General features: G+C 44.9%; 1 protein-coding gene across 1 annotated transcript; it reads right to left on the bottom strand.

Annotated features, from left to right (window-relative positions):
* Positions 1-14624: 14624 nt before the first annotated feature.
* LOC144720447 (voltage-gated potassium channel KCNC1-like) lies at positions 14625-51756 on the bottom strand. Its single transcript, XM_078597249.1, has 2 exons — positions 51136-51756; positions 14625-16805 (listed from the first exon to the last, which is right to left on the bottom strand). Exons 1-2 carry the CDS (start codon positions 51754-51756, stop codon positions 15834-15836), a joined length of 1593 nt encoding a protein of 530 aa, XP_078453375.1. The 3' UTR covers positions 14625-15833.
* Between the last annotated feature and the right edge of the window lie 20333 nt (positions 51757-72089).

Raw genomic sequence — 72089 nt, 5'->3', positions numbered from 1 at the left:
GGTGCTTCCGGGACAGCCCAAAGTGTAAATGTGGACAGCGACAGACTGTGCGACAGACTGTGATGCACATCGTGGAGGAGGATTACCCTCGGAGCTGAATATTGCAGACGATGCCGCCGCCTGTTCCATCCAAATCCCCATACTTAGGAAGAAGTGTCCTTTGTATGGGGAGACGTGAACCTCACCAAGGGATTGTGTAATTTCCACTAGCACACGTGCAGAATTACCAGACGCTACGACACATTCACCAAAACCACACACATCGACTGCCTAATGAAATGCTTGAAAAACCACCAGGTCCCCCTCCTCCCTTCCTTGTCGTTTGAGCAACACGCCTCCACCCCCCGTGTCGCTCTCTGAAGACGCCGAGGATGCCGCTCGCTCCCAAAATAGCGCTCGGATGAACACCGCCGTGGGCGGAGGCGCGGCCGATAGCCGCTGTGTGGCCGCTGTGTAGCACGTGGCACAACGGGCGAAATGCAAACCGAGGGGCTAATGGTGCACTGGGGGGGCATATGTGATGGTGGTGGGGGGCAAGTGGTTTGCAGCGTGTATTCATTTCACGGCAACGCGCCGCCTCGCCCTCGTCAAAGCAGAGGTCGCAAACGGGTTTTGATTCCTTACCCGTAGCCGTACCCGGCCGCACCAGGGTCGCAAATGGGTACCCGTATCCGGCCGGGTACGGGTACCCGTTCCCTACCCGTACTCGTACCCTACCCGAAATGAGTGACAAACGGTTACTCACCAGTGACTCACGGCCTACCCGTACCCGGCCGCACCAGGGTCGCAAATGGCTACCCGTAACCGGCCGGGTACGGGTAGCCGGGTATCAGGTAGGGTACGGGTACCCGGTTGCGACCTCTGCGTCAAAGGCTCGCCTCCTCGCCGCGGAGCCGATTTGCGTGCGCGCGCACAGTCGTGCGTTCGCGTCCGTTCTTTCGTCCGTGCGCGCGAGCGAGTGGGCGGTGCGGCCACGCTCCTTTCCTGGAAGCGGAGGCGGCGATGGTCGTCGTGGATTAGTTGAAGGTTAACCGATGGCGAGGCGTTGCCGGGGCTTCTCTCCCGCAGTGACTCCGGCGGGTCTCGTGTGCATTGACTTGACTCCCCCCTTCCCCAACGCCCCCGCCGTGCCTGATGCTGCTGAGACCCTCTGCCGCCGCCTTTACACACAGTACGTCATCCGATCTTCAAGGGGACGCGCAGATTTAGTCGAGTGACGTCTGAGTCTAAACATCTGTGGTCACAGTACACGGGGTCCCCGTTGAATATCGCGGGTTTATCATTCGCGGTTTTGCGACCGATCGCGGGCAGCCTCTTTGTGTCCGCCTGTTGCTCAGCATTCTAGATTTGAAGCTTTCGTGACTGCAAGAATTCATACTCTTAGGTTTTTAGTAAAGTCACGGAGGTAAAAAATTATTAATAAAAAATAATAGAAAAAATAATAGAAATAAAATAAAAATAATAAAATAAAATGATTATTTTATTGATAGAACTTTTTCTATAATTTATTATTTATTTTTATTATAAATTTTTCCCTACGTGACATTACCGAAAAAAAGTAAGAGTATTTTGCTCAGCAGTTTCCCTGCTGTGATTGTTCCACCTGATGACGGTCGCTTGTGTTGCGATCGAAACGTCGTGATCTATTATTTTCTACCTACGTGACTTGGCCGAAAGAACCAAAGAGCATCTTTGTGTACCGATTTAGCCATCGCGGCTGTCAGTTTTGGCCGTTCGCGGGTAGACTGTACCCGAAAGTGCTGTACCTTTGGCTGGTTCGGGGCGGGCGAGGGACCCGTGGCAGCCTGTGGCACCTCAACCTTTGCCGTGCAAGCTTATTAACAAGACTGTCGGGGCAAGTGCTGTTAGCGAGCACCTATGAAGGCCGGCACGGCACGCGAGGGAGTGGGTGGCCAATAGCACGCGGGCGCCTTTGATTTTGTATGCCATGCACGATGATCTAAAAGGTCTCATCCATTATTCATCATCATCACCATCCGTGGTCAATCAGCTGCTTGTTAAAGGCCTCCTCAAACCACCAGGACCCATCATCCATTATAATTGTTAAAGACGTATGATTATACGTCTCTAATAATAATTATTAATAATTATTATAATAATTATTAATAATTATAATAATAATTCGAATAATTATTAAAGACGTATAATCATACAGAAGGCTGAACTGCATCGTTGATATGTTGGCAACATATTCTTTGCATAGATTTTAGGCTTAGCCAAAATACTTGAGTGATTTTCAACAGAACATAACAGAAGCTTTTGACACAATGACAACGCTATATGTCGGTGAACACCTGGGACCCTCTAAAATCTTGATAAAGCGCATGTCACCAGGGCTATGGGGATTACACATGGAGGTTTATATCAATTAGACCTCCACGATAACATGTGCATATCCCCAAGTATATGTGTGTGCTTAGTTTTATTGGCAAAGCTCAAGCTGATGTCTAATTATAATTATTGAATAATGGACACCACCTTTGTGGACAACGTGTATGTATGGAGAACTTCTTTTGCACCGTACGTAGCCAACGGTGCTAATAGGAGGTACGGGGGAAGGACAACAAACTAAACACTAAAAGCAGTTGTAAAGAAATGGGTTTTCAATGCAGATTTGAAAGTGCATAGCTCCAGTGGCTTCCTAATATCGGAAGAAACAACATTCTGGACAGCCACAGAAGCACATCTAAAAGCGCACAATCCAGTGTCCGTCTTTGTTCGATGGCCAGCCAAAGGCCGCTGTGAGGATGGCCGAAGTTTGCGTGATGTTTGATGCTCCTTGTTTATATTCAGGTTTCATTGAGATTGATTATGTTTTTAGGATGGAGCCATATGTTTCCATGGCCACGTAGTGGTCAATTGCCGTGTGGCTTTCTTTTGTTGACTAGCCTTCAGGATGATTTTAATGGGCGTTCCGGCTAAAACAACACGGGCACAAAATGGCAGCCTATTGTTGACACGTGGGTTGGTTGAGGCAGCAGTAATGTCGGTGCTATTGCAATAGGTCAGAGAAGATGGACTTTAATAAAGCAAATAAAGAATAAGCTCCCCGGCTGCTTCCCATATAGGTGCGTGCAGGGGGTAATAGGGGTTCATCAGGAGGATGGCAGTAAGCAAGGGGGCAGTTTGATTTATAAGCCGGAAATATCGTTATGCAGACATAATGAGGAAGGCGACGTTGCTGTGGGCGGGACACGTGGGGGGTGGAGGAGAGGTCTCTGGCTTTAGGTCTTCCACGTGGTCATTGACCTCTGGGTGCAACTACATTTCCTGTCTCCACATAATGAAACGTGCCTAATTGAACAGATAGACTGTTATATTGTATTCTTGGTTCTATCGGTAAAGTCACGTAGAAGGGAAATCATAAAATAAAAAATATATAAAACAATAAAACACAATAATGTGTTATATTTGTATTATTTTATTATTTCCCTTCTATGTGACTTTACCGAAAAAAACAAAAATATGAATCCCTGCAGTCACGAAAGCTTTAAATCAAAATATTATATTGTAGTTATGGTAATCCATATCTTGCTTGTGAAAGCGGTGGTATTCAATGTATTCTCTGCTGATTACTTGAAGTACAAATCACCGAATGCCTTAAGAAATACAACTCTTTGTAGCATTGTTTAAATATTTCAAAATAAAAAGAAATTCTATGTGCAGACAGCCCTTTAAATAGATTATCTTCCAGGGCAAATACCAATATTTCCATGGACATTTTTCGGCACAAATATCGTTCATATAAGTGGGTCGACTCAGCCAATCATCCCATCAGGGTAGATACATTTTGCACCCATTTGTGACAAATCAACACCGACTATCACGTAGACTAACTTGTCCTACGGTGGGAACGTGGACTTCCCGTCTCTGTCTCGGACCCGCCGAGAGAGATGGACATTACCCCGAGGCTTGGTGAAGCACGGAGACGCTTAGACTTTTGACTTCGTCATTAGGAGCTGCTCATTGTTTCTCGTCTGAGCCGGATGGCTCCGTGACATTGAGGTGCTTCTGCGTTTCGCCTTCAAAACGCCCACAGCCAAAGCACGAGAGAGCCCGGACATGGTAACATGTATAAATATTTATTTCCCGCCGTGAAACAAGTATGCTGTATGACAGTTGTGTAGCGCACAATCTTGACGTTTAACACACGGAGGCTCGGTATCGACACTGGCAATGATCGGAGAGAGATGTACATAGATCAAAAAACATCCAATGCCGAAGCGTTTGCATATTCTAACATGCTTGAATTGATAACGTACTGTACATTGCACAGGTAGTGTATATGTCAACTCGAGATAGATACATGTCGTATTGAGTGTCTCAAACGCTGGGTTATTTGTGCCGTAGCCACAGTGCGACGGACAATTCCACGTTTGCGCTCATAAAGCGATGAAACATTTTTTTAGCGTTGTTATTTTTTACATTTTTTTTTGTAAAAATACCATCATAGCCACTAAGTGTTATGTTTACACGTGCTATACATGCGTTCTATATATGTGCGCATTGCTTCTACAAGTTCGTACAGCGGTTAAGTCTGTGCACACATATACAATACGCACGTATATACAATTGGTATGCACTGTTTTACTCTAAACCACTGTAATTTTCAGTGTTTTTTTATACGTATTTTTTTTGTACCTTTTCCTATGTGTGCATATAATGTCAGTAAATATGATACAATACACGGAGAAAATTGTTTTGTGCATGCTCGACATTTTGACATGATGGACAAGACAAGCATCCTAACGAAGACCACATCATGGAAAGAATGTTAACGACATTTTACTCGGCAGTTTACGCTTAAAGAATGAAACCATAGGCAAAGAAAACAAACACACCACCAAAGGGTCCTTGCGCCTTAAAATTAATGCAACATTCTAACATTTAAAAGTGAAATTAAAACGCAATTTTTTTTCTCTCATATTAAAAAAAAACTTTCATTCTAATTTGAAGGCTAAAAATAAAACGCACACGGAACTAAATTCAGAGGAGGAAGCAGCAGGGAAATTCCAACGGGATATTTGGACAGGTCTTGTCATGCACACCATGCAATAAAAGTAAATACAATACTTATACACGGCAATATTATTACAACAAGGATGTCATTGCACTCCTCTACCTCAATTTAAAAATTTAAACCTCACCTCTTTCGGTTGTCTATTACGGTTGGGTTTCTTTTACAAGTCGACTGACAATGAGTCTAAATCGTATGCATTTGAGGATTTGGAAGATAAAGTGACTGGTACCAAAGCAAATTAAATGAACGACAATCGTCACCATGTATCCTTTCCAACAACGTAAACTCTGCAACTATTAACTGATTTCCAGTCGTTTTTTTTCTATTTCCCAGCAGTAACTTCTACACTAATTACCTCTCTCATCATCATCATTATTATGATCATACATTAATTTAACTTGAGCAATGTGTTAATGCAACGGTAAAGAAAATCCTGTGACACCTACTGCCACTGGGACATCATAAAAAGTAATACAAATCACTCATATTTTCATCACTTTGTTGGCCACATTTATAAAATGAGGCATCTGTGTAAATACAGCGAAACTGTTCTTAATTATGTGAAGGAATGCAAGTTAGTTTAACACGTAGGCTTTCGCGACCAATATTATTGAACTATTTGTCTTTTGTCAACGTGACACTTTTTTGCTGATTAGCAGTGTCGGGTGGTGGAGGATTACGACACATTTATAAATAACGCGATCGAACCCAAAAAACCTTTATTATGAAATACGAGTTAACATAATCGTCAATAAGACTGCCTTAAAAAGAGAAAAAAATGATATTTTCGGCAACGTTTTGGGCGATTGCGATGTAAGAATGCCTCTCGCTGTGTGCTGTAAAGAAGGGCCCTCCGATTAGCACGGCTGGCTACCTGCGGTGCGAAATAAGTTCAACACATATACAAGAGCCATTGCTCAAAACGTTGCGTATCCTTTTTATTTTTTAAGGCAGTGTTATTGATGACTGAGTTTATTGTTGTTGTTGTTGTTGTTGTTGTTTGTGCTCGTACACTGCTGCCAACGCATGATCCACCAAATAATTTGTTTGGCTGTTTAATGGTCATCGATTCATCAATTATCATTGCTGTGATTGTCGTCGTGATTATCAACATCGTTTTTCGTCACCTCTATGGGAAAACTAAGCTGCAATTTGTGTACACTGTATTAAGAAATGCACATCATGTGATTTAAATAAGTGTAAGTCAAACAATTGCTGTTGATATGTTTGCAGCAATACAAAATATGAGATGTAACGATACGTTTATGCAGGGAAATAACTTAAAGGAAAATTTTCAAGGAGCATATTTACGTGGATATAATTTACAGAGATGATCAAATAATAGTGTACATGATATTGTATATTAGTGTAAATGATACGGTACATCATCTTGTGATATCATCTTCCAAATCCTGTTGAACGATTGGGATAGCTATTTCGAAAATTTCCCCAAAACGTAACCGTCTTGTCAACAGCGTTGTTGCAAAAATAATTTGACGAACCCCTACCACATTAATGTGCTCACCCTAAAGGAATTCACACGATCATACTGGCCAAGGCCATAAACACGTGGGCTATTGATGTTGCTTCTGCAAGGACGGCAGTGGAAGGTTTCAATATTAACAGATGCAATAGTCAATCACAGCCCTGGCCACACGGTGATGTGTTCCTTTGTTCATGGGAAGCAGTCCGAGCTTTTGGCAAATGTGCTTTTAGCGATGCACGTGAATAGCACATTGATAGGCAACATTTACACTCGATGATCTGGAAAAGCTTTGCTTTGTACCCTTAAAAACTAAACATTTTTTTTTATTTTACCAGGTAAGGCTTATTGAGCTAAATCGTTCTTTTTTCCAGAAGCGACCTGGCTACAAATGATAGCTCAACAAACTGGCTAATCACGTGGAAATGTATCGGATCCAAATACTCTAAACACATGTTTATAAATGCGGAGGGAAAAACTGGAGGACCCGGAGAAAAATCCACGCGACCATGGGGAGAATACGCAAACTCCAAATATACAACAGGCGTCAGGATCAGGATCGAACCTATGACCTCCTGTATACCAGGCGAGGTAGTTAACATCTCGCCACCATGAGGCCCTTAATGTCAACATAAATTTTCGACCCTTCCTTGTGTCTACGCATTCCTCCAACCACCTGATTTAACATGGCAGGGCAGTTCTATTCAATTTCTTCTCTTGCAAACACACATATCCAAGCAGTTATTTAGTAGCTCCAATCCCGCGGACAGTCTCTTCAAATGTGTGGTCTCCATTCTTTGGTGATCACAGCAAGACTTGCTTAATACATTCATGGGAACACATGTCAAGGTTGACCTTTAAAAGCCTTGTGCTACAAACGTCTGCCTACTCCGCAGTATCGGCACGCAAGAGTACAAACATTTCATCCATTCCGTACCCTTGAAATAAAAACGCTTAATAAAATGAAACACAATTAGACATACCCTGGCTTATCTCGGACACCTGGAGTCTCCCTTTACACGTTTAAAATAGCGGATTTTCTGAAAAAATAAGTTAAATTCGTTATACACAGCTATTTCCGTTAATTCATCTTACTGTACATGTTGAGACGTTACGTCGCAGCTCTTACGTTGGCGATGATGGCGGTGATGATGGTGGTGGTGGTGGCAATCCCCCCCCCTTCACCATGCCTGTCCGCGACCGCGAGTTGGCGAACGTGGAGCGCGATCGTTCGTGGACGCGCGCCCGCTCGACGCCAGGTGGGCCCGGGGCTGGGTGGGCCCGGGGCTGGGTGGGCCCGGGGCTGGGTGGGCCCGGGGCTGGGTGGGCCCGGGGCTGGCCGTGACGATACCTTCAGATTATGGTCGGGATGGGGGAGCGTGACCGTCGCAGTGGGCACGGAGAGGTGTAGGGCGAGCTGAGGGGAGAGATGCCCAGGGGGTTCCCAGCCAGGCCAGTAATGTTGTTCAAGCTTCGTGACTTTTCGTAACCTTTGTTTCGAGAGAATGCATAGAGAAGATTCACGGCAATGTCCTTTTGAGTCAAGGGTCAAGGTCGATGCAAAAATCAGTCAAAAAAACGTTAAGCGGTACAAATCAACAGGCGCACATCGCGCGGGCGTGCAGTTACAATGCAGTGATGCAGGAAGGAAAAGGATGGAACAAGCCATCGAGGTTAATCAAAAGGTCAGCAATTTTTTAAAATATATTAAAATCATCGCCTTCCAGACTTGGAAAACAAAGCAAAGAGACCAACGGCGATATCCATGCCAGGAGAACACATTTTGATATGATTATCAACAGAATGGGAAATGAGGCCTTGGTCCTTTGATTCACGCAATTGCAAGCAGGCAGATATTTGTTTTGTCTACATTCATCCGACAGTTTATATCAATTCATGCACAAGGAAATTCAAGCACGATGCAGTGTTCACTTTGATCGCAAGCGCAAGGGAAACTTTAGAGCAGGTTTATATTTTACCCCCTGGGTATGTACTATTCATTGTAAAGTTAATTACTGTCCGCCAATGCTCTTGGACTCACTACACAAAACGCTTCCTTCTTGTTAATTGACGCACAGGAAAAATCTAAATAATCAAATCAATCGTGCATGCGAAATGCATAAACATGATTTTTTTATGCGACGAATTGGAATGTATTGTACAGCAACAAAGCCATCAAAGGCTTGAAAATAAACAGGCAACCTTTTAGTACATTAGCATACACAGTTCTTGGGACATTGCACTGAATTTCATAATTAAAAAACGTTTTATCACGCGGTCTTCATATAAATGCTGCCGATTTATTTATGTGACTCATTTTGGAGCCTTTATTCTGAAATCTGACTGTTATATATGTTCTGCAATCGATGCTCTACATATTGACCCTCAACAAACGTCGTAAATATATTGTGTGTGCAGCCAATGCACTACACTTATTGATGCACCAGGTGGCTGGGACCTTTCCATTTCCATGAAATAGAGGGTGGCTGAAGTAGCGCCAGAATCAATTGCCAGGTCTGCTGCACTACTAATTATAATAGGGCCCAAAATAACGACGACCACAAGCGGGCATCAGCTTCTCCGGATCAACAAAGCGAATGTCACAACGCGCACGCGATAATATACACATGCATTTCGATCACAGCCATGCGTCAGGCAATCGGTCACAATCCCGGGATTAAGCGCATCCGTTTGATGAGCAAAACGGGCCAGCTTGCGTCAGCTTGCTTGAAGCGTTGCAGAGCCAATGTCACAGTGTGGACAACCGTAACGATGTACATGTTTTTTCTACATTCAATATGAACTTCATGGAAAACTTTAAATAATTTGTACACCTGAATTGGCCACGCATTAACAAAGGTACTGAAACAAAAATTCGGATGTGGCCCATTGTGGAAATCAAAGTGGGGGTGGTTTTTATTCCAAAGCAGCCACATGGCTTGGAGTTGACATTTACAGCTTGACTGACTTACATATAACCTGGAGATTGTCTGTTTAATCCTTCCTGCCATGACTGTATGCTTCACTTTCTGAGCAGATGCATGCACTCCATGCGGCGTGCTGTATAAGTACGACATCAAATGCACCCTTTAAAGGTGATACCAGTTGTTAACCAAATGCGACCTGATGGGATTTATTGTCAAACATTGGCACACGTCTGCAAAACGTGCAGCATTCATGCACGTTAACGTTAACGTAACAGGAAAGTTTAATATCAATGTTTTAGCAGAGTGCCAATGCCAGGCAGGATTAAAACCTACTGTTCCAATAAAGCCAACTGAACAGGTGTGTTTCAAAATGCACACCGGTTAATGAGTATTCATTAACATCGTACTGCGTTTATAGATATTCAAGTCAGAGATTATAAATTAAAAAAACGTAATAGTTTATCTTGCGTAATTTCAGACAAAATTTACTTTCTGTATCTCAGACGTAGCTGAATATGACTAGCAAAAGCAGTTGTAAGTGTTGCTCTTTAGATATTTGTTTTTCAAATTTGCGAATGCAAATAAAGTGCACGGCATCGTGGAATCTGATTGAATAAGCACGCACTGAAATTGCACATTGCAATTATTTTCCGTTCATTGTGTACCTCCAAGGAAGTGTGATACTCTGGCCATATCTCGGTCATTTATAGATGCAAAAGATCATTTCGCCGCACGACAAAAAGGTCACGCAAATACAGTTTTGCAGCTCGCTAAATTTGGCACTGTTGGGACTCGTAAGAAATTGGCAACAGAGAATATAAATGCGCGAGGTCTTTGAGACCTAAGTAAGATGAGCTTAATCTTTATAATTAGTTTAGCATTTTAAAATTACTGCACTACTACAGTATTCAGAAGTGATTGCTTACATACAGTACTATGCTCTATATGTCAAATTAGATCTTGAAAATTGGTCACGTGTCACTGTATTTATGAAAGGTTCCCCGATTACATATTGTGGGGTTGATGACATGGTCTATGAAATGGTTTAAGTTTAGCCCACTTTACCACTGCCAGCGTTTTATACGGATGGAAAATGTAACCAGTTAAATATATATTCAAAGGAATACAACCTAGATTAATATAAAATTGGAAAACAACTATAGTATTTATCAAACCTGTACTTATTATACAGTATATTAGAAATGATAGCAGCCGTGAAGCAATTATCTACAAAATATGAAAGTTATTAGAATTATGTTGTGATTCATTTTAATGTGAAGTCATAATCATGCTCATATGGTCGCTTGATGCAAAATCATTATTTTAATTAGACCAGGAACATAAACCCTCATTGTGGAATGTTTATTCTTCTATTTAATGATACCCTCTTAATAACATTTTGAAATCTGAAAATGTTTTGCCTCAATAATATTGAGAAATATTATCAGAAAATAGCCATCAGCATTCAGGCATAGAATTACAACTCTGCCTGTGACCGTATAAGCTACATTTCACACGATGGGAAGGCCCAGGTGATATCACACATCTTCTGCTGATATCCTTCACGTAGCTAAGATACTGCAAAGTCACTACTTTTCTGCCTGCTGCCTACCTGCCAAATAATATGCGTCAAAAGGGCACTTTTAGCCTTGGGTTTAGCACCATTAACAGTGGCTATTGAAATGACGCGAACTTGAGAATGATGTCCAAGTGTGAAACGAGTTGGTGTCTGAGATTCAAACCTTGGATCTCAGCGGTGTTGACCCATTCCCCCCGAAGCAACACGGCCACCTTTATACCATTTCTTACATTCATAAATTAAGTTGGAAATTATATTGGCAGGTATATATATTCCAATTAAAAAAAAATATTATGATGAGCTTTTAAATTATTATTTTTCAAACGCAAGTCTCACAACCACATTAGCATATACACTTCACACCCCACGGCCGGGTGGATTTGTATCCAGGCCATCCGGTTTTCGCTCCACATTTAATAAAACATGCCTTTAGAATATTTGTCCGCTATTAATTCCCATATGATACGCAACTTCTTTGAGCTATCACTTGTGGCCAGGTTTGCTTCTGAAAAAGAGCAATATAGCTGAGTGGGCCTTACCTGGTAAAATACGAATAGTTTCTAGTTTTATATGGAAAAAAAATGTTCTCATAGTTTTAATAGTAAAGTTACAATGTGCACTTCATTTAACAGAGACATAATTGCGCCTCTTGGAAATCTTAATTATGCGTATACCATGACGACTACAGAATAGATATTTTACAACTTTTTTTGCATGAACGATATTATTACAATTAATTGTTGTTGTTTTCACAGCATTTGCATATAATTACGAGCAATATAGCGTCCTACGTTAAATACATGATCTAGTCTGCATTAACAGTGTTACCATACATTTATGTTATTATTGCGAAGTTCCAAAGCATTGTCGTGAGCTTGATGACTGCGCCTGGTGGGATCTGAATGGCTGCGTGTTAATGGCTTACTGTGCCATATGTGGCACTTGGGCAGCAAACCCACGAGTTCATGCAGACTACAGCAGGACCAGGACACGGAACGCTGCACTCTGTGTGACGTTCACTGGTCGAGTACGCTACGTGCCGAATCCGACCTCGCGTTTGTGGCCGGCAGGCCTGTTGGAACTAATTGTGTACAGGAGGAGCTATACAAGAGCCTGTGGCCTGGCATGCAGAGCAATTGGTAGTGTGACCTTGATGAAGCACTGCAACCTGGTCCATCATCTGCATCCTCATCGCTGATATCAAAACACTTTAATCCCTGCCAAGAAAAGCTCGAACCACTCGATCGGAGTGCACCTCGCTTCATCGTCACAAGAATAATGCTTTCCTTGCAAGTGCTTATTTACCTGTGGAGTTAAAGAATCACTTGCCAGGTCCTTATGGACTCTCTTCCGATTATCTGAACTTTATAGATGCCCACACTGTCATTTTTGGGTTAGATCGTATAAGGATAAATGTGTCGAAACCCTCCACCACCCGACACGGACAATCAGTTAGAGGTTTGTCACGTAAACAAAACGCCAAATAGTTACTACTTCAGCCCACCGGTGTGTTGAAGAGTGAATCTACAACATTTACAATCTAAGTATGACTTTCCGCTGGTAATTACATCCAGCATCATGGAGGGTTTCGACACATTTATACTTACACGATCTAACCCAAAAACCTTTATAATGAATTTGGTCAATCTATCCCCATAACTGCTTTATTGTAAGGAATCCTCGTGTAAACGATCGCAAACACCTATACAATTTACGGGGTGCATAACTTTATAACATAGCTTTTACATTTGCAAACCTTCAAATAAACTTGCTGTCACGTGAACCTTCATCCTTTTTTTGCCGCAGTGCCACTACTTCTACGTCAGGTCACACACTTTCCGATCACCTCTCGCGCACGGCCATTCCAAGACTTGGGGGGGAGTGACTTTGCCCCACGTGGGACGTTGCCACGCCTACAAGTTTAACGCGCTAGGCGAGGCCATTTTGCTACCTTTGTGTGGTGACGGTGAGGGCTCATACGGCCCCGTCATGACGTTGGTTCACTGAACTCCCCGTGATCAGGCTGGTCGGCCACCGTGGCAAAAACATGGAATTCCCACCGTTGGCCCAGGGACACCAGTAGAGACGGCATCAATTCAGTGCCCACTAGAGCCAGAGTGACGCTGGGACTTTTGTAATAATGTTCATCGCATTTGTTGTGCGCTTTTTTGCTGATCAATACGAAGTCACTGCCGTAGTCAACTGCATTGTTCCCCATGCTTGTTTGCATTTCAGATAATGCTGTCTTGGTGGGAAGTGCAGGTACAGTATTAGTGTGGTTGTTATGTATGAATGCTATATCTGTATTTTCTGCGTGAACAAACATCACTGGGGTAACAAATGTGACTGATCAGGTGTGCTGTTGACACACCACCACTTTGTGTGCCCATCTGGCCTTGATAGGTCCTGGCTACTAACAGCACTCACTCCGACAGGCGTCTCTAGGCTTTAGCGGAGTTACATCTTCCCCTTGGTTAATGATTACGCAATGGTGGCTACTTTCAGTCAGCAGAGCGGTGATCGCATGACGCAAAGATTGCCAGATAACATCTGAATCAAGGTTGACTTCACCCATCATCAACATCATTATCATCCTTCTGGGGAGGGTAAAATAGATACCGCATCACTTGGTGAGAAGTCAGATATTCTCATCTCATTAACTGACTGGTCCTAGCTGTAGAAAGGTGGAATTACAAGATTGACTGTGGACTCGCAATGGGAAAGGGCACTGCCAAATTCTAGCGATACATATGGTGACACCTTGATATTGAGTCTATATGTAATTGCATTTACAGTATGTATAGCATAACTGCTGTTAGTGAATACAATGTATGTATTTGTAGTATTTGTGTATATGTCATTCAGCCAAGTCGTGCTGTAGGGACTAACGATTGGATCGTTGTGAGTTTAAATCCTGGTTGTAGGTGGACTCAACCTATCATTCCTCTGGGGTTGATAAATTGGTACCACTATGTAGGAAGCCAGCAGTGGTCACCTAAATAGGTACTAAATAGCCCCTTGCCATGTGAATGTGGCATTTTACCACTGAATCAGAGCCACGAACAGAGAAGAATGCTGTCTCAATGTTCATTTGAACTTGGAGACACTTTGACTCTCAATGTACGTTCATATGTCTGTTCATATATCGTGTATGGTGCAAGTGTGTGTGTGTAATTGCACATGCACTGGTATCATATATTGTATTGCATGTTTGTTAGGCAGGGCAATGAAACCTCTCTTGAATGTATCCTGTTTTCTCGTCACATGTTCTTGGGAAACACTATGCCACGTGGTTTCAGAAACTAGAGTCCATCCCAGGTGACTTAGAGTAACGACTTATTAATAAACGATCACACGTTGGACACGATTTTCCTTTTAGGCTCTTGCATTTGGTAATGGACTGGCGACTGGCCTTGTGGAAGGGTAGAATGTGTCTCTGATGGATCAGTTGGCTAAGTATCAAGGCATTTGCTACCATTAGCTTGTCCTGACACATTTCCTCCAATTTAGTAGGGAAATGTCCCATTGGGGGGGGGGGGGGGGACTCAATACAATCGTCAATAACACCGTGGTCTTTAAAGGAAAAATATACAATAGGTGACGTTTCGGGCAATGGACCTTCTTCATGGCACGTACAATTCATCGCTCGTTACATGTGCGTTGAAGAACGGCTATTGCCACAAACATTGTCGACTATATACGTTTCCTTTAAAGACCACAGTGTTATTAACAAAACGTGTTGAGTTGTTTAATATATATGTGTGCGTGTGCGCTTGTGCACCACTTGCCCATGCAGTGTCATCGAATAATTAGTTTTTATTGGGGAAAAGGTCAGCTTGGCAGCTAAGCGTTACAGCTGTGCCCTGTGTTGATTTCATCGGCCGTGGGACGCGTGTCAACGATAGCTCCCAGAAGAACTGGAAGACCTGGGGCGTGACTGCATCGGGCCACTCACTGAAGCAGGAGGCGGCGTCGTTCTCAGCAACTTTTCACCAATTGCCCTTGACGACGCGCGCCTACCGAAGGTGGAGTTTGCGCAGCATTTGCTTGAGCGCTTACATCGAGTCACCGGCAGTCGAGAGACCCCCTGAACGAGTACAACTCGCCCGGTGTCAGATGAGAGTCATGGAACCGACTCGGGTCTGAAAATTATTCGACCAGGCATCGGAAAAACTGAGATTGTTTTAATTCAGTCCGAATTAAGCGGAGTCTAATTGTGACTCATCGTCACTTCCCACCTGTCAAGTTAAGTGTTTAACTGCTGCTCTGAAAAACAAACGAAAAAACGCTGCTCGTTTTCACTACAACGTGTGCGCGTGCGTGCGCGGTTTGTACAAGTCATGCACATTCATACCGGTATAATCCAATACTGTACAGTATTATAATTGAGTTGCACGTTGTATTCTCAATTAAAACCCCTTTTACTTTGTTAGCGTGGTATCCACTGCATCTCAATAGCGTGGACCGATTAAGTAATAATTTTTGTCCGTCATTCCATTAACACAAATTAAAAAAAACGATTCCACCAAAAGATTTCGCTTTGGGGGACGCACATATGCAGACACGGTTTGGCTCGAGACAGCAACATAAAGCCATAGGCACGTAGAGTTACGTCGTATAGGTGGACATACAGTAAAGGACAATACCGATATTTCTGATAACGGATTTGTTAGTGCATTCAGTTCGGGGGGGGAGGGGAGAGGGCGTTCAAAGAGCTCGGCAATTATTTGGCATGCACACCGCAAAAAGTAAGGAGCATAGGGAGCAGGCGGGAGATGGGCACACGCAGCCGAGGAAGCATGCTCAAACGAGCCGATTGGCACACTCAATCCATCCCCTACCTTTTCTATTAAGCTCTGAAATCTCCTCTTTAGCGAGGGGGCAGGTGTCACTCTGCGTGCTGTGGCTCGAGGAGTTCATGTCCGACTTGCAAAAGTGCGGCGACCCGACCTGGGGGGGCCGGGGAATGTGCTTCTTCTTTTTCTTTGGCAGCTTCTGCTTGGCCATGGCCAGCGAGTAGTACATGCTGAAGTTGTTGACGATGACGGGCACGGGCATGGCGATGGTGAGCACCCCCGCCAGCGCGCACAGGGCCCCCACCAGCATGCCCGACCACGTCTGGGGGTACATGTCTCCGTAGCCCAGCGTCGTCATCGTCACCACGGCCCACCAGAAGCCGATGGGGATGTTCTTGAAGCTCGTGTGGTCGCTCGCCGTCGGGTCGTTGGGGTTGGCGCCGAAGCGCTCGGCGTAGAAGATCATGGTGGCGAAGATGAGCACGCCCAGCGCCAGGAAGATGATGAGCAGCAGGAACTCGTTGATGCTGGCGCGCAGCGTGTGGCCCAGCACGCGCAGGCCCACGAAGTGGCGCGTCAGCTTGAAGATGCGCAGGATCCGCACGAAGCGGACGACGCGCAGGAAGCCGAGGACGTCGCGCGCCGGCTTCGAGGTCAGGCTGCTGAGCCCCACCTCCAGGTAGAATGGCAGGATGGCCACAAAGTCGATGACGTTCAAGTAGTTCTTGATGAACACCTTCTTGTCGGGGCAGCAAATTATTCGTACGAGGAACTCGAAGGAGAACCATGCGACGCACACGCCCTCCACGTACATGAGCACGGGGTCGGTCTCTACGTCGATGTATACCTTCTGGGTCGTCACGTTGTTGACGGTGTAATTTTCCGTCTTGTTCAGTACCGTGTTGAATGCTTCGTGCGTCTCAAGGCAGAACGTCGTGATGGAAATTAAAATGAACAGGAGTGAGGCCAGTGCGACGATCTGCAATGGACAGAGCAGAAGAGAGCAGACACCGGCAGTTTTGCACAATTAGCATTTGTTTCATGAAATTATGTCGCACTGTACATAGCCAACCATGCTAATCAGAGGTACGGGGGAAGGACAACAGACTAAACATAAAAAATAGCGCTAAAGAAATTTGTTTTCAATCTAGACGATTTAAAAGTGCATTAACTCCAGTACAGTGGCGGCTCCTGCAAAATCTCTCAGGGGGGGCAAATGTCTGGATGATTGATAAGGATAAGGTCCACCCATGCAATGGATAAATTAACAGCTTAAGCATGTAAAGGCAACTTCACTTCTTTAATATTAATGAAAAATAAAGTGACTCTTACAATACATCTTGTTTGTTTCTATACTCACTATTATTACAATCCACTCAGTTTCTTTTATTAAAGATTCCACTAGGTGGCGACAAATAATTTTGTTGACTGAAACGTGCTTACGTATGATGACGTAAGCACGTTAGTGCGAGCCCTCCCGGAAGCCATAGAGAATGCATTGCAGCGCCCGCCCTTCGAAATCTTTGAATGTAAGTGTATGGGACCACACGGGGCGATTCTCAGCCAGAGTGAAATCGCCCAAAAAGAGGCAGTACTCCACAGAACGTGACATGATGCTGATTGGACTATATCCAGAGGCACAGTAACGGCTAGCATAGCTCTGTGGTTGAATGAGATTGTTAATGTGATTCAAAAAGTCCCTTTCACACATTGGTGGTGCGTCGCCCAATCGCCCTAATGAAGAAACCGCCCCTGTTCCAGTGGCTTCCTAATATCGAAAAGAAGAGCGTTTCAGACGGCCGCAGAAAGTGGCGATGCGGCGCTTAGCGCACTGCCCTATGAACCAGTGATCCGAGTGTGAATCCTGTCCACAGCGAACATCAGTGGAAAGCGGTATCTGAAATGGTCTTGGGCTCCGCTTCACCATTCCACACTGACCAGCACGGTGAGGTTACGGTGAAGTAACCCGTTGATGAGTGTCAACATCGGCAGCCGACCGCTGGCCGGTGCGAGGTGGGACCACGTGGCAGGCGGGACGCATGCAATGTGTGACGCAACGCTGCTATTTTAAGGAACGCACAATTATGTTAGCCCGTGCTTAATAATGCAAAGCTTATACCCTATCGTTAATGGCATGACACACTGTATGGCATAAGTTGCGTAGTTTTTTTTTATAATATATATAATGCACGCATTCACGCTGCCCCACCTCGGCAGTTTTTACACGAATTATGTACTGTTCCATTCTTAAAACGAAGCAAATCCTGTTTCATTGATTTTTCCAATAGCTTCAACTGGGCACTGTTATTTTTTCCAGCACACTAGTACGTGATTGGATGCAGCAACGGACGTTTGTTTTTGGGTTAGGGATCTTTGGGCTGTATTCGTTTTTCAAAGTTGCCCTTATTTTTCTTCATTGACGCTACACGGTACATCACAGCATCCCAGTAAACAAGGAACGTTGGATCAACGTTGGTCCAATGGTTCCATCTTTGCATGTTTACTGGGATCATGGGAGATGACAATGGCATGGGGAGACCTTCATCCAGCAGTGGATTAACCATGGCTGATGTTGCTGCTGCTGACAATGCCCTTGGATATCATTTTATTGACATAATTGGTCTGCGAATTAAATAATTTACTGCAAGCCTAAGCAATTTTACATGTCGATATACCTGATGAGTGAATAATTTAAAAATCCTGTGCGTTCGTTTCTGGATCGTTAGGGCTCCGCACCGCAGAATGCCCACTTTTTATTGACGCTATACAACTGAGCTCCAACTATGTGGAATGAAAGTTAGGATCTGAATTAATAATTTAACGGAAGACATGGTCTGTGAGTGCCAAAGGGGCAGGGGTGCGATGTAAATCAGCAGTCAGCAGCTTAAAGATGCCGAGCATCGAAGGCAACGCAACATGCCTTGAGTGTGTTGTACCTGCTACTCCTGTATTGGCATGTGGCAGTCCACATGTGGCAGTGGCACATGTGGCAGTCCGCTGACAGTGATATTTCCCCTCGATTCAAACGCAACTCATTCACACTGGACATACGGAGCCATGTCATCACGCATTGAACCTCTTTTTTAAGGGTAGTAAAAGGAGGATACAGAAAATGAAACATTGACAACTAGGAATATAACAGTGAATTTTTTAAAGGGAAAAATCCATAACAGCAGCACCTTCAAAAATTAGAAACAGCCATTCAGCCAGAACTTATGAGCGGATAAAATACACGATTGACAACATGCAAGTGACTATAAAATCTAATGCCTTTTAGCCACGTCCGTGCATATTAGGTTATTTCTTTTGTCTCCACTCTTTGCAATGTGTTCACATGAAGTGCAATTAATGTAACATTGTTGTTGTCTCCTGTTCACATTTAAACGTTTTCTCTCTCTCTCTCAAAATTTGGATGACGCCGTCTTGGACGGAGCGCTGCCTCGTCGTCTGGGCGGTGAGTCTCAGGTGCCTCTGCGGACCCGCCAGGCACCAAGAGGTGTTCCCTTCACCAAACCTGCACCGACCAGCGTGGTGAAGTATGGTCAACTCCGCGCCATGATCGACGCGCCTAAACCACGGCCCCTCGAGTTCCCCGGTGGCACTGGGTCCCCTGGTCGGGTGAAGGAGCAGGAGGGTGGGGGGGGCGCTAAGAATCGCTGGGCATGAGCAGGACGCCCTCGCTACGCACAACGCACGGGTGTGTATGTGTGTACGTTGAACTACTTTCACACCGTACGTAGCCAACCATACGGAGGTGCGAGGGAAGGAAAACAAACTAAATACAAGAAGCAGTTCTTAAAGAAACGAGTTTTCAATCGAGATTTAAAAGTGCATAGCTCCAGCGGCTTCCTAATATCAGTAGGAAAAGCGTTCCAGATGGCCGCATGAGTACATCTGAAGTGCGCGATACGGTCACGGTCTCTGTTCACTGGCTAGCCAAAAGCCGCTGTGAGAATGACTGGAGTTCAGGCGATGGTTTATGCTCAACAATTCTGTTGATGGTATCAGCGACGTGAAAAGGAAAGAAAATCCATACTTTTAAAGAATGGCAATCGTTTCTATTCAAGAGGGCGAGAGGATAGTAGTTATGGATGAGTGGGATTCTTAATCTCCGGAAATCAGTTTTAGGGTTGAAGTATTCATTGTATAGAGTTGCTCAGCTCACACTAAGGCTCTACGAATTCTACAAGTAAAAACAATATATTCATGTATACGCTCCAACAGCCAACCACAATGATGTAGCAAACAAAACGTCTGTGGAAACTACTACGTGAGATTAAGGCACAACACATAGCATCATAATGCGTGACCATAATGCGAAAGAAGGTCCAAGTTTTAGAGATAAGAAGACGAGAGGTAAATTCGGCATTGGAATGGGAAATGAGATGTGTGAACGTCACCTACAGTTCACAGTCAGCACACACGTGACATTAATGCATTTTTTTTTTATTAATCTAGACAATGGACGTGGAGAAAGCCCAAACCCATGGAATTAACAACGAGATTGACTTGATTCTAGCTGACAAACCCGCGATCGACAGAGACGTCTCTGTCCTCAAGAAATTCAATGCACGCAACGGACGCAGACGGGCGCCAAGAAAGCTGCGCGCTTCAACGCAGCCGACGGAGAGGGCAAAACTAAATGCTGCCAAAACCAAGGGAACATCAAAATCCAAGGCAGCAGCCGGCTGATTTTGGTTTATGCTAATCAACGAATCCAAATTCCTATGCAATAAAATTGATGGAATAGATGTCACCACTCTAAATGATGAATTAACTAAAATAGTAGTGGGGGGAAACTTAGCAAGCGACGCGGAAGTTGTCCGAGACTATTATAAAAAAGTTAGAGGCCAACAAATCACGCGAGCAAGCAGAGTTTTCGGAAAGGTTTCTCTACCATCGGCCGCATTCAGACTCGCTATTAATAAGATCCTGGAATAGACCAATATATGTCGATAATCGTTGTGCCTGGCATTTGTAGACGACGAACAAGCATTTGACTCAGCAGAAATAGATGTACTCATCCAAATTGAAATAAGTTTACAAAAAAAGGAACGTCCAAAGTTGGGCTCAGGATAAATATGAGACGAACAATTGCCATGGGCAACATTTTCAGGAAACAATTTGAGATATCTGTTGGAGGCAAGCAACTTGGAAAGACATCATGGGACATGTACTTAGGGCAGCGATTAAAGGTGGGAGCAGGATCTAAAATAATGAAATATCGAATCGGAAGCAGGTTGGAGTGCCTTTAGAATGCTCAATTTGATCATATACGTGCCTATAGTACAACGTTTTTTTAATCAGTGCGTACCACATGCTATGACAATAGGGCTCAGAAACCTGGTCATTAACTCAAGATGGAGAATAAAAACTGAAATGTGCGAAAATAAACACGGAGAGACAATTTTTGGGGAATTGCGTCAAAGAGCCGAACAAAGGAACACGTGGATTAGAGACCACACACAGGCTAACGACATCCTCCAAACGATGAATACAAGTAAGTGGGCTTGGGCAGGACACGTCACGAGAACACATGATGGACGATGGTCAGCAATAATCACGGAGTGGCAGCCAAGGAATTGGAGAGCATCCGAGAGAACATCCACCAAGGAGATGGATTGATGAGATCGGTTCATTTGAAAGTGCTGGATGGATTGTTGCATCACAGGATCATGTGAGGGTAACTTAGAGAGTGGGATCGATCATGGATGATGATTATTATAATTGGACACATTTTTACAGTTCCTTTTAAGTAGCATGGGTTTTTTTCTTTCTTAAACACTACGTATCATACTCTTTGGTTCTTTCAGTAAAGTCACGTAGGTATAAAATAAATTAAATCACGACGTTTCGGGTGCAACACAAGCGTCCGTCATCAGTTGGGACAACCACAGCAAGAAACAATTGCTGGAGCTCCACGATGGTGAGATGTTAACTACCTCGCCTGGTATACAGGAGGTCGTGAGTTCGATCCCAACTCTGATCCCGACCCTGACGCCTGTACATTTGGAGTTTGCATGTTCTCCCCGTGGTCGCGAGGATTTTTCTCCGGGTCCTCCGGTTTTTCCCTCCACATTTAAAAAAACACACGTTTAGAGTAATTGGCTGTTATAATTTCCACGTGATAAGCCATTTTGTTGAGCTGTCATTTGTGGCCAGGTCACTTCTGAAACAAAGCTGCATAGTTCCAATGGGTTTTACCTGGTAAAATAAAAATATATAGTTTATAGTAGTATGGTGGTTGAAGGCCTCACCAAGCCACCGCCACCTCTCCTGCGATGTGGTAATTCACCTCGCACCTGCGCACCAACTGACTTCGTCGCTCCATATCCCCAGTCAGCGTCCTCTCAGATGTGTTACCTTCCTTGGCTGCCATTCCATCATCCCTTCTATAGGTGTGCCCTTCTCCCACCCACTCACGTTTCTATGATTTTGATTCGCTGGAATTTTGATTAGCTGGAATGTATTTAACTCGCGTATATTCAGTTAACCACGTATTCCTATTCTTGGTTCTTTTGGTAATGTCACGTAGAAGGGAAATAATAAAATAAGAAAAATAAAACAATAAAATTCTCACGACGTTTCGATTGCAACACAAGCAATCATCATCAGGTGTGAAAACCACAACAATTATATTTCTCAATGTAATTCCGAATTACGCTTCTTTCCCTGATTCTCTATGCACTTTTTTCCATTTACCTCAGATCCTTAAAATAGCAAAAAAATACACCACTTTGTGGGAAGTCAACAACAGTGGTCATCTTCAGGAGAGGATGGCCCTTGCCAGGCCGGCGGGTAATTTCCACCACTGGCTCAGTGCCGCCAATGGAGTTTAGTGCTGCCCCATTGCTCGTTCCACTTGGCTTGGCTTGATGATTCATATGCCTCACCATAGTTTCCAGAAGCTTCTGCATTATCTGTATAGGCATTCATGGACCATAGTGTCACGACCTTGTGATAATAAGAATGTCATATTACCAAAGCCCTTTCACTTTTCGTGATTTCCCCCCCCCCCCGCCACCCAGGGAATGAAATGTCTACCGTTGCATAAAATATAGTGAAGGCGCAGCCCTGCAATTGCTCGCTGGTGGACGCGTCTTCACTGGAGGGAGCTCCTGAAAGCACCTCGAGAGAAAATATTTGGCCTACTTTTCAACGTTGGCCATGTGGCTTTGAAGAGGCGGCACGATACATACTTTAGCCCACACACGAGCTGCCGATGGGACGAGTTGTGGTGGCTTACCCACCTTAACCACCGGGGGCACATTGGTGTGAGTGGAAACTTGAAGACACTTGCGACATTGTTCCAGCTGCTGTGCCTTCATGAAATACTTGGCCGGTTGGTGCTGCGGTTAGAGTGCTAGACTTCTACGAGCAGAAGGTCTCAAACGCAAGTCCCATTCGTGGGATAACTTAGACCATCCATCATCCCTGTAAAGGTAAATGAAATGAGTTACAATTTTATAGAAAGTCAACAATTCTTCTCAATTTGATAGAAGGGCCACGACCATAAAAATGGGAATGTCCACTTCTGCTTTAGGGACGATACACGTAAGTCACTGAATATGTCACGTTTAGTTTTTACAGCCCTTCATCAATACCCCCCCCCCATGTCAGTGATGGGGGTATTTTGAACATACTTCATCATATTGCTCAGTGCGAGTTGGTGAATGGGGGGGGGGGAGTCCAGGACCAGTTCAGATATCACTTGCCACTGATGCCAGCCGTGGCAGGGAATCAAATCCAGGTTGCCGGATTCACAGCACGATTCATTTAATCGCAGTGTTACTGCTCCACCCCAAATTATTTGTGATGAATGTAAAAGAGTGTGTTTTGTGGTCACGTGTCGTCTCGAGTTATCAATTGTTTCCCATTATAATGAATATACGTTGTTTATCATACTACATGACCTAAGGATAATTTTGGCACACGTGTACATTAGGTTTAATACTTACACGTGCGATATGAACAACACCGCACACAGTTGTGCATGCATCATGTTTCATTCTACTGCATTTGCATGTTGATTTAGAAACATGCGTTTAGAGTATTTGGCTGCTATAGATTTCCACATGATAAGCCACTTCGGTGAGCTATCATTTGGGAACCAGGTCGCTTCTGAAAACGAGCTATATTAGCGCATTGGGCCTTACCTGGCAAAATAAAAACAGTTTATAGTTGACACACATTATGTGGACAGCAGCTGTGCCGTGGCAGTCAAGCCACTGATTTAATAGTGTATGACGCCGTGGCTGCAAGTAGATAGAGTCGATGAATCGACTAATTAATACTCCGGCCCCTTGAAAAGTGAGATGCGACCCCGATGAGCAATTCCCAGCGTGGCCCAGCTGATGGGCCCGATTATATCACTCAGCACCCCCCGTCATCCCCCATCCAGCAGCTCACATTGCAGAATACGTGAGCATATCCCCCCACCCCACCCCAGGCTATTGTGTTATCTGAGTAGATGCAGTAATAGAACCGATAATCAGTAAGCGTAATCGATCACTAAACTGATGGGATCGCCCAGCTCTCCTGCTCTGGTGGCTCAAGTGCAATTCTGAGTCTTGTGCAGCCTTAATCTGGGTCTACATTCGGTAAACTCAGGCTACATTGACGATTTCATGGTACAGTGTAGTTTAAGATCAGTTTAAGATCAGCGCTGGCTACATGCTGGTGTGTGACCTTAATAGATGCTCATAAAAAAACATCACTTGTCACAAACTTGCTCTTAAACGAAGGATCTATGCGTATGTAACATAGTGTACGTGTGGATATATGGTAACAGTGCATGAACTGTATAGCAATCCAATACCTGGTGTTGGGCATTGTTTGCTTTGTCTTGGCTTTCGCGTCACACTATACGGGCAGCTGGTGACGGCACAGATAAAATATGTTTAGGTGTTTAGCTTGAAATGTATAATAAATTTGCAATTGTTGGATGATCTGCTCTGCGGGTAAAACAATGAACCTCTAGACAATACATATTGGTGGGAGCATAGGCTCAATAATATGTTTTGCCAAATGTAAGCTTTCTAACCCTTCTAGAGCATCGTTAGAATTCTCATTTGAGACCAGGTCCATCTCAATCACCGTTCGATGTGCAAGCGATTTCACTCTTCTTATGTGCAGTACACAGCGAGATATATTTTCTGTGTTATTATGAAAACGTAATGTGTGTGATGTGTTTATATGAACATACAATACAGTTTACATGAATTAATTATGCGGAAACAAAAAAACCCAGAGGTTAAATCGAATTACATAAATGTTTACCCTGTTAACAGGCAGGGGGTTGGGAGGGTCTTTTCAGGCCTAACAAGTAAAATCGTAAACGCATCAATTTGCATTGTCCTTGTGGTATTCCCTGTTGGCGTCCTCTGGTTAAGTGCTGGTGAGACCCGGCCATTAAGGCGGCTGTCTCTGCTGTAGCCCAATCCGTTTCAAGGACAATAAGTACATTTTCATCAAAGCATGTTTGATGTGAAGCTTTCGTGACTGCAGGAATCCATACTCTTTGGTTCTTTCGGTGAAGTCACGTGGGTAGAAAACACAATAGATCACGACGTTTCAACAAGCGACCTTCTTCAGGTGAAGACGGTCGCTTGTTGTTGCGATCGAAGCGTCGTGATCTATTATGTTTTCTACCTACGTGACTTTACCGAAAGAACCAAAGAGTATACAAAGCATGTTTGTTCGCATGTTTTACCACAAGCATTATATGTGGTTAAATATGCAGATTCGATGCCTTGTGATAATAATAGGTGTCTATTTGGAGTTCGGACATCTTGACACCACTTGTTCTCTTGGCGGAAAGGGTGAATGGAGCCGATTCATTTTGTCATTAAAATTGCGAATGCTCCAAATTTGATGTGGAGCGCAAAAAATAAACTAAAAGCAATAAACGCATCACGAAAATAACGATGGCCAACCAGTTCCAGTTGAGTTGGTCCCCCTCCTCAAGCCACCCGAGCATTTCAATGAAGACCCTGACAAATGCGAGCGATGCTCCCTTTGTAAAAAATAAGTAATTCACTGAGCATACATCGAGTGTAATCCGTCTGCTTACGGGCTTTTGCGAATCAATATTTTCCAGAAGCAATTGTTGAAGCAAGGCAACCTGGCTCCAAATTTGACTTCACTGAGTTTTATCAGCAAGGTGTACCTTGACAAGCTATTTTCACAGTTTTTTTTTTTAACCAGGAAAGGCCGACTGAGCTATGTAGCTCTTTTTCAGTAGCGACCTGGCCACACATGACAGCTCAACAGAGTGGCTTATCGTGTGGCAATTCATAGCAGCCAAATACTTTAAATACATGTTCAAAAATGGGCAGGGAAAAACCGGAGGACCCGGAGAAAAACCCGCGCAACCACGGGGAGAACACGCAAACTCCAAATATACAGCGTGAGGGTTGGGATCGAACCCATGCCCTCCCGTACACCAGGCGAGGTAGTTAACATCTCGCCACCGTGTTACCAATTGCCTCCACACTACAGGCGAGAGCCAACTGCAAAACCGCATTTCAAACGTCAAAAGCCATGCTGACGCATCCTAATGCCCGAATGATCTTTGGGGCAGTACTCATTTCCGCTGATGCAGGATGAGAAAGCGTTTCCTATGGAATTGCATTACTCAGACAGCCCTTTCAAAATGCAGGCTCTCTGACACAGGCAACTCCAAGTTCTCAAATTTTGTCTGGGAGTTGAATTCTGCCAAGGTACAGCCTTTCCATTTACAAAACTCCCCATGGAGGTGTAGGCAGTGGAATTAATGAACAGTGAGCGAACATTATTGCGCTCGCGTTTCCGTTACCGGCCGTGGCTAATGTGAGGCCCCTTTGAGAAAATTGCGCTGCCACGCGTCTGCCTTTTACTGAATCGTCTTCGTTTACAGCAAGGCATTTGGAAATTCGTCAGCATTGCCAATGAGTGACTCACATAGCTCATGCCACGCCTGCTTCAGAGCAATGAGCCAGCATGTCCGAGATTGTGCGTTTGAATGCTAGGCAGCCAGAGCCGGCCCAGCCACTAAGCGACCCTTGCAATTGCAAAGGGCCCCGTGGCCAGCAGAGGGCCCCCTAGAGTCACTGCTAGCTAGTGGGTGAAAAAAATCATACATCAAAGGGGCCTCCAACCAAATTTTTCTTAGGGCCCCCAAAGGTCTAGGGCCGGTTCTGTAGGCAGCCACCCAAGATAACTCCACACTCTTTCACATGTGCAGTGAATTGATGGTGTCAACTTGGTTACCAAAGCCTGCACCCACAAAAAAAACACATTAATAAAAACAACATGTTGTGCTCTGAAGGCTAAATCAGTAGTGAGGCACAAAGTGAACTGAACATGTTCTATAGACAATATTAAAGGATACCAGGCAAAGGGGCTTTAGTGTTACATTTTCCAGCACACTGAAATGTGTGACTCTGCTAATACAAGAGGCTTACGACGTAATAAATAATTGCTTGATAACTACTTGGGCGGCAATTTAGAAAACGATATTCACAACAATGGAGCCAACACCATCAACACTAAATCCAGATGTCAAATTTCAAATCAGAGTATTAGCATTGGAAAGTTGTTTATCTCTGTTTGGTGCTCTGAGCCAGTGATGTAAATTCCATATTCCTTGGGTAGGTATATAAGGCTGTTATTGATGAATGTGTTGAGGTTTTTTTGTTAACTGTGCATGTGCACCACCACCAACGCAAGAACATTACCAAAGAATGTCCTTGCGTAGGACACTTTCCCTTTGAATTCCCACAAAGTGATTGCAATATTGTTGATTCTTAATGATAATTGGGCTGAGTCATTACTTACTCTTGCAACAGTGCGATTGTGCGATGAACACTAACAGCAGCGCTCTATCACCTGGAAAATTTAAGCATTAGAAGTGTATCCAATATATGAGCATGTAAGGATTCAAATTTACATTGCAGTAATCCCATTACTTTTCTGTATATGTTAATATGTGAATTCATTGTCTGCATTCGTGAATGGGATCCGTTTCAGATTCTGGAAAGCACAATGAATCGAGTGACGGAAACAAAGGATCACGTGCTGCACCTCGTTAAAATAACTGTGCACAGCACTCGTTCCGGGTTCGCTGTCGAAAAATATCTTCTTAGCTCTACGAGCCTAACTCGAGATATTCTGGCAAATTGCCCAATGATGATGGATGTAATTGCCGGTGAAACGTCGTTCTAAAATTGTAAATGCCGTGGATTACTCTCCAACATACCGGTGGGCAGAAGTAGTAAACTAATTGTCGCGTTTTATTCACGTGACAAACCTTACTGGCTGTGTCGGGTGGTGGACAGTCACGACACATTTCTACTTACGCGATCTAACCCAACAACCTTGATTGTGAATAAACGAGATCAACATCGGACACGTCTGAGATACAAAAAAAAAACTCCAGGACCTATCGTGGGAAGAAGAATGTATTTCCATGACGAAGACAATAACTCTTGCAGTCGGAGAGCGTTCTCTATGAACCGGCGGTGCGCGCCATTGCGATGTTCACGCAGCCCTCTCTCTCTCGGCACTGCTCCTGACACCGTACAACTGTAGCTGGCGTCGTGTTCGTGTCGACTGCGTGCGTTGCAAATGTAAAGAAAAATGTGTTTGTAGACGCGGTGGTTACGTGGCCGCCAGGTTCGCGCCACCAGACAACGCCGGACACTTTTGCAACGAGGCTGTTCCATCTCAAGGGATGATCCGGAGTGAAAGATTTTAATTAATTACAATGCGTTGTCTCGAGCAGTGTATTACTACACAAAACCCATGACCTTTGACTCCTATAACACACGGCGGGGGGGGGGGGGTCTCTCCACCCACTGCCGCTGAACGGCGCTTGTCATCAGAAGGATTTGGCATGTTGCCCCGAGAGATGCCCCACCCTTTGTTAATGTTTAATGTGATCATGTCAAATGTTTGTTTTGTATTAAATGTTTTGAATATTTAATATCAGATTAGGGCGGAAGTTCACAAAGCCTTGGCCCACCATCAAGCAGATTGCACGGTGCCTGAATGATTTATTAATTGTGCAGGTGCAGCCTTTGAACAGGTGCATTTGCCGTGGTGAATATGGGACGCTCGGTAAAACAATCCCATCTGCAGCTCCGGTGCGAAGCGATGGCAATAGGCTGGGTGTCACATCTATCATTCTTCACTTCGATCTTCACTTCGAACACTTCTAGCAATGCAATGGACAGCATATGATTCCCAGCAGAACAATCTGTGAGTCAGTCGTAACAATGTTCTTAATATACCCCCCAAAGAGGCTCACTGAGTCTCAAGACTCTCGGTCAGGCAGGTCCTTTGTTTGATGGTTGGGCCAATTCCATAAATAAGTGTGAGGGAAGGAGAGCCAGCACCCAGAGAAACCCCACTTCACATCAATGGGCAACACTCAAAGCTCTACACAACTACATTCAAGCATCCATTGCTCTATTGCCATGTCCTATCCACTTCAGAGACCGCAGCATATGGTATTTCCAAACAGCCTCTCATACAAGGCCCAGTGATTGGTGCAATGTTTTAAAATCTATATACAGTAAAACCTTGGATTGCGAGTAACTTGATCTGCGAGTGTTTTGCAAGACGGGCAAACATTTTAAATAAATATAAATTTGATAAACGAGCGAGGTCTTGCAATACGAGCAGTACGTGGACACGCTTTGTCTGCCGAGCGTCACGTGATCACAACTGATATAAGAGTGCTTTGATGTACGAGTGCTTTGGATTACAAACACGTTTCCGGAACGAATTATGCTCGCAATCCAAGGTTTTACTGTATCTAGATCACCTCAAGCCTCCCATAAATCACGTGAGTGGTGTGTGGCCACACACACTATGAACACCTCCCCTCCCCCTATGAAAACACACGCTCCTCTGTAGATCTCACTTCTGCTTGCTCCTTCCTTCTCTCCCACTCACTGCCCTCCCCTCTCATTACCCTCTCATCCCCGACGTTTTGGCCCAGTCATTCCTTCTCCCCCTCGTACCCTTCCTGGACTCGTACCCCTCCTCTTCCTGTTAGCCTGCTGCTCATCTTGAGCCGTCTCTTCTTTGTCCATCTTGGGGACTTCCATCCTGGAATCCCTTCGCTTTGTCTGACTCCCCATTCAGTGGCATACCATCTTTTTTATTTTATTAGGAACCATTCATTGATACATATTGTCTGCAGTGATGAAATAAAAAAAACATATTTTCTTTAAAAAAGGAATGCAATGTCTGAATAATGGTTCAAGGGTTCAAATCCCGTGTGCAGTCGCTGGAATTTTTGTTTAAAATTATGAATTTCCCCGTGATATATTTCCCCACATGTTTATTTTTAACATAGCACACAAGTGATGCATTCTTTAGTCCTAGAACTGCTTACGAAATCAGAAACCACGATTTAAGCTGTGGTACTACCTAATATCACCGTGCCTCTCACCGGATGTATTTCAATGGTCTATCTTACCCATTCTCAACACAGGCCACTTTGAAGCTACACAGATGACCAGAATCATACAAAACTCAACTTCCATTCTGTTTGTCCACGTAAAATAATATATATAATAGTCGATCAGCCTATTGGCCTTCCAGAATCATGTTAGCCAGCAGCATTTATTTAAACTCACAAACGTTGGACTGGTTTTACTCTTCTAGGGCTCATCAGCAGAGTAAGACTTGATACGAAAAAAACCACTGCTGACTCACAGGATGCTATGGTAAGTGCTCTCTCTATCTCTACACCACTGAAACATGTTTTATTTTAGTGTAGATTTGTAAAACAGATATATGCATCAGTGTATTCTTTTGTTGTGAAAAAACGCTCCATTACAGTGCTCATTGGAATGTTATACTCTACACAAAATAACAAATCAATTGAATACATCCTTATCTTCAAAATCTTCAAAGATGGACTTTATGAAATTAAGTACAAAAACATGCGTGCTCTTTCTGTTATGCAGCCATTGATGGCTTGCTGAGATCATCAATTGACATACAAAAGCATGGCACTGTAATAAACACATTCCTGCGGAGGGAGCTGGTAGGAACGTTGGGTTGCTCGGTCAATGGCCAGGGTCAACGGCGGCGTGGTGTATTCCGCAAATATGCCCGACTGTGAGGGCGGGCACAAGCCGGCGTGAGAAGGTTAAACGTTGAGTTGTATAAAGGCACCAAGGGGTGACCAGCCCCTCCCCACCCAGCCCCACCCCTCCCACGACCTCCCCTCCCCACCCTCCCCTCACCACCCACCCACCCAGCCCCTCCCTCCCCACCCTCCCCACCCAGCCCCTCCCCACCCTCCCCTCTCCACCTAGCCCCACCTCTCCCATTTTTGGATGCACGATGGACGTACAGACGGACACAATAATCCCCTGTGGGCTGGTGTAACCAGGAGATTCCTACCAGTATTATTGGTATTGGATACAGCTCAATCAGTGTTCGTGGTTGTCCTAGGACAGGGGTCGGCAACCAAAATAACAAGAAGAGCCATTTCTTTCCAATTCGGTACAAAATTCAGTATTTCAAGAGCCGCAATGCATCTATGTACATATACTGTACATACGTATATATCGTCAAGAAGCAGCCCGTAAAGAGCCGCATGCGGCTCCGGAGCCGTAGGTTGCCGACCCCTGTCCTAGGGAAAAAATGACAATCGCCACTGTAATACGGAATTTCCGACACTGGCTCAGGGTTGGCAATTGCTCGTTGATCATGGAAGGTAGGCATGTGACATCTGACATCTGTTATATTTGCAAGTGATGTCGCAGGGTCTTCAGGATCTGCGAAGAATGTTAATTCTTTATATACATTTATGATCGATGGAGTCGAATAATCAACTCTACAGAAATCCAATGGATATTCATGATTTGGGGCCACGATCCAAGTCACCAATCGATACTTGTGTCTTGTTCTTACAATCTTCGTGTGTTGTTTATTGTGTGTTCTGTCCTATTTTTGCAGTCTCGTTTCATCCATTGGCTTCAATGTAACATTGCCTTGTTGCTCTGGAGACCTGGAGATCGATGATCGATGTTGGGTTGCCACGTTGATGGTGTTCGTCATATGAGTTGTCACTTAAGAGAGTGGGCCGCATGAAGGCTGCGACCTTCAAACTCCCTTTCGGACCGATGTGCTTCACCTTAAACAATGCGAATTCAACCCCAATGAAGCTTGGCGAGCCGAATGGAGTTCAAAATAACTCACAAACACCTCGTGAAAGGCCAAACGCAAAATATTCCTGGGTTTGATTTTCCACGAAGCTCATAGTCTACCCTATTTTGCTTCTGCATGAACCATGGCAGACACCCGATGCACAAATGAAAAATGTAAAACTCTGCGGTGTGCGACTGTGTGTCCATCCAGTACAGACCATATAACATATAACGACGCGATGCCCGATCCACAAATATGAAGGAGACATCGCAGCGATACACTCCGTAGCTCCTGACGTGGATATCTGGCTTGACCATCTGAATGTGAAATTGTAGTCCTTGCTCTGCATCTACATCAGCATCCATTCGAAAAAATAAGAATGTAACATTGGAATATTCATTTCATGGATCTCTATGAATCGATGATTGATGGATCAATGGCATCGTTATATTCCACATGCTATACAGGTATTTTGGTTCAGATTTATACTTGTTTTGCTTTTTTTATTCCGGTGACCCTGTTAAATTAGACTTATTCTGGTCTCTTGAGTTTGCCTCTAGCTACCAAAAATCAACTTAAAACTTGAACTTGCATGCTTAATGGAAACACAGACTTCTGTAAAACAAAAATTCCCGGTTGCATACAACACACTCAAAATGTATCAATAGTGCAGCAACATTGAAATCGACTGCCGCGTTGGCCTGTTTTAGCTGGAGGCTGTGCCATGAGTTGGAGTGCATTACCCGCAGGTCTACGAATGACAGGACTGTTAAGCATTTATCAAAATAAAATGTAGCAAATTTGTATGCTAAAAGTAATATGGAGGCGATGCTAATGTGCCATTAAGATCACCGTTACAGTGAAGGTCAATAATACATGTCAGAGAGTAGCAACACATCCTGCTGCTATGCATCGTAATTGCCTCGAGCCCACTGAAATGTAAGAGATAACGGTGGTGATAATAATGCTAACTTTTGAAATACAATATTGAAGTACTGTGTTTATATTATTGATTCTATCATAACAACAATATTCATCTGGACACCAGATGTTCACATTTTCCGATTGGCACAGTCGTCATCCAGCAGTGGATTAATCATAGCTATTGATCATGATGATAATGAAGAGTACAAGGATGGCTATAATAACAATACCTCTTAGATTGCCAACAAGTACAACGATGTTTTGGAACAATCAGGTGAGACATTAAATAAATAAAACTCAACTTGTGACGATGTGTGACGAAGAGAGGGGGGTTTGAGAAATGTGACGTCGTATCAAAATGCGCAACTTTAAATAAATTTAGACAACACGTTCTGCTTAATTAAATAGACTTTTTAATACATATCTTCTCCTACATCAGAGTGCAGTGCCACATTAAATACGCACTACAATGACAATAGTTTAAAGCCATTTAAAGCATGTTTATTTTTGGGGGGGGGGGGGGGCAGAGCTTTGTGACGTCATATTTGAGGGGGGGGGGTCTGACTTTTTGTGACGTTGTGTGACGAAGGGGGGGGGGGGATCAAAAATCGTCCAAAATCGCGTGACGTCATTTAAACTCAACAGATCAGTCAATAACATTGCAAGCCCCCCGCTTGCAAGCCCCCCGCTGTGTGGGGGGCAAGCGTGATGACAAGGCTCAAGCCATTGCAAAGAAAGGACAGGGCCAAGGTACTATTCGAGTGCGAGCATGCTTGAGGTCTTCATCGTGGACACCGCCTTACAAAATGAACACGCAGACATCGACTCGTGTTCTGGCCAGTAGAGCAATAGAGATTGTTTTAACCAGCAGAAATAGAAATGTCAGCCAGATCGATTAATAGTGGCGAGATGTTAACTACCTCCCCTGTTATACAGGAGGTCGTCGATTCGATCCCGACCCTGACACCTGTATATTTTGGAGATTGCATGCTCTAGATTTGAAGCTTGTGTGACTGCAAGGATTCATACTCTTAGTTTTGTCGGTAAAGTCACGTAGGTAAAAACGTCGTGATTTTTATTATTTTATTTTTATTAATTTTAATTTCATTTTTTTACCTACGTGACTTTACCGAAAAAACAAAGAGCATATTGCATGCTCTCTCCGTGGTCGTGTGGATTTTTTTCTGGGTCCTCCGGTTTTCCATCCATTATTTAGAAACATGAGTTTAGAGTAATTGGCTCCTATAAAAAAAAATATATAGTTTATTATACTACATGACCTCAGCCAAATTTTGGCACACACGTGTAAATGAGTTTTAATACGGACACTTGTAATACGTACAACAGCACACACAAATGTGCATGCATCATGTTTCATTGCACTGCATCTGCATGTTGATTTAGAAACATGAGTTTTAATACGGACACTTGTAATACGTACAACAGCACACACAAATGTGCATGCATCATGTTTCATTCTACTGCATCTGCATGTTGATTTAGAAACATGAGTTTAGAGTATTCGGCTGCTATAGATTTCCACGTGGTAAGCCAGGTCGCTTCTGAAAAAGAGCTACATAGCTCAGTGGACCTTACCTGGTAAAAAAAAAATGAAAATGTTCCAATAGTTAAGTTTATCAGTGTGGTGCCTCGAAAGCACTGCGAAATTGTCGAAACGGTGTTGATATGTGAACAGTGTAATATTATCAGTGGACCTTTAAACTTTTGCTTTCACACAATAGAGGATGTTAATATATAATGCAGTTACCTAAATTACTGTTGTATCAAATGTTGAACAATGTTTGTCGCTTTAAAACTACTCAGATGACAAGAACCCGTCCTCGTGTTTCCCATTGTCTTGGTGTTGTAACATCATGAAGTGCGATCTTTGGAAACAAAAGCCAGCCTATTTGCTCGCAACAAACAAAAACACAGTTTCCACTTGGGCATCATCTGCATCTGAAAGGGATACCTTGAAGACATCTACAACCAGTGACAGAATGAAAGCGGAGACTGTAATCCGTGTTTGCCAAAATGAAACCAGATTCATTGTTTTAGCTCTCTCTCGGTCTTGTTGCAAAAATAGCAAACACTGACTACAGTTAGGAGGTTTGCAACTGGTGGTGTAAGCATGATGATGATGATAATCAGGATTGTAGAAATACATGTAAAAGAAAATCACGAGGCACATCGTGAGTTGCTAAGTCATTCTTAAGATGGGAAGAGAAGAATCCACAGAACTCTCGCATATCGAGGGTTTACTGTACTCGGCATAGTCCATGAGCCAGAATGTGATACCAAATGTGATGGCAAGCATTTAGGAATGCACGTTTCTATATGTGGCTTATAAAACAGAGGATTACATGATAGGATACTCATGATTTAAGATTATTTCATAATTCATATACTGCTAATTTTTCCCATCTCACGTGATAGCAACAAGTGAAATAGTTTGACTGGGCCCTCCTATGGACTATATACTCTTTGGTTTTTTCGGTAACGTCATTTAGGTAAAAATAAAGAAATTAATTAAATCACGACACACTTACGCGGTTGTGCTTTCGCTAAGTTGTCCCCACCTGAAGAAGGACGCTTGTGTTGCGCCCGAAACGTCGTGTTTAATTTTATTTAAAAAAATACCTACGTGACTTTACCGAAAAAAACAAAGAGAATGAATCATTGCAGTCACGAAAACTTCAAATCTAGAACCCGTATGGACTATGAGAGCAGTAAGCCAGCAGCACTGAGATTCTGGGTCTAAATCCCGAGTTCTCACCCCTTTGATTCAACCAGATTCTCGTGTATAACGGGCCGATGCTTTCAAAACGTTCAACCGAGGAACACATTTTAGTAAATCATCATATAAATTAATCAGAGCCCAGGTCATTAATTAATCATTGTTTTAATGTACGTACATAGTTGAATCACTCATCAACCAATAAAAGTTGCTGTATATTTGGTGTGTAGGATAGACCCTCTAAGGATGCGTGGAGAAGGAGTTTTGATCTCCTTTACATATTTTTTTCCCCAGAGTTGTTGAGAAATGTCACCTTACGTTCACTTTTTAAGAATGCTAAATTATACGGCACAGTGATTAAGTCTTACAAGTATTATTTAAGGGGGCTGAAGGGTATGGAACAAAGGAAATAATATAAATACAAGATAATAACAATTGAATTGCATTAATGTCATACAAAATAAGACATAGGCATGTAAGTGCTGAACAAGATAGTTAACGCGTGAAAAAAATCTACATGGTACAAAGAGAATAAATGCATATTAATAAAATAATCAAATAAAGCCAACATTTACTCATCTTAAAATAGCTGACGAAAAGTAAAACGATGTAAGTAGCTATGCTCTTCGGTTCTTTCGGTAAAGTCACGTGGATAGAAAAAAATATAACCAATAGATCACGACGTTTCGATAGCAACACAAGCCATCGTCTTCAGGTGAAACAACACAGCAGGCGGACCGCTGGGGCAGGAGGAAATGTAGCGAGAGAGCTGCTGCAACCAAGGGTTAGGGGGCGTCCATAAATGACGTCACGCGATTTTGGACGATTTTTGACCCCCCCCCCCCCCTTCGTCACACGACGTCACAAAAAGTCAGACCCCCCCCCCCCTCAAACATGACGTCACAAAGCTCTGCCCCCCCCCCCCCAAAAAAAATAAACATGCTTCAAATCGCTTTAAACTATTGTCATCGTAGTGCGTATTTAATGTGGCGCTGCACTCTGATGTAGGAGAAGACATTTATTTAAACAGTCTATTTAATTAAGCAGAACGTGTTGTCTATATTTATTTAAAGTTGCGCATTTTGATGCGACATCACATTTCTCAAACCCCCCTCTCTTCGTCAAACATCGTCACAAATGTCTGACCCCCCCCCCCCCCTAGGTGCGTGACGTCATTTATGGACGGCTCCTTATATACGTTTGTGGTGGGTTCAACCCAAGGGTAAGTGGGCGGGACTAGAGATGGAATTTGCAAGTAAATGTAATCGCAGAGAGGGTAGGGGTGGGTGACCTCGGCTAAGCCGAAGACGATGTCTTGTGTTGCTATCGAAACGTCGTGATCTGTTAGTTATTTTTTCTATCTACGTGACTTTACCGAAAGAACCAAAGAGCATGAATCCCTGCAGTCACGAAAGCTTCGAATCAATAAGTAGCTGTGCTGCAGAGGTGTGGACTCGAGTCATGTGACTTGGACTCGAGTCAGACTCGAGTCATGAATTTGATGACTTGCGACTCGACTTGCATAACAATGACTTTGTCCCACCTATGAGATGTGGACTCGAGTCATGTGACTTGGACTCGAGTCAGACTCGAGTCATGAATTTGATGACTTGCGACTCGACTTGGACTTGCATAACAATGACTTTGTCCCACCTATGAGATGTGGACTCGAGTCATGTGACTTGGACTCGAGTCAGACTCGAGTCATGAATTTGATGACTTGCGACTCGACTTGGACTTGCATAACAATGACTTTGTCCCACCTCTGCTGTGCTCTACCATTGACGTTGCCCGATGTCCAGCTGGGTGAAATGTAAACATCTTCATAACACGGGGCAGTGAAACATGACATTTATTTAATAAGCGCAGTTTGCCGTACTCATTCTGGAGCACACTTCTCTTGGATTGCTGCGTTGCTGTGAGCTACACCAGTTTATTCGACTGCAGAACAAAAAGGAATCGTTAAACCATAGTGGAATTAAATATACAGTTTAACACGTAGGCTTTCGCGAACAATATTATTCATAATTAAGGTTTTTAAGTTCGATCGCGTTATTTATAAATGTGTCGCAACCCTCCACCACCTGACACGGCTAATCAGTAAAAAAGGTGTCACGTTGACAAAAGACAAATAGTTCACTACTTTAGCCCACCGGTGTGTTGAAGAGTGAATCCACAACATTTACAACCCTTACACTGATTACGCATGACAACATAAAAATGGCGTTGTTGTAAAAGTACAAAAACAAAGACCCACGTGTAGCTAACATCGGTTTTTGGGGCAAGTGCTGTTAGTGAAGACTTGCACAGCGCACGAGGGGGTGTTGTGGTAAGCTTCACACAGGCAGCCACGTTTGTCTCACCGGTGCTGATGTTCAAACACCACTCCAGGTATAATTTAACTCACCTGAGTTTACCTCGGTGAGGCCCAGGTATGCACGGTTCAGATTATTGCCACTGACGTTGCCCATGAGTGACAATCGAACTCAGGTCGTTAGTTTCATGTTGCAGCACGCCAACCTCTAAGCCCATCGCTCCCTTGCATGCGCACGCGTGCGCGTGAAAGTGCACACAGACACACCTATGCCCACTAACTCCAAGGACATCTGAAATGGCAGAGAGCTCTGGGACCTAAGCAGCCTTGCTGCAGCTACAATTGCACGCTTACACAAAAAAATCAATCAAAATGAATCTGCCTGGGATCAATAGGCAGATTACAGTGGCTGGGCTTCATATACAAGTAGCGTGTGGATCGCTTTCTGTTTGCTTTCCAGCGCTGATTATTGTTGAACGAAACAACTATATGAAAGCAAAGACAATTACTCGAAACATGGCTACGAACGTGAAGCGTTGAGCGTCGTTAATGCTCTTGTGTTTTCGCAGGCAGCCGATCTGTGCGGATGTTTGAGTGCTCAGCCCTCCTATCCGTGGGGGTTCGCCAGGAATGTTCGTTTCCCTCTCAAACGGAAGAATGTCCCCAAAAAACGTAAATCGGTTAAACGTCACAATGCAGGACCCTCCAGGAAGAAAACAACAGTAACAAAAAAACACATTCTTGAGACTCGGTAAGGCTTCGATGATAAAAGACTGTCCTTGATTAACAGCTGGTAAACAGATAAAGGTACGGCCTTGCAAGTAGCTGACTCGCGCCACTCCCGGCTGAAGGGCCTCCACTGGAGTGAGCATGACAGAGCCCCCTCGGGAAGACGTTTTGGCCAACTCTTCCACGCTGACCGCACACCATTGAAGAGGTGGCAGTAGCAACGCTTTAACCCACCACACGTGAGTTGCCAATCGACTCTGGAGTGAGAGAGAGGTGGATGGATTTGAGACATTGGCCAATTGTTTTAACCGGCGTGCTGGAGGACCTGAACCACCGACCTCTCCATTGCAAACGCACTGCGCTCCTTGATTAATTTACGATTGAAAATACTGGCTGCCCCTAATGTATTGCGAATCTATATATTTTTTATTCCATTATTTTGCAGGTAATTACTCTGTTTTGCTTAAATACGATAATGTTATGAGAGGGCTAAGCATCTCTGAGGTTAATGTGAGGAATGGCGTACGCAAACATATGCATACGTTTACATTTGTGTACGTGTTCATGTAAATGCGGCTGTTGTGTTCAGGAAATTCTCAGTTCTAGCCTCGGAGCAACGCCGTTTGTGAACGCTCTATTCAGTGAACGAATGCATGCGGCCGCATGTTATTAGCACCTAAACGCAGCCCGAAGCTAGCCTTTCTGAAACGAACACGAACCTGTTGTGTTTAAAAGAACTGAGTCATCTGCATTAATGAACAAAGCGTGAAGCAGGAAACGCGCACATAATACAAACTGTCCGGGGCACCGCTACGAAAAGAAATAAATAAACGAGCGATATTTTCCAGAACGCTAAGCTGGCGTGGAGTAGAAGATTATCAACGTAAGCCTTTACCGCGAGAGTACAAGGTACACCTATCCATAATCATAATATCCATGCGTAATTGTTCCCTATATTCCCATGATCCAATTTTTTTTATAAACATGAGAGGGAATCAATAAGATGAGTTGGATGTGATGTGCCAAATTAGTTCCCAGAACAGCATTCTTTACTATTCTAGCTGAAATAAAGCATAAACTACAACTGGATTTTGAGACCAAATACAAGATGCAGACATTAAATATAAGGGGTTCAACAATTGTTTCCCCTTGCAATTCAGTTTATTGGCTTAACTGAGCATCACAATGTAATTCACGAAAAGGTTCCTTTTTAACATTGTGGTAAATGTAGTGGCCTCTAGTGGCTGTTTGGGTCACGTGAACCCTCTCCATCAGTCACAATGTTGTGGTTTGGCTCTCCGACACACCGGTGTGCTGTACTAGTGACGAATTGGCCACGTTCTGTTCACGTGACAACCCTTACTAGTTGGCTGTGTCGGGTGGTGGCGGGTTTCCACGACACATTTATATATTTACGCAATTTAACCCCAAAAAAACCTCTATTATGGATGATATTGGTCGCGAGAGTCAACGTGTTAAACCCTCTACATCAGTGTTCTTCACTCAGTTTAAGAGAGGGCCACTTCCATCGAAAAGCACCAGGGCTGCCAGACATTTGAAACCATTTCGTTTTCCAGCATGACGCGGTGTTTTCCCACGTTGTGTATTGACGGGGGCCGCACATCAGGGGCCGCACTAAAGGTCACCAGGGGCTGCCAGTGGCATGCGGGCCTTGCAATGAAGAACACTGGTTTGTATAGAGTAGATAGAATATATACAAATAAAAAAACATCAGTAAACCAAAGAATGGACATCGGCTGACTGATCGATGCTTCGGTCCACTCGCGAGTTAATGAGACCGGTAGTTGCGATAGGAGATCAATAACAACAGCAAGAAGCCAAGTCAGAATGTAGCCATGCTCAAACGATGCAGCAGAACCCATCCCCTTTGGTGGTTCAGAACGAATAGTGAGAATTCCACATTGATATGGTTGGGGCCAAGTTTCTCCATGGGACAATCATTGTTGACTTCTCACTGTTGACGGTCCGAATGAAAAGCACAGGCAGGGATTAGAAACGAGAACCTTGGGATTATGAATTGAGCACCCTATTACCCCTTCGATTACCATTCTCTTGGGTGTGATGCCACACCAAGCCATGTGAACCATTAGTGGATGGAAATGACTTGGGGGAAACACGATTTTTCACTACTCCATTGTAAGAATTGGCTGTCAGCGAGACAAATGACATTGAACATTTGATCTTTTTTTCGTGATACACAAAGAGGCTCTAATTTTATTTCGTAAAATAATCCAGAGAAAAAAAGAATGACGACCCTTAAAAGTTATCATTTATATCTGTTAATGAGACAAATTTACGATGTTTTATTACAATTGCACACGCTGTCATAGATCCACTTCTCAGATCGGACAACTACGATGTGATATCATCATACAGCTCCGATGTGATGTCATCGTCATTGAACAGCTACGATGTGATATCATCATACAGCTCCGATGTGATGTCATCGTCATTGAACAGCTACATTGTGATATCATAAAACAGCTACGATGTGATGTCATCGTCATTGAACAGCTACAATGTGATATCATCATACAGCTACGATGTGATATCATCATACAGCTACGATGTGATTTCAACTCCATCGTACAGGTGTGATGTGATGTCATCCTCATTTCATATTCATGACGCACTTCCCTGCGTATCGCGATGCTGCGGAAAAACTGTGGCTTTGTCTTTTGGGATGGCTTTAAAAGGGCTCGTCATGGACACAACGTCAGATTCGTTTCCGTTATGGAACATGACAAATGTTGCCAAATGTGTGTGCGTGCTTAGTTACGTAGAGATTTAGCTACAGAGCCACGGCATATGGATTGCTGGGGATAGGGCCATTAGCGAGCACCTATTAGGTCCAACAAAGCGCTTGAGGTGGATATGGGGAGAGTCTGGGAGTGGCAGTGGAAAAAAGCTGATTGTCTGAAACATTCGTTTTATATATAAATTATTAGTTAAATGAATGTCAGTTTTAAAGAAGGTAGGTTTTGTTAGCTTGTTGTTATACGTTACCAATGCAGATCCTAAAATATATGTTTTACATGCATAAGCTAGACAAATTAATGATGTATGTATGTATGAATTGTAAGTCTACGGTCATTATGTGTGTATTCGTACTTGAGAGGCATAGCAAGGATTCATTAGAGCGACGAAGACACGCAGTGCCCTGCATATTATTTCAAGATCCGTACTGCGCGCACAGTCAGGGAGGCCTTCATCCAGCAGTGGAGTGTTAAATGGCTGAACGTTGATAATGGTATAATGATATAATGATAATGATATATATATGTGTATGTAGATCTTCTTTCGCACCGTATGTAGCTAACCGAATTCATCGGAGGTGCGGGCGAAGGACACAAACTAAACACAAAATGACCATCATAGTCTTCATTGCACGTGTGATTTCCACGCGTTAACAATAGCAGCAGCAGCAGCAGCAGTTGTCAAGCAGCCACAGGTCCGTAAGCTGCTTCGGTAGGGCTTTTTTCTCAGCCAATTGTTGGAGGCTGACGGGGGGGGGGGGAGTGCTGTGGTTGAGCGCTAAGTGCTCGGGCACTTGATTGAGTTCCAGTCCGGTTTGCAGTGAGCAGCTCACGCCGAGACGCGCAAGGCGACTGCGCGTGGAAGGAAACACAGTGCGTGTAGAGCGCACTCACGCACGCACGCACACACCATTGTTATTCTTGGTTCTTTCGGTAAAGTCATGTAGATATAAAAAGAAAGTAATGAAAAAAAATGTCGTTAAAAATATATATATAAATAATACGTTTAATTTTTTTTTTTATTATAATATTTTAATTATTATTTTCAAATTTTTTTTTGTATTTGAAAATTGTAATTTCATTTTATTATTTTATTATTTTTGTTTTCTACCTACGTGATTTTACCGAAAGAACCAAGAATATTAATTCCTGCAGTCACGAAAGGTTTAAGTCAAAATGTACGCACATTGTTGTGTGCGTCTGAGGCATTGCTCACGAGGTCGATGTGGGGAGAGTTGGCACAGTGATTAGCGCACTGCTCCACGAAGTCGGCCAAGCCGAGTTCGTATTCCCACTCATGGCCAACATCGGTGGTTAATTATCTAAACTGGTCTTGGGCCCTCCCCTATGTCCATTTAACCTCAAATGAGTACCTTGTGTGGTGTGTAAACATTAGTATTAGGGAGACAAAGGTGGCTCAGGCGTGGTGCTGTCCACCCAACCTCTGCTGGGCTGTTTAGGATTTAATAGGACTTGCCCGAACAACATGTTAAAGACTATTCTGGTGATCTTCATCTTTGTTTATAAGGTTTATAAGATGAGTCAGTGGGTGAATTTTTTTAAATATATAAAGTGTCATACAGCATCGTGATAGTTTACATATTTAGAAACAATGAGACACCACAGGAGGTGTTCCTCAATTTCGCAGCGATGTTACAGGTGACATATAATGAGAAAGATTCAAGAAGTTAATCAGCAGATACTATACAATATCATGATATCCAACATCAAGGATTACGCGGAATAGCATGCCGCCAACCGTCGCCACGCAGCGCTGAGCGGCGTGGTGAGTCATGGGGGAAAACACCGTGACCCATCCCGCAGTCGATTGACAGAGATCCGCAATGTATTGCTGATCTATTTTTATTCACGAATTTGGATACCCCAGCGAAGAGAGATTTTCCGTACTTTAGAGGGGGGGGGGGGGATAACTCTTCAGAAAACACAGCAGGCGTCACAGCGCACGTTTACGCTGACACAGCTGTCAAGTCCAGTTTATTTCCTGTGGTGTGTGCAAGGCGCATCAACAATGACACTTCATACGTTGTTATTATAATAAAAGTTATTTTTTCCCCCCGTGGCACACCGTGGGATGCAGGTGGGGTGCCTACGCACGTGGCCTATACTCCAGCACCGCGAAGGCAACTCGGGCTGGTGAATCACCGCGCAAATGTCGCGAAACTCCCCATGGCCGTTGAGGAGACGCCACATACCCTGCCTCACCAGCGTAGAGGCTCCGCCTGTTCCTCCGGTATGGGATAGAGTGTTTCCCCATCGCATGTGGTTTTTTTTTTAGGGGTGCTCCGTTTTCCTCCCACATGCAATCACTCATTAATTGGCCAATAACAACTTTGTACGTAGAAGACAGCGTAGCTTTGGTAATTGTTGGCACCGGCTCATCGTGTGGCTGCCTTCCCGCTTGTCTGTGGTTCCCCGCGCCTCTGAGTTGCTCTCTCCCTACGAGAGTGAGTGAACACTGTGCACACTACGAGTTGAGATTCTAATTCGAATGGTAAAAAAAAATCACGAAGGGGTCGAGGATTCCAGGATGACAGGCACGGCTCAAGACGAGCAGCTGGAAGATAGAAGGAGCAACAGGCAGGAAGGGGATGAGGGGAGAAGGAATGACTGGGTCAAGAAGTCGGGGATGAGAGGGTGATTAGAGGGGAGGGAAGAGCAGTTATGAGCTACCCGTCAGAGGCCGTTGGACTGCGAGAAGGGCTGCGTGCAGAACGAGAGTGAGCGAGAGAGTGAGCGAGAGAGTGAGCGAGAGAGTGAGCGAGAGAGTGAGCGAGAGAGTGAGCGAGAGAGTGAGCGAGAGGTGGGGGTTTACATAAAGTTATAAAAAAAAAATACGAAATGATGAACGAAGCAAAGTGCCGACTACACCGAGCATCTTCTTGTTTCCACTGATCGTAAAAAAAATGAGAGGGACAGAGAAGGAAGGAACAAGCAGAACTGAGCTGCAGGGAGCAGCGTCTGTTTTCACAGGGGGCGGGGAGAGGGGAAGGGTTTAGAGTGGGAGTGGCCACACACTCGTCACGTGATACACACTCGTCACGTGACTTGCGGGAGGCTTGAGCTGATGTATATATAATGGTCGGGCAGCTCTGCAGTTTGATTGCTTTACTCGCGAAGGAAAGCTTGCGAGTTAAAATCCTAGTCAGGGGTAAACTCTGAAGGGAGAAATAGAAATGCATCTGGGTGCGCATAGGGAAGGCAAAAAATTGCCGTCCTTTGAAGAGACTGATTGCCAACATGGAAACGTGGAATTTCTACCGCCGGCCACAAACAGGGACGAGCATTGTTGAACGTCCACTTGAGCACCGTGACACTCGGGGAGAGACTTCCACACTTGAATGTCAATGTACACATACTCACAGTATAGATGTTCTATAGCCAGTGATGTCCTACATATTTCCAGCACTATAGCTGTCCAGTGTGACCGCATAACATCAGCAGCAATCTATCTGACTCCTGCACACGAGCGGATACCATCATCCCATTTCCGTAGTGGAAGTCCTCTCGGGAGAAAAGAGGGGCACTGCATAATATCACGAGTGTATTTAAATATTTTACGAGCCTGTAAACCCACGTAAAAAAAACTGGAGGCAAAGACAAATAATAACTTCCTGTTTAAGTGCCAGCTGTGACCTGTGACCCATGCACCGCTGCATTGCATCAAGGTCATTGTTGTGCGTATCGGTCTTCGTTGAGGCAATGTACAAGAATAGAACGACCAACGCCAATAGGGCGATGGTGTAAAGTAAAGGTCCAGTCCTGCGGTAGCCTGCTCAGGCCACTGCTGGCAGAAGAGCCTCCACTAGAGGAGTCCCTCTCGAGGAGCATGTTGGCTTCTGCACTGGCCAAACGCCTTGCAGGAGGTTGAGAATACCCACACTTTACCCCACTACACGCCACCTGCCGATCGACTAATCGTGGTGTACCCATGTGGAGGCTGCTGGGTGGACAGAGGCAGGGGTTTGCGGCAACTTCCACCAACGTTTCAAGTGACAAGATAGGAGACAGAACCATAATCCGCTGGATTGCAAGTCCAGTGCGGTGATCGCCACGTCGCGGCAGCTTCTAAGCATTTTGATACAACTGCAAAACGAACATGCTTTTGATCCGCACAGATTTTTTTTTATTTGCCGTCCACGGGGCCGCGTTTAGAAAACGACTGATGTGACGATAGCGATCGCCCATCGGATACGTCCTATTTTTATTTGTATCATGCAGTCAGCAGCTGAACAGCATGTGGGTCATTACCACGTGACGTTTCTTTTTTATGCTCACTTAACGGGGGCCTGACGTATATTCGCGGGGACATGCGGATAGGAGACTCTCGTTAATTTCACCTACTGGAAACGGCTGCTGTGACACGTTCATAGGCACGCTCACTGCCAGCGGCTGGCGCCGGATCAATTTCGACGCACGGCAACTTGTAACGCACAGAACGGTTTGCTTTTTTCAGCCAGGTGTCGTCACGGTCAAAGCGCCTGACTCACAATCGGAAAGGTTGCCAATTCAAATGCTGGTTGTAGGTGAATCCAGTCTATCATCCCTCTGGAATACATTTTACGAGTGCTGTTTTGTGAGGAAGTCGACAGTGGTGCAGGCTCTCATCTCCTTGAGGCAGTGGTGGAAATTCCACGTTGCTATGACAGGAGATAGTCTCCCCCGTGTAACATTACAAGCACAATTTAAAAAAATGAATCTCAGTGGGCTCTCGCAGGTTAAGTAGAGGACAATTAATATTTAATTGCCACACTGTGCAACAGCCATTCTATTTTCAGAGCCAGAAAACCTGGAGACCCCGATGCCATGTGTCGGCACCATTCGTCCGGTCGCATGTGGCCACCCGTGCCCACTCTGAGTTGCTCTCCATCGTGATTGCACCCACGTGCAAGCGAGCTCGGCGACGCAATAAGAAAAGGTGACCCGCACGCACGCCACTTAAAAGGCAGCGGAGCCGGGGATGAGTAAGCTCCCCGCTGCATGCAGTCACAGCGCGCGTGGTCCATGCCCCCCCCCCTTCTCTCTTCAGCCTGCCCTGTTCGCGTAAAGCCCTTAATAAATCTGGCCATTAAAAGAACCATGCGCCCATCACAGTCGCCACTTATTTCTATTCACGGAGGTTCTTTTCACACCGCCCCAGCTGGGCGGTGGCGAGATTAGAGCTTCTCAATTCTAACATCCATGTGAGGGGTTGATTCAGACCATCATTCTTCCAGGATCAATAGCAATGATACGGTTTTGTGGGAAGTGAACAATTGCCCTTTGCAGAAACCCCCCACCATGGTAATGTGGAATTTCCACCACTGGTCCAGGGCTGCCAATGGCGATGAGCACCACCCAAACTCGTCTTTGATGCTGACTTGACTTTGACCTTCACATAACCTGTCTTGGTATTGCTATGCTGCCCACGCTGGGACACGTTCCCGACATCCTGAATCAATCGATTTGAAGAGATGGGTACGTTACACTTGCAGACTGGCATACGGATGTCGAATTTTCACCACCGCCTCATGAGTTGCGAGTGGGTACGAATACTGCCCAGTATCCTCTTTGACTTTTAACTGCATCTGACTTGCCCTGGTACTGCTTTACTCCCCACACCGTAACAACCGATTAAAGGAGTTGGGTAAGCTACACTGGCAGTTCTATCCCAGAAGAATACCAGCCCTAACTCGTTTGAGTATCGATACATTTTGAATTATTTTAACACGGGAGATATTTTGCTGATTGAAAGAGCTCGGAGTGGTGTGTTGAAGAGCCAAGGCAATATTGCATGGGTTTTTCAACATACCACTTTCCGTCCATTGAAAATGCAACATGGCACGGATTCTTCAATTAATCTGTGTGCCCTCATTGATAACTGCGCATCTCGGCAGCAATGAAATTGCGTAAAACAATCGGCGACTCTCTGCTCAAATAGTCGCTTCGTAGTATTCGTCTCCATGGACTGTTCTGCGACGGTAGTGGAAACTCCCCATTTCTATGCCCGTGGCCAGTTCTTCCACAGGACAACCAATTAAGTTACATAGGGGCAGTTGGTAGTCTACGTAGATAAGCTTCAACCGTTGACATTTGGTGATATGCCCTCAGCACTCAAAGGGTTCACTTTACAGCATAAATCGGCTTCTGTTAATGTAATTAATGACGCCCTGTAGACATTTACAAGTGGTTCAATGGTTACTCGAACGCGTCAATCCGAATACATCAATCCAAAGAAAAACATGTTTTTTTTTATAACAGTCACCTCTCCGGAAGGGTTTCCTATCCACTATAATTTTAATGACCTATTAAAGAGACCCTTAAGATTGGTGCATGCCATTTGTACATGCACATTGCAGCCCACGCATACCTACAGGACAGCATTGCAATTACTGTATATCAGTGACACAGTGTGTCTTCTTGTTACGAGTGTGTGAATTGGAAATGCTTCTGAATTTAAATGCATCCGCAAATGCAAAATTGTCTGTGCATTGCATGCTTGCCTTCAGCATTCGCGCCGTACTGAAAACTACAATATGAGCTTTTCAGTGCATGGAGAAATATTAATATATACCGTATCACACAATGCATTACACTTGTATCACATCATCGATTAGTGATCAGCTGATGGCATTGACTTGGAAGGATACACCGTGATGTATTTCTGTCTCCTGTGCAATTTCCCATCTATTTTCAACATACCGACGTCTATATTAAGATTCCATTTTGGCTAATTGGTAAAGCCATGCATTAATGCTGGTCATCATCAGCAGCCAAGATCAATCCACTGCTGGATGGAAGAGAATCACAAAGCCATCGGTATCTCTCACGATCGAACAATGTCATCATTTGCCTATCACCTGCACACGAGCTGAGATGGCTGCTTTTTAAAAATGTATACTGTAGTGAAAACATAATATAACCTAAAATACTGAGGGTATTTATAAGTGGCACAACAACGTGATGCTTTGTCTTCATTGTTGAAATCATGGTTGGTAACATACATAGAATCTATGCTCAAGCAAGCGAGAGCCATCCTACTGAAGCGTATAGTTACACACGTGTTGCGCACACGTTGGCTGGCAACAGGGCACGATGTTGTACTCTGGCATCACTGTTTAAGCGAGCTGCCGCTGGTAGTCGGCAGTGTTTGCGAGCACCCATTAAGGTGGCCCAAAGGCCGGCACGTAGCAAACGCCACGGTCATGTCCCTCGCTGCCTTGGGTCTACCCAAGGGCCTGAGAGAAGGCAATTGCGCCAGTGGTGGAGGCGGGCGAGTGCCTCAGTGGGATTCGGCCTCTCTGGAGGAGGGGGCCGGGCTTTGTATTGTGGTCGCGTGCGCTGCGAGCGCTCTGCCACTTCGTTAAAATTGCACACACGATGCATGTACCGCACATGCGTCGTGCAACAGCGAGGCAATTGTCCTTGTTCGTAGTACAAGAAGGACCGTTGGCCCCGAAACGTTGCCTATTGCACATGTTTGTTTTCCTCTTAAGGCCGCGGTGCTATTGAAGAATGTGTTTGGGGGTTTTCTGTCGTTGGTATTAATCGCGCGTGTGCACCACGGCCGATGCAGCGTGGCCAGTCAACGATGTGTTTAGTGTGTACATGTTACGGACATTCGTAAAGTGTGAGGACATGTTGGAGGCAATGGTACAGCGGCCATGTCGAGGCGTAGCAACGCAATGCTCTCCGTGCAGCCCAAATGGCAATGTACATGCGTGGTGTATGAAGTAAAAACAATAAATGGCATCATGTACACACGTTTATAATGAGCTACTAGACGGCAAATCAACAAACAAAGCATGACGTCCGTCAATAGCACTGTCTAAGCGTGGAAACATGTGTAACACATTGACTATATGAACGGATACACGGCATTCACTCAAATATGTGCACCCAGACATTCGATGTTAATATATGGAATGCTATTCTTAGGTTTTTTCGGTTAAGTCACGTAAGTAAAACATCAAAATAAAAATAAAATAAAAAATCACGACGTTTCGGAGGCAACACAAGTCTCCGTCATCAGGTGGGACCGTCACAGCCGAATTAGCTGCATCAAGTGATGCAGCTAATCAAGTGATGCAGCTAATTCGGCTGTGACGGTCCCACCTGATGACGGAGACTTGTGTTGCCTCCGAAACGTCGTGATTTTTTATTTTATTTTTATTTTTATTTTGATGTTTTACTTACGTGACTTAACCGAAAAAACCTAAGAATATGAATCTTTGCAGTCACGAAAGCTTCAAATCTAGAATATGGAATGCTATGTAGGCAGGTTGAGACACAACGATGCATCATCATGCAGCACGTGCACGTGCCGTTACTTCTGTACACGGCTCCATGCGTAACATATGTACAGCACAGATGCACTTCAGTAGGATTTACTTACGCGCCCTGACCCTTGTATGGAAGAGGAATCGCAAACCTGACATGAAATGTAAAGGCATTCCAGCAGAAGCAGGGATGATCTCTGTAGATAATCACATGCCCTCTGAAATTAGATGCACGTGAATTCATTCATATGCGCCTCCGTGCGTCTGCCGTAACACTGAACAATTCAGGCAGCCGCTGGCCGACACAATCTACAGACGCCACGCACAATGCACGTGCATTCGTGTCCCCGTCATAGTGATGTGGAATAAAAAAAAATAATCAGGTGCAAGGGCACGATGTTCAACGTGGAGACGGGCTCATTTGATCTCCTTGACCCGTTTAAAAATTACACGATGCCAGGATGAGATACGGCGCACAGCGTGTGCGTGTGACCTGTTGACGATTTTTTCCCCGGACGAGTCACGTGTACGCGCTACATGCAATGCACCTGTACGAGTTGATATTCTACGACGAGCGTAGCGCGAGGCGGGTTGTACAGATATTGCAGCGCCTAACGGTGGATGCAGACATCCCCCACACATCATCATCATCGCCACGGTGATCTCCGCCACGAGAATGTGGCATTTACAGCACTTTAAAAAAAATAAAAAAACAAGATTCCAACGCAGAAATGCAAAAGGAAATCCCATAGACGGTTGTGGCAAGTGCTAGTTGCGAGAACATATGAAGAGTGATATAACTAACTAGAGGGTTACGAAGTGTAGGCAGTCCCACTCCCGGTCGCCTTTGTCTCTCCAGTGCTGATGTTCACACGCCACAATGGGAACTTTTTAAAGGCTGAGTCGACCTAGGGGAGACCCGGAATCATGTCAGACACCACTTGCTATTGATGGCAGCCCGTGAAAGGGAATCGTACTTGGGTTACCACTAAAGATAAAGACAGATATCCCCCATATAGCCTTCAACAGACTGTTAGGACAAGTGCTGTTTGCGAACACCTATGAAGGCCGGCACGGCACACGAAAGGGTGATTTGCCAACACCGCGCCCGACCGCCTTTGTCTGCTTAGTGGTGATGTTTACACACAACACCAGGTACTCATTTGAGGCTGAGTTGACCTAAGGGGAGGCCCAGCACCGGTTCTGTTAATCATCACCGGCGTTGGTGGCCGTGAGCAGGGAATCGAGCTCAGATTCCCCGGGTTCGTAGCGCAGCGCGCTGACCGCCTACACCCCCCCATCCCATCCCCGCAACTCACGCTCAGACACAGAACACAAATGCAAGCACACACATCACCGTGAGCCCTCTCCACCCCCGTCCACACCCCCGCGCGTCTTACCCTGGCCGCTCTGGAAGAATACGGATCCTCAAAGAGCGCCCACATCCTGGGCTGCCACCGGCGCATGAAGCTGAGCTTCCCTCCGTCGGGACTGCGCTCGTCGAGCCCGAACCTCTTGGAGACGTCGCCGTCCTCGGTGCCCTCGTCGTTGCCGTTGATGTCCGGGTTCTCGAAGCTCACCAGAGCCTCCTCGGCGTCGCGGTGCTGCCGGTAGTTCATCCAGCAGCACGGCTCCACGTCCGTCTCGTCGATGCCCCAGAAGATGAGCTCCTCCTCGAACAGGGGGCCGCACACCTCGGACGGGCAGTGCAGCTTGCCCGTGCGGTAGTAGTTGAGGATGTGCGCGAACACCGTCGGGTGGCGGTCGAAGAAGAACTCGTTGGCCTTCGCGTCGTAGTCGAAGTTGGCGAACGCGTCCGGCTCCGTGAGCCACGAGAGGCGCGTGCCGGGCAGCGTGCGCAGCGTGCTGCGGTACGTCTCGTGGCGAGTGCCTCCCACGTTGATGACCACGCGCTCGTTCTCGTCGCTCCTGCCCAGGTCGCCATCCAGGCACGATTTGCAGGGGGACTTGTTCCCCGACTTGTGGCCGCAGTATGGAGAGATGCAAACCGAGGTGAACATTCGTGCTGGCCGATACGACCGTGACCCAAGGAACCCCACCGGGGGCCAGGTGGCATGCACAGCATGCACGCGAGGGTGGTCCGTGCGCCTTCGGCCGTGATGTCTGTGTCTGTCTTGTGTGTGTGTGTGTGCTGGTCTCGCTGGGTGGGTGTGTGTGGCGCTCTTGTACCCTTACCCCCCCCCCCCCCGCAATGAATCGGTCGAGCTCTCCTCTATCAATATTCTCTATATATCTCAACGTTTCCGCCCGCCCGCCCGCCCCCTCCCTCTCCGGATCGCTTTGCTCTCCCCACCAGAGGAAGCTGTCACATGTCTAGAGATGGAGAAATGTGGATGTGACTCAAGGCGAGGTCAGATTTATTCTTCCCAAGTGAGATTATGATTATTATTATTACGACCTGGTTATCAAGCTATTGTTCATTCAATTTCATTTACACGTTCCTCTTTTGTATTATTTCCACTGCAATTATTTCATCGTAATTTTTTTACCGAAGCGTCCTTTGTAAAATATAATTCAAAACGTTATGAATTTCACTTCATATACTTCACTGAATAATCCGATATTGCTTAAACGCAATACGCCTACTATCAACAAGCTATTTATAACCAGGAACGAGCAAAGTGATTATTTATATATTAGAATATAGCAGAGTTAACGTACATTATGAAACATAATCGCAACACGTGTCTCCTTGCCCACCACCAGCGCCGGCCATCCAGTGTCCGCCGCGTCGTCTCGCTCCTGTCGGCTCCTCGACACGCGCGTCGTGCATTGGTGCACCCTCACGCGCGGGGGAGGAAGAGCACGCGACGGCGGGGGAGGATCTCAGGAATCGAGGGGAAGGAATTAGGTTGAGGGAGGGGTGGGGGGGATGGAGATGGAGCACATTCAAATATCCTAAACACGAGGAGGGTGTGTTTGGGAGGGGTGGCAGACGGAGTGCAGGCGGTCAGCCCGAGTCAGAGACGGAGCGACTCGGTGAATCAGCAGCAGCAGCAGATGCTCCGGGTAGACGCGGTCCCGACAGCAGCGGCTGCAAAGCGCAATGAGCCACCGCCTCCGTGAATCACTGGGGCAATGTGCCGAGGGAGGGTGGGGAGCCTAGATGGAGGGTGGGGGGTGCAGATGGAAGCAGGCAAGGAGGAGGAGGAGGGGGCTGGGCGCATGGGAGCGAGTGAACGCAGCGAGCGAGCGAGCGAGACAGAGGAGCGCCTGCTAATGGCAGTATTTATAATAGCGGCTGCCGCGGAAATGTTCCAGTTTGCACGTGTCACAGGCGCATCGTCTAAGGGACGTTTGGGCGCAGCCGAGGAGAGGGGAGGGTAGGTGAGAGGGAGATGGCAGAGTGGAGAAGATAGAGGGATTGAAGGTGGAAGAGAGAGAGAGAGAGACAGTGGAGATGAGCGATATCGGTATAGCGATGAGAGCGTGGAGGTTGCGAGCGGGGATGAGAGTGGGGATAGCGGAGATGGGAGGGTGAAAGTTAAATTTGGAGACGGGAGAGAGTAAAATTGGAGATAGGAGATAGTGGAGGTGAGAGAAAGAATAGTGATAAGAAAGAGGGAGATGATCAAGAGAAAGATGGGAGATATGAGATAGCAGAGGTGTGGACTCGAGTCATGTGACTTGGACTCGAGTCAGACTCGAGTCATGAATTTGATGACTTGCGACTCGACTTGGACTTGCATAACAATGACTTTGTCCCACCTATGAGATGTGGACTCGAGTCATGTGACTTGGACTCGAGTCAGACTCGAGTCATGAATTTGATGACTTGCGACTCGACTTGGACTTGCATAACAATGACTTTGTCCCACCTCTGTGAGATAGAGTGGTAGTGGTGGTGGGAGAGAGAGAGAGAGGGGTGGGAGAAATAGGAGAGATGGAATGAGAGAGAGCGAGAGAGTGAGCGAGAGAGTGAGCGAGAGGTGGGGGTATAAGAAAAAGATGGGAGATATGAGATAGAGTGGTGGTGGGAGAGAGAGAGGTGGGAGAAATAGGAGAGATGGAATGAGAGAGGGCGAGAGAGTGAGCGAGAGGTGGGGGTTTACATAAAGCAAAGTAAAAAAAAAAATACGAAATGATGAACGAAGCAAAGTGCCGACTACACAGAGCATCTTCTTGTTTCCACTGATCGTAAAAAAAAGAGAGAGAAAGAGGACAGTAAAGTTGGGAGAAATGTGAGATGTATATGGGAGAGAGGGGGAGGTGGGAGAGGGCGATGGGATAGACAATGTGAGAGGTGGGTCGGCTTTTGTTGACGGCGTCTCACCTGCTGCACGTAGAAGGCACAGGAAGACAACGGTGAATGGCCGTACGAGATTTGTATCCTTCATACATTTCGTCAGTCACTTGAAAAACTGTCCTCGTATACAATTGAGTAAGATCTCATTTTCACCCGGCACGAACCACGCAGCCATATTGTTTACGATTATCTAGATACGATCTCTGACCTTAGTAAAAAAAAAATCGTGACTTGACCCAAACTAAATTTTTTAAATAAACGCCACCACGAGAGGGCGGCAGTGGCCGGCTGGTTGTAAGCCAGCCTGAGGTCACATGGGGTCAACGGTCTTTTTTGGCACCAGGGACCGGTTTCGTGGAAGACAATTTTTTCACGGACCGGGTGGGGGGGGGGGGTTCATCATTGGGTCTTTCCCCCCTTTTTCAAAGAAGCTCTCCAGCGACGTTTGTTTTCTACTCATGTTGGCTACTAGGGGTTAGAGCTTGTGGGCTCACCAAAACTGTGACAAGTGCGCAGTGCGGGAAAGAGGCGCGGACGGAAGTGGTAAATAAAACAATGGGGGCGGGTTCCGGACTCACCGCTCTCACCTCCTGCTGCTGCTGTGCGGCCCGGTTCCTAACAGGCCACGGGACCGGTATAGCGGTCCGCGGCCCGGGGGTTGGGGACCCCTGATATGGGCAACACAGTACACCAGGGGTCGGCAGCCGGCACCTCCGAAGCCGCTTGCGGCTCTTCGTGGACTGCCTACTCACGTTACTCATGAAGGACCACCGTCTCGTCTTCATATGCATCGCGACTCTTGAAATGTTGAGTTTCTCAATTAAATTCGAACGCAAATTGTCTCTTTTTGTTTTTTTTAGGCTGTGGTTTTCGCTACTTCAAGTTCAGCCATTAAACACATGAATTGGTGATGCTGCTGAGTTGACAATGCGGCACCAGCACGAATAACAGATCCCCCGTATAGCCTTAACAGACTGTAAGTGCAGGTGCTGTTAGCGAAAGGTGCTGTTAGTGAACACCTATGAAGGCGAAGCGGCACACGAGGGGGTGGGTGGCCAGCACCACGTCCGACCGCCTTTGTCTCCCAGTGGCGATGTTTACACACCGCACCAGGTACTCATTTGAGGCTGAGTCGATCTAGGGGAGGCCCGGGACCGGTTCAGATATTCGTCACTGGTGATTGCCGTGAGCGGGAATCGAACTCGGGTCACCGGGTTTATAGTCCAGCGTGCTAACCGTTACACTACCGCTCCCCACACACACAGACACACACACACAGACACACTCACAGACACACACACACAAACACACAGACACACACGCAAACACACACACACAGACAAACACACACAACAACAACAACAACCGCCATTCGCCACTAAGTGGCGGTGACGTCACCACGACGCTTGTGCCAGGCCATGTGCACCCTGAGGCCACGTGAAGTGTCGAACGCCCGCTGGCAGGAGGTCACGGGGCAGACCCAGGTGCCACGGGTCGACTGACCGAGATGACCGAGATGACTGGCTGATGCACCACCTGTGCCCCCTACTGTGCCAACTTGCTGTGCTTTAGCCACCCGGCGCTCCGCTCGTTGTTGTGAGCGTCGCTCCTCCGCCCTCCGTTGTTGTTGGAGGGCGACTGCCTCCAACTGCCCAGTAGCGTCCTTCACGAGCCTCCTCCACTGAGGCCGATCTTGACACCGCTGGTACCAGTCATCGGCAAGTCCACTCAGCTCCACGTCCTCCTGTACCACATCACTCCATCTCTTCTCTAGCCCGTGCCGCGCCCGTTTAGCCCCCTCGATCCGGCCGAACAAAAGCTGTTTAGGCATGCGGTGGCTGGGCATGCGGGCTACATGACCCAGCCAACGCAGCCTTGCCTGCCGGAGGAGCTCACTGATGGGACTTTGTCCAGATCTCTCAAGGACTTGTGAGCTCCTCACACAATCCAGCCTGGTTAAACCCAGGATGGATCGTAGGCAGGCCAGCCTAAATGTTTCCAACCGGCGAAGATGCTCCACTAGGGGGGTCCACGTTTCGCAAGCGTAGAGAAGGGAGGGAATGACCGTGGCCGAGAAGACCTGAAGCTTCGTGCGGAGCGACAGACCAGGTAGCTTCCACACAGCGTTACGCAACCGATGAAAAGATATTGCCGCTCGACTGATTCGAGGTGAGACCTCTGCTGATAAACTGGAGCCGGTCATAAGCACACTGCCCAGGTATGGGAAACTCTCAACTCTCTCCACAACTGCCCCATCACCGATTGGGAGTTGTGGGGGTGGAGTGCCCGATGGTACAAAATACCCAGGCAGGTGCTTAGTTTTGGTGGGGCTGATGGTAAGGCCCCACCTCTTAGTGGCACGCTCCAGTCTCAGCAGCAGCGTCTCCAACTCCTCTTCTGAATGAGCAGCTATTACCAAATCATCGGCATACATAACGTGGTTGACCAATAGGGAGCCATCCCTTGATCGCACCCGGGCGTCGATCAGCGTCGAGACACAGACACACACAGACACACACACATAGACACACACAGACACACACACACACAGACACACACACAGACATACACAGACACACACACAGACACACACACACACAGACACACACAGACACACGCGCACAGACACACACACAGACACACAGACACACACAGACACACGCGCACAGACACACACACAGACACACACACAGACACACAGACACACACACACACAGACACACACATACACACACACAGACACAGACACACAGATACACAGATACACACACACACAGACACACACATACACACACACATACACACACACACAGACACACACACAGACACACAGACACACACACACACAGACACACACATACACACACACAGACACAGACACACAGATACACAGATACACACACACACAGACACACACATACACACACACACAGACACACACACACAGACACAGACACACAGACACACACACACAGACACACACACACAGACACACACACAGACACACAGACACACACACACACATACACACACACACATACACACACACACACAGACACACACAGACACACACACACACATACACACACACATACACACACACACAGACACACACACACACAGACACACACACAGACACACACAACGCGATGGGCACTCAAGGTGACCGCGTGGCGCTCCGTCTGTGGCGCCACGCGGCCACCTTGAGAATGTTGAACGATTCTTCAGATCGGGGGTGGGGGGGGGAGATATATAAACCTATAGATTCCTCCGGGGTCGATAAACGTGGTACCAAAGTGTGGGAAATCTGTGTTTCTCTTCTTCATGAGAGAGACCGTCCCAAGACACAAGAATGTGGAATTATTTCCCTTCACTGGTTCGCGATCGCCATTGGAAATGGGTACCATCCCGCGCGTTTGCAAGGTGCTTCAAAAATATGTTAACACTTACACGGGACTATCGTTTTTAACGGAAGAAAGAACGGACAATGCACTGTAACATGATAATAAATTTATGTTAAGAGCTTCAAAAAGTGAAAGAGTCTCCATTTGTTCGCCATCGTTGTCAACGCGTGCCTGGAATCTTTTCCAGGTGGTCTCCAGAGCCCAATATCGGAAGTGTTCACATTTTTTCGAAGCACCTTGCATAACTCCACTGTGCGATTATGCAGTTCCATGTTGGGTTGACGAAAAGCAACAGTCAACGTGTTCATATCAACTACAGCATCAAGAGGCAAAACCTGTCGTGACATAAGCCTACCCGGTGAAGCTTACAAACGTTTAGAATTCTTAGCATGTTTAAATTTACAGCACGACTTTTAGATCGATCACCATCTGTTGTTTCACATTGGTATTCATCGTCTTGTATGGAAAATGCATGTATGGTACAAAGTTATTGCTCAACAAAAATCTAATGCAGTAACAGGTTAATTAAATTCATAATACGTTTTTGTTATTACTGAAGGAAATATATCGACAATTCGGTCGATTGGCCTTTTCCAAAACTATTAAATATTCCTTGGCAAATGTGATTAGCCTCTCAGTAACGGTAAACAAACGCAATACCTTTTAATTTACTTTTTAATATCAATAACAGGCTGTATTGCACATACTGATGTATGATGTACAGTCTTGCCATCATCATCATCAGCCGTGATATATCCATTGCTGGATAAAGGCTCCCCAATGTCGTCCCCACCGAATTGAAGCCACTGGATTAATCTCGCAGTGCGCTAACCACTGTGCCACCGCTCCTCCCAGTGCTGGCGCTCACGCCGATTCGGGGTTGCGCTTTTCACGCCGCCTGCCGCGAGACTCAATCCCCCCCCCCACCCAATTTGTCTCTTCGCCTTCTTAAATGATGATACAGTATGTAAGCTTGACGGTACATGTGAGATTTTACTTAACAATAGAACTCCATTCTTCCGAACATCCTTGCTATGCTAACTCCTCGCCCTTCCGCAAGTCGAGGTTCACATCAGTTTTGTCCTTTTCCTCGGACTCTTTTTCCCTTCGTAAATATTCGTGGAGCATATTTGAGATTGCGGATGCATTTGGACGATGTATACAGCCAACTCGATTCGACTTCATTCGAAACGTATCGCCCAATCGCGACAATGGCAACATCCAAAAGCACTTAACGAGTCTACAATACGTGAGAAGGATGACCCCACGACGGGTTGCATTGCAAACAGGATCCAACGGCAGCGCAACGGTTTCGCGAATCGCACCTTCTCACCGACCCGAGTTCGAGTCCAGGCCACGGCTAGCATCAGGCTCGTGTTGTGTTTGAAACAACCCCCCGCTTCCCTCCGGCACGGTTGGCTACGTACGGCGCGAAAGAAGTTCAGCATACACGCATCGAACAACCCCCGGTGACCTACACCGCGTGGGCAGAGCTTCGTCTAGCAGGGGATTGGCAGGGGGGGCTGTGTGCGTGGTGGTGATTATGATGATGGTGGTTGTTGTTGTATTACATTGAGCGCGAATGCCTTGGCTACGGGGATGAACGTCATCACTGCACGGGGTATCGGCTGAAGGGGTTTTGGTGATTCGTCTGCGGGTGAGCAACACGTGTGAGTCATGGGCATTCACGGCAACATCGCGGTGCGGAGAGCGCTTTGTACCCCCCATCCCAGCCCCCCCCCCAATTACATTCACCATCATCATCATCAGCCATGATCAATCCACTGCTGGATGAAGGGCTCTCCAAGCCGTCGCCATCTCTATCACGATCGTGCAATGTGATACTTGTGCAATCGATCCTGCAAGGTCATGATCCACACAGCACCTGCGCACGAGCGGGTTTTCATCACTCCGTCTCTTTGGTAGGCGTGTGTCCATCGCATTGCGTGGCTGCCACTCCGTCATTGTACTTGTTTAACAACAATTTGTTTTTAGGTAAGGCCCAGTGAGAGCCACAGTTCTTTTTTCAAACGCGACCTGGCCACAAATGATAGCGGAAGGGGCTTGTCGTGTGGACATTGATAGCAGCCATCTAAACGCATGTTTCTAAATGTGGAGGGAAAAACCGGAGGACCCGGAGAAAAACCCACGCCACCACGGGGAGAGAGAGCGAGATAGAAAATGCAAACTCCAAATGTACAGCAGGCGTCAAAGTCGAGTTTGAACCAACGACCTCCTGTATACCAGGCGAGGTCGTTAACATCTCCTAGCCACCGCGGCACAATCATCCCACAAACTCATGACGTGTCCTGCACAAGTCCACTTACTTTTCTTAATTTATATTGTTTGCCGTAGTTTAACTATTTATATGTTAAAAAAAAACATATACTTGTTTATTTTAATAATATAAATCATATGCATGTATTACTGTTGATGTATCATTCCCATAGTACGTTTGTTGATATTTTTCCTGTAAATTTTAAGTGAAACCATTGTTGCCATCTCCTTAGGCCTCCCTAGGGAATGAGATGTGAAACCCTCGGGTCTATTCCGGTTAAATAACAACGAATAAATAATTGCCACAAAATTGAACACTGAAGCATCAGACCCCAGTCCAACGTAATGCCTTCATTAAAGTGGAACGCTCCATCTATATCTTGGGTTTTAGGCGCGGGGGAATTGAAGGACAAAACGCCTGATTTTGTAATTAAGAGAATGCGCATTGAGAAATAACACTTGCCACCCCAACCAATTCCCTCAAAAGCGCATGACAAACCACAGAGTCCATGTACAGTAATTTATACGTGTTGTGTCATTCATCTAAGAAGCTGAGAGCGCAGTTTGATTCATGATCTGCCTTGAAAGAGAACACGTGTTAGCTGCAGTGACTTTACATGAAAACTATTGATTTTTATAACATCTATATGTTACAATAAGCTCATACCTCTAGGAAATCACGTGACTTCTGTGTGTGGTCACCCCCACTGTGAATCCATCCCTGCCTTCTAAAAAACACACTCCTGATGCGGCATCTTCCTATTATCACCGTTCCTGACCATTTGCTCCTGTTTATATGTTTCCTCTCCATCCTTTTCCTGTTTTTCATGTTTTTCCTCTCCTCCCTCCCCTAACCCATTCACGTTTCCCTTTCTATCCATGCTGTACATCCTTGACTCGACTCCCCTTCCCATGGCGTGCCACAGGTAAAAAGTTGCTATACTCTTTGGTTCTTTCGGTAAAGTCACGTAGGTATGAAATAAAATAAATCACGACGTTTCGGGTGCAACACAAGCGTCCATCATCAGGTGGGAAAGCACAGTTTGCACCATGCTTTTGTTATTTATTTTATTTTATACCTACGTGACTTTACCGAAAGAACCAAAAGAGTATGGATTCCTGCAGTCACGAAAACTTCAAATCAAAAAAGTTGCTAGTTTAAGCAAATATGCGTCTTCAGCCACGTTCGTAGCTCTGTTTAACTGGTGGCCACATGTACGTCTGTTGCTTTTTTTGTCGCACCGTACGTAGCCAACTGTGGTAATCGAGGTGCGGGAGGTACACTAATCAATGAAGTCACCTGCTTATTATTGAGGTTTCATTTGGTGCTAGTGCACAGCAGTACTTTGAAGAATGTGTGCGAGAATGGCCGTTGATGTCATCTTTGATTTAAAGCATGCCGATATTTCTGCAATGTTTTTTTTTCTGTTTAAGACATCTCTTTGGGTGTATATTACCATTGCTCACCGATGTATTTTCAGGTTCGTACGGAGTGTTTTTCCGCACGATTTTCGTGCGCGAGTAGAATTTTCAATTCAGTTCCTGGAATATTCAATCTCAGAATTCAATTCCAAAGCAAGTCTGAGAGCTCTGTATCATAACCATGAATGCCTACTCCCTGTTATCTGTGATCACTCTTCCATGGCCTGCACACAATTGTAATGGTTGACGAATTGCTCATTCAGCTAGCAGAAATGTTTAATGAAATATATAATTCCTGTTTTGTTGTTAGTTAAAATAACAGGAAATAAATATGCAGTGAAGGTCCTCTCTGACTCTTTACTCACAGTCCACCAAGGTAATGTATAATTTGTATGTTACGGCATGGGCTATTCGCAGATCATATTAATATTTCAAGACTATGGCATTGACATTGGCACAAAGTATTATACTTTTGGGAATAATGTTACAGGACCTTTGACGTTTTGCACATCATATTACTGACATATGAAGCCAGTATTATTAAGTATCATCTATTACACCTCCAATATTGCGATCTGTTGTTGGCTGTTTTGAGCCTTTGGGCCTGTGCTCAGAAATGGTAATATACAAAAAATCCGTCATTGTACAAATGTAACTATATTAGGTGCCACCCACTGATGGAAACCTCAGTTCCCACTCATGTATGTGCTATAATATTGCACATTTGTAATATACAAAACGTGATTCGCAGCTCTTGCTGCTGTATGAAGGCTTCCCTATGCGATGTCAGTCATGGTGATTGTTTTATTTCAGCGTGATTTGTCTGTGTATGTTGGTGAAGGGGGAGCCCAGGATTGGTTCAGATGCTACTCGCCACTGATGTTAGTCATGAGCGGTACTCAAACTCAGGTTCACAGGCTCATATTGTGGTGCCAAACAGTGCCGGGTTATCCTAGTAACAAAAGTACCATATGCTATGGGCCCCGCACTTTTAAGGGCCCCGCGCTAAATGCTTTCAACCTATCAATTCCGGTTCAGTGATTCTGTACTTGCTCTATTACTATAGTGCTATACTGCCTTCAACTTTTACGAACGACTGAATGTTTAAGGTTAGCGATTTGTCGTATTTTTTGGCTGTATAGAAAATGAAAAATACAATTACTTTACTATGCAAGTCACAAATTTGTGTTTTAATATTTATGTTTTTATTTATATTTAGGGCCCCTTTATAACATATGCTACAGGCCCGCACTAGCTTAATCCGGTACATAATCCCAGTCTACTCATGTACGATAAATGAAATATGTGCGTATTCTGCAATACACACACACAAGACTTTAATTTAAAAGGTCAAAAAGTCAAAGTGACTTCATGTTCAAACGAGTGTGGGGACAGTGCTCATATTACATTGGCGGTTTTGTGTCAATGGTGTAAATTCCACATCACCATGGCAGAGACCAGTCGCTCCACAGGACAAGTACCCACAAGGCACAGTCTATGCACACTGTAATCACTCTCCACTATATGCGTGCCATTTATAGATATCAATCGCGACCGGAAAACAAAGTGACTTATTCGTGATCATTTTTTGGGGGAAAGTCTGGCCCTGCCACGGGGAATGTGGAATTCCAAGAGCTGGCTCATATTGAGATATGAGTTGACATGAGTACTGCCCCGATGCGTGTGTCAGCGTCGAACCACTCAACTTTGGACTCAACGTTGAAATGCAGCTCGTCACCACTACGCGTCACTACAAGCCCACACAGAGACGTCTCACCGTGCGAGTGCGGGCTGCTGTGCCACGACGTGCGGTCTCGCGCGACCGATTGCCCCATCTCGCGTTCAACCTGGAGCACTACACACGGCAGTATTTGCGTCATTCGTGCCACTCGGTGTCACCGGGGATATTCAAACAGAGAGAGAATTGGCTGCTGTGGGATGTGGCACAAGGGGGTGGCCCGGTTGTTTGTGGTTGTAAATGTGAATTGTTTTGCTTTTAACTGTTTCACCTGCAGAGGGCGACATGCACAAAACCAACAAAACAATGACCTTGTACACGTGGAACGTCGGTCCAAAGTTGGGCGAACGGCTCCAACGACTTTGCCGAAGTTGGCCCAATGTTGAATGTTTATTTGGGTAGGCATACTTTAGTAATGGATGATGACGGTATGTCTAATGACCTATAGAGGGGTTTTTTAATCACTCATGAGGCTGAATTAGAATGATGGGTGCAATGCTTTATAATGTCAGCATTGGTCTACTTTTGAATAATTATGTAGTTTCTCGCGTTGGTGCCAGAGCGTCGAACTGAATTGAAAACAGGAACCAGGGACCGGAGTTAAATATTATTTTAATGAACAGAAATTGACCCTTGATTAAAAATTAACTCTTTGACGAATATTAAAAAAAAGATTCAGTTGCCAGTGTTAGTTAACCAGTTAAATAAATGTATTTATTTTATTTTATAAAACAACCAATTACGTGGCATTTGCTGCGATGGCAGAGATGCACAATCACAATGAACAAAAAAAGCTCTCAATATTAATAAAAAGACAGCGTTACGGGTAATGGGCCTTTTTCCTATCACATGAATAAGGACGATTTCCCAAACCATTGTCCATTCTATATTGTATCATTTTAAGGTGATGTAATTGGTGAATGTTTTGTTGTTGTTGTTCAATTTTAAACAGGGCATTGTAATAGGGGTTTTTGAAAATAAAATTGACCGAACATTTATTTTTTACTGGCCACAATCCCTCCTGGGGTGCGCATTTCCCGTGGCCGTTGGGTGGTTCAACGGAACAGCTGGGGGGGCTCCCACTGGAGAAGGTTGTGAGTTCACGTCCAGTTTCGGGAATTGACTCAGCGCATTGCCCCATCAAGGCCAATACTTATAGTACGTCGAAAGTGGACTCATTGCGGACACATTTTGCGAATAGGGCACATTAAAATTTCGATTTAAAGCTTTCGTGACTGCAGGGATTCATATTCTTGGTTCTTTCGGTAAAGTCACGTAAAAGGGATTTTTTTTCCAAGTTTTATTTGTATTATTTTATTATTTCCTTTCTACGTGACTTTACCGAAAGAACCAAGAATAGGGCACATTCAGTTATTTTGAGTTGGTGGTTTAGGTAAGGTTGAGCACTTTTGTACATGAAATGCACACCTTTGTGTGTTGTTAAATAATATTCTCCTGGCTGGTAACGTTTCTGGTATCTAATTCATGCCATGTATTCTAACAGTATGACAGGTTTATTGATTTTCACAATGGAAGGCTATCGTGTAAAGGTTTTATGAGCTGCCACTATTAACACTTTGGCCCGAAGTCATTTTGCATTATCATGTGTTGTTGCATAACTGGCATGACAATCATTTGGAGTGGTTTTCTTACACTATATTGGTCAAGCAATTATGGTGGAAACACATGCTGGCTGACGGTAAAACAAAGCTATGATAGGGACTGTAGTTTATCATCATTCCAGGATTTTAATTAACTTTTAAGGATCACAATTTCACAATTTCACAGTCAATAGTAAAATGGGTTTTATTAATGTTATTTTTACCATTCCTTCCAGTTATTGTTTTCTATTTCGTATGTTAGCAATTTTTAACACTCTGGTTGTTCCTGTATGACATTACAAGACTATTAAATGAATCACTAAGTCATCATTTAACAACTTGTGTGATCTTCCAGTAAACATTCTATGTTGGCCCATCATTGGCATATGATTAGAACCGTTAGACCAACGCTAGCCCAACGTTCCATCTCTACTGGGCCGAAACAAATCATCCAACATGCACCTTGGATATTGCCAGATGTCAGTAGCTAAGGAGAGCTGAGCCTGGATAGTGCTTGGATGGGCAAGCATCACGCATGCAACAGGTGCTATAGACTGTTGGAGGACTACAATGTCAGCAGGAAATGGTGCAGCAGTATACAGTGTTGTACTGTACTACATATAAACTCATACGGTCCCCGCCTCTACCAACCCATACTAACCGACGTGGTACAATGTAAACAAATATCACGCTACTCTGTGGAATGCGGAGTCATGGGGGTTATTTGACCATACTTCACCACGCTGGACCTTATCCCACAGTGGATGGACCAAAAAGGGCTGTACACGGACACATAATCAGCACACTTTATTGACAACGTGAAAACGTTTGGCAAATTTAACAATGCTTTATTGAAACTCAACCGAGGTTCCAACTCACATCCTTCAGGCTCTCACCACGCCACTATTCGGCTTGATGTTAAACACTAAACCATTTTTTTTTACTAGGTAAGGCCCACTGAGAGTCATAGCTCTTTTTCAGAAGCGACCTGGTCACAAATGATGACCCAAATGAAGTGACTTTTTACGTGGAAATGTATAGCAGCCAAATACTCTAAAGGCATGTTGATTCTAAATGTGGAGGGGAAAACCAGAGGACTCGGAAAAAAATCCACACGACCACGCGGAGAGAGACATGCAAACTCAAAAAATACAAGCATCAGGGTCGGGCTCGAACCCACCATCCTCCTGTGTACGAGGCGAGGTAGTTAACATCTCGCCACCGTGGCGTAAGCTCACGTTGGCACTGGTGAGTTCTAGAATTGCCTGGCATTAAACTGAATTATTTCAGAACCTGTAGGCTCTAGCTGTAATATTGTACCTCCCTTATTATAATATAGTTTTTCCCAGGTTGCTCAGAGTGAATGTGTTAGCTCAGTATCCTTGCCGTTGGCTCCTCTTGCACTGGTAAGGAGCAAGTCAGGCTCGCTGCCAGATTCTAAAAGCGATCTCCTTTGTCCCCTGGGTCTAGCCATTAGATATGTTTCTGAGCCCTTGAAATGAACTTTTCAACACGAGCACTTTTAATGTTGCGAAGGTCTTACGAAGTATTTTTCTTACGTCTATCAGCTGAAAAAGGTATGATGAGGAAATACTGTAATTAATGCGAATGAAAAAAAATGTATGACGGGACATTAATACATATAAGGACAATGAACACACGGCAGCAAACAGTAATTCTACAATATGTTATACACACTGTTGAGAAGGGTTATGTTGAGTTTTTCATAAATATAGTACATTTACTTGAAAAAACGCACTCATGAACAGCCACGCAGGATATTATGACCGTGTCTCCAGTAGGCAAATGCAAAACCTTGGGCAAGGAATTGGAATTGATAATGCAGTATATGTGTTTGTCCAACTCTGCACATTGCATATAACTTCACACATGTTATCCAGAAAATATTTAAGTAGATGTAAGAATATTAATGATACTTTATTTAAGCCGGAAAAGGTCAATTGAGTTTCAAGATTAACTTTCAGGAGGGTCCTGCACTTACCTTTTTGGCCACCTCCTTATTAGATGGACAGATTGGCCCCCACCATAAAAATGTACAATGTCCATAATTGAATCAGGGCCACCAATGGAAATTACTATTGCCCAAAGAGGTAATTGCGCAATTTCTGCCACATTTTTATATCCATAAAACACTGCATGTGAACATTCCTTGAAACGAATTTTCTTCATGTAAAATTATTGTTGATTAATATACGAAGAGCATATAGCCACATTTATTTACAAAACCTACACTAGTCAAACTATCCCCCTGACTGGAATGGCGTGGGCAAGCCTTAACCCATCAACGGATTTCCAAAGGGATAAAAATACGATCATTATACAAAAAATTTAAGAAGTCACCCTCTGTTCTGTTATTAATGCCTCACTTTAAAAAAAGTTGTGCACGAATCTTCATGGATTTTTTTACACGGTGAGATAAAAGACAATGGAATGATTGCACTGCTATCCAAGTCATTAACCATTCTCATTACATCCATGTGGAAAATCATTCGCTTTACCCTTGAGCGTCAGGTTTCAAGTGCATGTTGCAACATTGGCTCCTAATGCCAGGCAAATAAGTTGGGAGAGGTCGTACTATGGATTGATGTTGAGAAGTTAATGACTTAATGTTTATTATTTCTCTTTCCATACAACACAATCAAAGCTGAACTAACCTTTCCCAGTGGTGATAATGAGTTCATTTTTAATATCCGATAGGAAAATAAAAAAACGTAGTCCCCCTGCCAACGCAATTTCGACAGCTGCACAATTGCACTCGGAGAAGCCGCCTCGCGTTCCAATTTCAATGACGCTGCAACATTTGTTGGAATAATAAGTGAGTTGAGAAGACTGTCGTCAAGTCCGACCAGACGGCAATGCAGTTACAGGGCTTGGATCTCAATTCCCTCCCGTCGTCTCTTTTCCTGAGTTTTTATATAACCTTGCTCACATCAAGACGTCTCTTACCTATTAAACGTTCAACAGTGTTGTGTTGTTTTTGCTGGCTGCTTAAAAAACCAAGCAATGGCTTGTACTTTGTCACGAGGCCAACCTTCATGAGCCCAATTACTTTTTAAGTAAGGTATGACATCGGCATCGACTTCTTTGGGCTAGGTCTAATGTGATCATTTACTGAGATAACAACATCCCCGTTTTACTTCATATTCACTCTCATGTATTACACCTCCAATGTTGCTGTTTGTTAGTGGCCGTTTGGTATTTTTGGGCCTCTGCTTTGGGCCCGTGCTCGGCAATAGTGATTTACAAAAAACCCAAAAATGGAAGCTACATCATACAAGTTCAAATCCCAGGCATGGTTGATGAAATAAGTACTGCATCGTGAGAAGTCACCAGCGGTAGTAACAAACTGGCCCTCGACCAGGAATGTGGAATTTACACCTCTAACTCAAAGCTGCTAATGAACACCACCCACCTCAATACTAATTTAATGTCATTTTTACTTCAAATACAAGTACATTTTCGCTTTGTAATTACACGGAACTTTCTGAACGATAATATTAATTCACAACCCCTTCAACAACGTTCTACATGCGTGTGTGCGTGCGTAAACACGGAGCTCTATTTGAAGTTGATAACTTACGCGCGCCGGTTCACAGTGACATCTTGAACTTGTCAAACGTCGAGTCTGAGATCCAGTGCCCCCATTATCCTGTGCGTGCTACCCCCTAGCATGCCCCTGACATCCGTGCCTTTGCCGTGGAGTGATGGTTACGACGCGGGCACCTTCGTTACGAACACGTGACCGCGTACCCAGGCACAGATATGGATCTACAAAATGTCATTCCAGAAAGAAAGAAAAACAGCCAACATGTGGAATGTTTCTGTTCGGTGTAATACACGCCGGTGTCGTGGATGAGGAGTTTCTGTTTTCAAGGAGACGACGTTGCCAAAGTTGAACTGTTCTTTGGTATGAGAGTAAACAAACTACATTATACATATACAATGTTCTCTGTTTATATTGGACCAACGTAGCGCACGTGTAAAAAGAAAAAAAAAGCCCAACAAGTTGGAAACCTACCGATTCAGACACGTAAAAATATAGCAGGATAAATAAAAGCAAAAATTACAGGGGATGCCAAGCAGCGGTGATTTGCACTTTGCCCTCTGAACCCAGAAAATAAGTTGGATTCACAGGAGCAGCTAAAATTCCTTCAGCAGTGATAACTGAACTAGTTCTGGACCCCCACTTCACCAATCTGCACTGACCAGCTTGGTGAAGTATGGTCAAACAACCCCATAACTGACATCGTGTGGGGAATGCCTTCATCCAGCAGTGAATTGATTGGTACGAGAGTACTCATAATTACCTTTATCCTAACAAAGTTTCACGGAGACTTACGATTGTTTCAGTAGTGTCCTACATTGAAACGTTCGGCCAATTCAGACCAAAGATCCTGCACAAATTCCATCCATACTGGGAAATAACATTAATAGCTACCCACAGGTGGATTCAATCCAGTTTTGTCCTGTCATATGGCCAAGCCCACAGCTGCTGGTATTCCATGGCAGGCTTTGAAAGTCTCCTACTCAAGTACTGATCAGGCTTAAACAATCCTGCTTAGCTTCAGAGATCTGACAAGATCTGGCACATTCTGGCTTATTCGGTCATCATTCGCAGCCACTGTCCATCCACCGATGGATGAAGGCCTCCACGCACCGTCTCCTTTCTTCAGAGTCCAACACTGATTTCGCCCATCTCACTCCTGTGCATTAACTGATTGAATTTCGATTTAAAGCTTTCGTGACTGCAGGGATTCATCTTCTTGGTTCTTTCGGTAAAGTCACGTAGAAGTGAAATAATAAAATAATAAAAATAAAACATGATACAATAATTCTCACGACGTTTCGGCCACAACGCAAGCAACAGGTCTGTCTTTCTGACAGACCTGTTCTTCACATAAGGACAGCTGCTTGCGTTGTGGCCGAAACGTCGTGAGAATTATTTTATTATGTTTTATTTTTATTATTTTATTATTTCCATTCTACGTGACTTTACCGAAAGAACCAAGAAGATGAACTGATTGCTCGCGCGTGTTTGATATTATGTGCCACATGGGCAACTCATAGGCGACACAATGGAGGCTAACTTGAACACTGCTTCTCACAGCGTTTACAAAGGCGATGCGTCACTTGTCTGCAGGCTCACGCAGAGCTTGGCACATTGCTCATTTATAGTGGGGACCCTCTTAAGCCAATAGGGGCATTTCCACATTCTTAAGGTGGGCACCGACTTCTGCAAAGGACAGCGTCTCGTGACGTGGATCAGAGCGGTACTCATTTTATCAACTGCAGGAAGATGATGTGATGAGTTTACGTATGTAATAACTTCTTTTTCACAGTACGTAGCAAACACTGCTAATCGGAGTTGACCCCAACATTTAGTAAAGTCCTCATATTTAACATGAAAGAGATAATGCACTTCAATAAAATATAATCTGGCTAGCTTGCCCATAATCAGAAAAAAAATATCTATTATGGTTCAGTGCTCAGCACTGGCCATGAGCCAGTGCTGGGAATTCCACATTCCTATGAGTGGAGTGAGTCTGTTCCTCGGACCACCATCTGTTGACTTGCCCACAAATTGGTATCTACTTGATCGACCCAAGAAGGATGAAGGAATGAGTCAACTCCAACTGGTACAATATCTCACAACATTCTGATTGCAAGAAGATTGTAGTATACGCACAAATAATATTTAACTTGAGTACAAACACATGAACATTGGTGTCATGATGTGACAATGGTATTAAGTGCAGTGCGAGCACAGAAATAAATATTTTGACAAGAAATTCTAAAAGCACATCACACTGTTGATCTACCCTTTGTTGATGACTCAGGAACTGGCAACACTTTTACTAAAGATTCCGATGAAAAGGAACGTTTGCCCAACATATCCTCTGAACCCGAGCCAGCACAATATCGTTTAAACGTTTGTTTTCGTCGGCAGATTAGGGTCTCATTGCACTTGTTAGAGGCCCTTGCCAGCGAGTGAGCCGCATTTGTAAGAAGGGTGGTCCGTCTTTGTGTTAAGTGTAATGCAGTGAAGTGTTGTCCACGCTGCAACTCTGGCGAACTTCAAAACAACGGAGCACATCGATGAAGAGTCGCCCCATTGTCATCAATTCCTGGTTGTATGACAAAGTACACTCCGCATGCAACGATGTTTTTCACTGGATATCTACATTCGATATCTACCCATTGCAAACGGCGCAATTTCCATACGACGTTGCTATTGCTATGGGGAGCAGGAGCTGCAGTAGCAATTAGTGAAATTGAGATCGGCACTGACCTTTTTAACTTGCAGCAAACGATATCAAAGTCAAAACAGAACCGTAAGACTTCACCGACGACAGAATACAGCGCAACGACTTTCTACCAGATTCCATGTGAATGAAATGTCCGATGTTTCGTGTATCCTACATGATCCATGCACATTCCGATAATGTGCTCTGTGCTTAAAGCCCCTGGACACGCAACAAATGGGATGAAGGAAAATCCACCATGAACATAAGGACGTGTAAGCATAGCGCAACCATCCATCACAAGTGACAAAACAGCGGTCGTTAATACGTGGCATCTTTCAGACAAACGGCATCTCACGTTGCTGCACAATCCGCAGCACATGAAGGCGCATACTGGACATATATGTTAAGACGTTTTCAGCCAGTTAACGAGTGTTTATACATACTCTTTGGTTCTTTCGGTGAAGTCACGTAGAGAGAAAATAAATAATAGAATACGACGTTTCGATTGCAACACAAGCAACCGTCATCAGATGTGAATGCAAGCTCGGAGAGAGAGACACAGAGAGAGAGACACACACACAGACACGGTGAGAGACACACAAAGAGAGAGACACACACACACACACAGACGCAGAGAGAGACACAGAGAGAGAGAGAGACAAACACAGGGAGAGAGACACACATACAGAGAGAGAGACACACATACAGAGAGAGAGAGAGAGATACACACAGACACGGAGAGAGAGACACACAGAGAGAGACATACAGAGAGAGAGACACAGAGAGACAGAGAGAGACAAACACAGAGAGAGAGACACACACACACACACAGAGAGACATGGGGGAGAGACACACGCAGAGACGCACAGAAAGCTTCAAATCAAGTTTGTTTATACATACTTATGGAATGTATGCATTGACATCTAGAAAACGTTTAGTTATTCCATTATTGTTTTCAGTTCAAAACTATAATGGGACGCTAGAGAAAGTCTGCAAACGCATCCCAGAGGCATTCGGCAATTAGCGATGTGAAGGTGTTTTCGTTGAGCCGATATTTAATCGGTAGCAAAATATTGATCCAAGTGAGTCAAGCCCTTCTTGTCGAGTGTGGCCCCCTTTTGCGCCGAAGAGCTCTCTGTAATTTTGGAAAATTGTTTTAATCAAAGACGGAAACGGGTGTATTTTGTTGCGCGGAGAGAGACCGTCGCTACAAACCGCGTTTGTAACTGACAGATGAACCGTGGCGACTCGGGGTCGGCTCAACCAGAGCGAGGATAAATACCCCAAAGGTACAGAGGGATCTGCTAAGAAACCCTAAACGCACATGGAAAATATTTTTTACCTCCAAAACTAAAAAAAAATCCCACAGTGCTTTTAAC

Source organism: Lampetra planeri, chromosome 8 (assembly GCF_965212315.1).
Source record: "Lampetra planeri chromosome 8, kcLamPlan1.2.h2, whole genome shotgun sequence".
In the NCBI taxonomy this organism is placed as follows: domain Eukaryota; kingdom Metazoa; phylum Chordata; class Hyperoartia; order Petromyzontiformes; family Petromyzontidae; genus Lampetra; species Lampetra planeri.
Note: the sequence above shows the minus strand (reverse complement) of the source record. Positions and strands in the feature narration are given on the sequence as shown.

What these genes read in the sequence shown, in the direction of transcription:
- LOC144720447 (XM_078597249.1), bottom strand. Translation starts at nt 51,756, where the DNA reads ATGTTCACCTCGGTTTGCATCTCTCCATACTGCGGCCACAAGTCGGGG. An exon ending in ATTCTTCCAGAGCGGCCAGG is followed by an intron (nt 16,806 to 51,135) that starts GTAAGACGCGCG and finishes TGTCCATTGCAG; the next exon opens with ATCGTCGCACTGGCCTCACT.